At 45.6% G+C, this 72,089-nt stretch overlaps 3 protein-coding genes across 3 annotated transcripts; all 3 read left to right on the forward strand.

The window, feature by feature from the left end:
- Positions 1-36,445: 36,445 nt before the first annotated feature.
- On the forward strand, positions 36,446-37,450 carry LOC138794058 (olfactory receptor 1496-like). The gene has a single exon (XM_069972824.1). The coding sequence runs from the start codon at positions 36,446-36,448 to the stop codon at positions 37,448-37,450; it is 1,005 nt and encodes a 334-aa protein (XP_069828925.1).
- A 12,036-nt stretch (positions 37,451-49,486) lies between these two features.
- On the forward strand, positions 49,487-50,479 carry LOC138794059 (olfactory receptor 1496-like). Its single transcript, XM_069972825.1, has one exon. The coding sequence runs from the start codon at positions 49,487-49,489 to the stop codon at positions 50,477-50,479; it is 993 nt and encodes a 330-aa protein (XP_069828926.1).
- Positions 50,480-57,038: 6,559 nt separating this feature from the next.
- On the forward strand, positions 57,039-58,001 carry LOC138794060 (olfactory receptor 52E8-like). Its single transcript, XM_069972826.1, has one exon. It carries the CDS (start codon positions 57,039-57,041, stop codon positions 57,999-58,001), a length of 963 nt encoding a protein of 320 aa, XP_069828927.1.
- Positions 58,002-72,089: the final 14,088 nt, after the last annotated feature.

Here is a 72,089-nt window from a genome sequence, read left to right on the forward strand (position 1 = left end):
CCGGCAGGTTAAAAAGGTACAAATGGCCTTGTAAAATAAAAGCAGACCTGTGTGCCTACCCAGCACTGGTGTTACAAAGTTAACACCCCAAGGTCCAGCTGTATCTCGGGCAACCACCACCGAAGTGGAGTCACACTTCACCATCTAGCAGGTCGATCCTCCGACATAACATCACCACGGGAGGCACGCACCACATAATGAACACCACAAAAAGGAGTCTTACAAAAACATGACCCCAAAAATGGCATTTAAAAAAAAGAGAATATAGTCCCAATGAATCACTTAGCCATCCACTGGATCCAGGTGTGGAGCATTTGGGGCTCTAGAAATACACTCCATGGCCTCAGATGGGGATAGGAAAAACCAGGCCCTGTCGCCATCCACCACTCTCAGTTTTCCAGGGTAGAGCATGGAGTACCCTTTCTCTCGGTGCTTGGCACAGACTGCCGTGAACTGAGTGCGCTGCTTTTGAATAGCTACGTAAAAATGAGGGTAGAGGGAAACTCTCTGGTTGTTGTAAGTAATTTCACCCTTGATACGAACGGCATTCAGGATAGCATCTCTGTCTTGAAAATGGAGAAGAGCCAGCAGTGGTCTCAGGGGCCCACCAGGAGGGCCAAGTCTAGAAGGGACTCTGCGAGCCCTTTCAAAGAAGGGAGAGAAAGTGTCAGCAGGTAGGATTTCCCTAAGCCATCTTTCCAGAAAAGGGACAGCATTCGGGGATTCAGATTTCTTAGGGAGACCAGCAAACCACACTTTATTGCGCCTGAGTCTGTTTTCTAAAACATCCGCTCGCTCTTGTACCGCCACCAGTTATCGCTGTAGCTCTGTAATTTGAGCAGGTAATGGGCGGTTGGCCTCCTCCACCTCAGAGATTCTGTGTTCAGTATCAGCCTTGCGATCTCTGACCTTTTGGAGATCATGTTTGAGCATCACAAAGTCCTGACGGAGCTCATCCACCTTGGATACCATCATAGACTTACAGGAGGAGATAGCGGTAAGAATGTCTTTAAATTTTTGATCAATGCTGTATTGAGTATTGAGTGCGTTGTGGGGAGTGTAACTGAGGCGGGGTTGGTGAACCTTCCAGGGGGGAGGGAGGGAGCACAGGAAATTCACGGAGGTTAGGGGATGGATTTCTAGAAAAAGGCCCCAAATGCCGCACAGCATGATCTCTGATAAAAGGGCGCTGCCAGATGGGGCATGGTCCTCGATTTCTTCAAACGTAGCCAGCAGTGGGTCTCCAAGTGAAGGGCTATCCACCATCTTGCTTTTAGGAATTTCTCCACCAATCAGTTTGCCTTTTACCTTCTTGTTTCTGGTACTTGCCATTGGTATCCCGGAACTACTACCTCCAATATTTATCAGTACGAGTAGCAAGAGCAGCAACAGCAATCTACTCAATGCAGATAGTAAGGAGATTTGACTGGGGTATTGCACACCAGGGAATACACTTTTGTATAATATAGCTTATAAAGCTTAAATAATTCTGTGGTGTATAGTATAGGTAGTCTTAGACCCAGAATATGCAATGAAAGGTCATACAGGTCCTCCTAGTGTATAATACAGGTAACCCAGACACTGAATGCAGACACTAAGTAGGAGATTTATCAAACATGGTGTTAAGTGAAACTGGCTTAGTCGCCCCTAGCAAACAATCAGATTCCACCTTTCATCCCCCACAGACTAGAGATGAGCGAACCTGGAGCATGCTCGAGTCAATCCCAACCCGAACGTTCGGCATTTGATTAGCGGTGGCTGCTAAAGTTGGATAAAGCGCTAAGGCTATGTGGATAACATGGATATAGTCATTGGCTGTATCCATGTTTTCCAGACAACCTTAGAGCTTTATCCAAGTTCAGCAGCCACCGCTAATCAATTGCCGAACGTTCGGGTTGGGATCGACATGAACCCGAACCCGGTTCGCTCATCTCTATCACAGACTCTTTGGAAAATGAAAGGTGGAATCTGATTGGTTGCTAGAGGCAACTGAGCCAGTTTCACTTTACACCATGTTTGATAAATCTCCCCCTGTGTACTGAGGAGGCACACCGATATCTTTAGTGTATAATATAAGTAGTCCAGCCACTGGAAATACTCAGAAAACCTATGTAGGCACCCACAGCTTGCAGTATAGTGTATCCAGACTTTGTTCCTCACAGGACAAAGCACCCAGCTTGGGCCAGCGGTTATGAACTACAAAGTGCGTCACAGGGAAAAATGGTGGCCGACTCAGTAGGAGAGGGGAAAACAGGAAGGGAGGCAAAACCCAGTCTACTCACTTATCTCAGGGAGAACAGCAGCCTACAAAGTGTACCAGGGCCCTACCCAGGCTGTGAGGCACCAAGCCAAGAGGAGAGACAGGAGGTTGCAGCACCACGTGAGTGGCGGTGGGCCATGATCTGAATGCTTTGGCACGCACTGAGGGTATTAGACACCAGGTGCCGCCAGACCGGGGGGTATAGAGCAGGAGCGAAGCAATGCAGGCACTCAGCCCGTGACTCACCCAGCCAGGGGAGCAGAGGAAGGAGTGGCAAAGAACTGCAGCTCCACGCAGTCCGGCTATGGTGGCGGGCTGCTTCCAGATGGCCCGGCACTGAGTAAGGATCCTCCACTGAAGAGGCGGGCCCTCTCAAGAGCAGGAGAGAGCCGGCACCCGGCACTATACAGCAGACCCACACCCCCTGGAACTCAGAGGAACGGCAGTTAGGGAGATGCCAGATGATGTAGGGGGAACCCCAGAGTGCGTGGGGCACTTTTGGGGCATCGCAGGTGCCTACAGGATAAGGCAGCTGGATATTTGCAGCAGGGCTCAGCGGAGCTCAGGAAGGTGCATCCGTCTCAGTCGGACATCAAGCCACGCCTCTGCTGGTCCATAACCTTACAGTGTGGAGAGAAGCCCGACAGAGAGGAAAAAGGAGAAGACAGAGCTGTAAGGGCTGTGTGTCAGTGTCTTTGTCAGTCTGTAACTGTGTGTGTCAGTAATGTGTACGTGTATGTTGGTGGTGTCTCCAGTGCAGAGTAAATGGATGAGGGGCCCGCTGAGGCTCTGTCACCCGAAGGCCCGCAAAAACCTAGAGCCGGCCCTGGCTCTGCTCACCCACATTAGATTACATGTGATAGGACGTTGATCCAGGGATTATTCTGATTACCATTGGAGCCGGGAGGGAATTTTCTCCCTGTGATGGGGCAATTGTCATCTGCTTCGTGAGGGTTTTTGCCTTCAGCACAGTAGGGTTTCTGTTGGTTGAACTTGATGGACTTTTTGTCTTTTTTCAACCTTATTAACTATGCAACTAACTCTCACACTGACTCAATCAACTCTCACACTGCCATTGTCCGATCATTTTTACTGACTGACGGAGGTTTTTTTACCTACCTCTGTGCAGTCGACTTGGAAATTATTACATAGAGTCTGCCACTAGCAATGATCAATGGTATGATATGGCATAGCAATGATCAGTGTCACTATTGTAATTAGAGATGAGCAAACCTCGAGCATGCTCTAGTCCATCCGAACCCGATCGTTCGGCGTGAAGTTGGATAAAGCCCTAAGGCTATGCGGAAAACATGGATACAGCCAATGATTATATCCATGTTTTCCAGACAACCTTAGAACTTTATCCAACTTCAGCAGCCACCGCTAATCAAATGCCGAACGATCGGGTTCGGATGGACTCGAGCATGCTCGACGTTCGCTCATCTCTAATTGTAATGTATAAATGTAATAGTCTCGTAGAGGGACTTAAAAAGTTTAAAATAAAAAATGTAAAACGTTTTAAAAAAACATGATTTAGCCCTTTGCCAGTACATGTTTAACTCACCGTCCTTTCCCATTTTAGAAATAAAACACCTAAACATAATCAAATGAAAAAGCACTGTATATATTGCAGCGAAATTGTCCAATCTTTTAAAATAAAATAATATGTTTCCACACGGTGAACGGCATAAACAAAAAGTGGTAAAAAAAATGCCGGGATTGATGACTTGTTTAACCCTTTCACGACCTGGGATCATTGATGCCTCGATGCCCAGGTCGTGATTTGACATCAGCTTATGGGATCATAAAGATCCCATAAGCTGATGTCCCCTAGCTTTGCCGCCTCTCCGATGTCCCCTGTCGCTGTCATAATCTTTGACAGCGGCAGGGGAGAGAGGGGAGGCGGCAGAGCTGACAGGCGCGCCCGGCGCGCGTCCTGCCTTTTCTCCTGTCCCCCGCCGGCCTCCGTACATAGAAACCGGAAGCCTGAGGCTTCCGGTTTCTATGACTACCATCGGGGCTCTGCGATCAGTTTGCAGAGCCCTGATGGACAGCGGAGAGACAGTTCTCCCTCAGTAGGGCACTCGCGGCTCCGGTGCTGAGAGTTCCGGCGGGTTCCGGCTCCTACGCCTGTGTCATCCTCTGCAGTAAATTCACGTCGCTGCAGCACCCGGCATGGGCTGCAGCGACGTAAATATACAGTGCAGCGGCGGGAGGGGGTTAATCACATTTTATATAAAACAAATAATAAAATGTAATCAATAATTCCCATCTACACAAATATGATACTAATAAAATCTAGAGATCATGGCACAAAAAATTAAGCCCCATTCAGTCCCGTGGGTTAAAATAATAAAAGCATTATAAGAATAAAAAAAAATAAAAAATAAAAATTGTAAAACCTGGTCCTGTAGATGGAGAAATAAAAGAGTTATAGCTGAGTTTTAATATATATCAGAGTATACAAATAATAAGAAAAAGAATATGTATATTGCACTCTACATAACCAATACAGTTGTCATTACAATACCCTCAGAATCTCGTCCAAATAAACAAAACTTTGTTTATTGAAGATGTGTAGTCCTTAATGATCTCATTAGTTACAGTCGGCGTCCTGTGTGGGATCCTCTGGGCAGAAGTCCCTGGCGACTGCTCCTCTGTCTTATGTTATTCAGGAGCAGGGGCGGGCTGGGCCAGGGGGCAGGGTGGCATCTGCCCCCCGGGCCGTTCTTCCCCACTTCATTAAAGGGCCGCACAGCTGTCACTCACTGACAGCTGGTTGAAGGTGTCAGGGCCGCCCTGCAGCTTCTTGCCTCCCCAGCGCTCTTTTCTCAGCGCTCTTAGGTGACAGAGAGGCCAGGCTGTATTACGGGCCGCCGCTGAAGCTCCGCCCACTCCACGCTGTCAAGCCCCGCCCCCCTAAGCAGACTCCTATACTTTTAACTAAAGCCTATGAGGCTTATAGTTAAAAGTAAACTGCTGCACCTTCTCCCTCCGGCCACTAGAGGCTGCTCTCTCCCCCCAGCTGCCACTAATACAGCCTGGATAGAGGAGCCGGAAAATAGAGAAGATGGTGGTCTGCAGGGAGCCAGGTAATTACTGTACAGGGGAGGCCTACAGAGCAATCCCTGCAGCCCCTCTATCCCTCCCCACACACAGCATCCCCACACACACAGCATCCCCTGCAGACCCCCATCCCCACACAGCATCCCCTGCAGACCCCATTCTCCCCCCCCACAGCATCCCCTGCAGCCCTCCCTATCCCCAAACACAGCATCCGCTGCAGCCCCCCCCCTATCCCCAAACACAGCATCCCCTGCAGACCCCCTATCCCCACACACACAGCATCCCCTGCAGCCCCCCATCCCCACACAGCATCCCCTGCAGCCCCCCATCCCCACACAGCATCCCCTGCAGCCCCCCATCCCCACACAGCATCCCCTGCAGACCCCCATCCCCACACAGCATCCCCTGCAGACCCCATTTCCCCCCCCACAGCATCCCCTGCAGCCCTCCCTATCCCCAAACACAGCATCCCCTACAGCCCCCCCCCCCTATCCCCAAACACAGCATCCCCTGCAGACCCCCTTTCCCCACACACACAGCATCCCCTGCAGCCCCCCATCCCCACACAGCATCCCCTGCAGCCCCCCATCCCCACAAAGCATCCCCTGCAGCCCCCATTCGCCCCCATACAGCATCCCCTGCAGCCCCCCCTATCCCCAAACACAGCATCCCCTGCAGACCCCCTTTCCCCACACACACAGCATCCCCTGCAGCCCCCCATCCCCACACAGCATCCCCTGCAGCCCCCCATCCCCACACAGCATCCCCTGCAGCCCCCATTCCCCCCCCATACAGCATCCCCTGCAGCCCCCCCTATCCCCAAACACAGCATCCCCTGCAGACCCCCTCCTATCCCCAAACACAGCATCCCCTGCAGACCCCCCTCCCTATCCCCAAACACAGCAGACCCCCAACCCCCACACACAGCATCCCCTGCAGACCCCCATCCCTACACACACAGCATCCCCCCTATCCCCAAAAACACAGCATCCCCTGCAGACCCCCCTATCTCCAAACACAGCATCCCCTGCAGCCCCCCATTCCCAAACACAGCATCCCCTGTAGCCCCCCCATCCCCCCACACACAGCATCCCCTGCAGACCCCCATCCCTACACACACAGCATCCCCTGCAGCCCCCACTATCCCCAAAAACACAGCATCCCCTGCAGACCCCCCATCCCCCACCCACACAGCATCCCCTGCAGCCCCCCCATCCCCAAACACAGCATCCCCTGCAGCCCCCCATCCCCCCACACACAGCATCCCCTGAAGCCCCCCATCCCCCCCACACAGCATCTCCTGCAGACCCCCATCCCCACACACACAGCATCCCCTGCAGACCCCTCCATCCCCCCCACACAGCATCCCCTGCAGACCCCCATCCCCACACACACAGCATCCCCTGCAGCCCCCCCATCCCCACACACAGCATCCCCTGCAGACCCCCATCCCCCCACACACAGTATCCCCTGCAGCCCCCCCTATCCCCAAACACAGCATCCCCTGCAGCCCCCCATCCCCCCACACACAGCATCCCCTGTAGCCCCCCCCATCCCCCCACACACAGCATCCCCTGCACCCCCCCATCCTTACACACAGCATCCCCTGCAGACCCCCATCCCCACACACACAGCATCCCCTGCAGACCCCCATCCCCACACACACAGCATCCCCTGCAGCCCCCCCTATCCCCACACACAGCATCCCCTGCAGCCCCCCCATCCCTACACACACAGCATCCCCTGCAGCCCCCTATCCTCCCACACACACAGCATCCCCTGCAGCCCCCCCCTATCCCCAAACACAGCATCCCCTGCAGCCCCCCCATCCCTACACACACAGCATCCCCTGCAGACCCCCCCTATCCCCAAACACAGCATCCCCTGCAGACCCCCATCCCCACACACACAGCATCCCCTGCAGCCCCCCCTATCCCCACACACACACAGCATCCCCTGCAGCCCCCCCATCCCCCACACAGCATCCCCTGCACCCCCTCCCCATCCTTAAACACAGCATCTCCTGCAGCCCCCCTTTCACACACACAGCATCCCCTGCAGCCCCCCATACCCCCCACACACAGCATCCCCTGCAGCCCCCAATCCCCACACACAGCATCCCCTGCAGCCCCCCTATCCCCACACACACAGCATCCCCTGCAGCCCTCCCCCATCCCCACACACACAGCATCTCCTGCAGACCCCCCCTATCCCCAAACACTGCATCCCCTGCAGACCCCCCTATACCCGAACATAGCATCCCCTGCAGCCCCCCATCCCAACACACACAGCATCCCCTGCAGACCCCCATCCCCACACACACAGCATCCCCTGCAGACCCCCCCCTATCCCCAAACACAGCATCCCCTGCAGACCCCCTATGCCCACACACACAGCATCCCCTGCAGACCCCTCCATCCCCCCCACACAGCATCCCCTGCAGCCCCCTATCCCCACACACAGCATCCCCTGCAGCCCCCATCCCCCCACACACAGCATCCCCTGTAGCCCCCCATCCCCCCACACACAGCATCCCCTGCACCCCCCCCATCCTTACACACAGCATCCCCTGCAGACCCCCATCCCCACACACACAGTATCCCCTGCAGCCCCCCATCCCTACACACACAGCATCCCCTGCAGACCCCCCTATCTCCAAACAAAGAATCCCCTGCAGACCCCCATCCCCACACACACAGCATCCCCTGCAGCCCCCCCCTATCCCCACACACAGCATCCCCTGCAGACCCCCATCCCTACACACACATCATCCCCTCCAGCCCCCCCATCCCTACACACACAGCATCCCCTGCAGCCCCCCATCCTCCCACACACAGCATCCCCTGCAGCCCCCCATCCCCACACAGCATCCCCTGCAGCCCCCCCTATCCCCAAACACAGCATCCCCTGCAGACCCCCCTATCCCCAAACACAGCATCCCCTGCAGCCGCCCCCCTATCCCCACACACACAGCATCCCCTGCAGCCCCCTCCATCCCCCCCCACACACAGCATCCCCTGCAGCCCCCTCCATCCCCCCCACACAGCATTCCCTGCAGCCCCCTATCCGCAAACACAGCATCCCCTGCAGCCCCCTATCCGCAAACACAGCATCCCCTGCAGCCCCCCCATCCCCACACACACAGCATCCCCTGCACCCCTCCCATCCTTACACACAGCATCTCCTGCAGCCCCCCTCCGCACACACAGCATCCCCTGCAGCCCCCCATACCCCCCCACACACAGCATCCCCTGCAGCCCCCCAATCCCCACACACAGCATCCCCTGCAGCCCCCCATCCCCCCACAGCATAACCTGCAGCCCTCCCCCATCTACACACACAGCATCCCCTGCAGCCCCCCATCCTACCCTCCCCCCCTCCCAGCATCCCCTGCAGCCCCCCATCCTACCCTCCCCCCCTCCCAGCATCCCCTGCAGCCCCCCCCCCCCCTCCACACACACACAGCATCCCATGTTTATTATTTTTACTAATAGGGGGTGCGCGCATGAGGGGGGCGGGGGAATTTTGACAGCAAAAGTGATCATGTGAAGGGAAAAGTGACTATGTTGAAAATACAGAAACCCCAGTTTCCCAGCATCTTGTATTGTACTCAGTGTAATGGAGGTCACCCAGCTTTCCCAGCATCTTATACTCAGTGGTTGATAGCCTCGGGGAGATGCACAGTAAATCTATACTGTGCAGCTGAAAACCATATCAGCACAATTGTGCTCTTACCAAATATTACCCTCCCAACATCAGTGCAGGGATGGTGGATGATAACCCGGGCCTGTACTTCTGCCAGCAGCACAGTTTGGATAATGTCTCCAGCCCTTCTGGACATTTGTGACCAGGGAATTCCCACTGCTCTGTGTGAAGGGACCAGAAGTCTCTTTGTCAATGTAAGTCTATGGGACTATGGTTCCGTGTCAGCGCTGAGCCGTCCCATGGACTTATACAGGAAAGTGTCTTCCGACCCCTTCACAGGGAACAGTAGGAATTCCTTGTTTACAAATGACTGGAAGGGCTCAATGTGTTATCCGAAGTGTGAGAACATTGCCGCTGGAGGAAGTATTGGAGTGGGTGGCATCTACCTTCCTCGCACCGATGTGAGGAGCGTAATAAAAGGTAAGGACCAGAGTGGTCCTTGAAGGATGGGCCGCTAGCCGGCTACTCATGGGCCACTGCTGTGCACCTGCCCCCCAGGCTAAAATTTGCCAGCCAGCCCCTGTTCAGGAGTATTCACTACTGTCAATATAGTTCTATATAAGATGCAGTTTTCTGCTATATAACTAAATAGGGTCAGTAGGGCCTTCACTTGAGTGTAAACCTACAATAACTGGAAGTCTTTGGCAATGGTAAATGTGTCCATGGTCTTCAGGAGATGGAGCAGCTGAGATATTTCTACTCTGTGGTCGCCTTTCTAATATATTTTGGCTCAGTGTTCTTATGTACATTAATTGTGTATGTTGTACGGACAGAACAATCTCTCCATGAACCTATGTACATCTTCATATGTGGCCTGATGGGAAACCTTATGCTTGGAAGCTCAGCAATTTTCCCTAAGTTGGCCATTGACTTGCTCTCCGGATGGACCACCATCTCTCTGTCTGGATGTCTGGCCCAATCATACTTTATACAGAGCTACGCAGTAATAGAAATGGTAACTTTCACCATCATGGCGTATGACAGATACCTGGCTGTTGGTTTTCCATTGAGATACCACTCTCTGATGACCAATAAAATGGCTCTACAGTGCTTGACTGTCATCTGGTCAGTGATTTTAATATGCATGCTGATAATTGTGCTGTTGGTGATCAGCTTAACACTATGTGGTAATGGCATTAATAATGTGTATTGTGAAACATTTTCTATTACCCGGTTGGCTTGTGGCAGCACGGTCATCAATGACATTTTTGGGACTTCATGGACCTTGTTGGTATATGTAGGCTCCTTATTAATTGTGATCTACTGCTATATACAGACATTTCTTGTCTGCCTGAAGATCTCTATGGAAGCCTCCCAGAAAGCCATCCATACCTTGGTGACCCACATAATCACGTTCTCTACTTTCACAGCAGCTTCTTTATTTGTAGTTTTCAGGTACAGGCTAAGTGGTGGTTCGCTATCTACTGTGACACACATTATAATCTCAGTAGGCGGTCTGCTGGTCTCAGTAATCCTTAATCCTCTGATGTATGGGATAAGGACCGAGGCTTTAAGGATAAAGATGATTCACACTTTAACCCCTTAAGGACAGAGCCTGAAATGGCCTTAATGACAGAGACAAATTTTATGAATATGACCAGTGTCACTTTATTCATTAATAACTTCGGGATGCTTTTACCTATCCGGCTGATTCTGAGATTGTTTTCTCGTGACTTATTGTACTTTACATTTCTGGTAAATTGGAGTCGATACTCATAACAAATCTTTATGAAAAAAAACCAAATAATGTGAAAAAATGTGAAAAAATGCATTTTTCCAACTTTGAAACTTTTTTGCGTATACAGAAAGTGGTTATACCACATAAATTATATATTAAATAGCATTAGCAACATGTCTACTTTATGTTGGCGCCATTTATTAAACTATCTTTCATTTTTTTTAGACGATAGGAAGCTTAAAACATTAGCAGCAAATTTCCAAATTTTCAGTAAAATTTCAAAATCAGATATTTTTAGGGACCTGTTCAGGTTTAGGCTGGGTTCACACACTGTATATTTGAGGCTGTATTTGGTCCTCATGTCAGGTCCTCATAGCAACCAAAACCAGGAGTGGATTGAAAACACAGAAAGGCTCTGTTCACACAATGTTGAAATTGAGTGGATGGCCGTCATATAACGGTAAATAACGGCCATTATTTCAATATAACAGCCGTTGTTTTAAAATAACAGCAAAAATTTGCCATTAAATGACGGCCATCCACTCAATTACAACATTATGTGAACATAGCCTTTCTGTGTTTTCAATCCACTCCTGGTTTTGGTTGCTATACAGCCTCACAAATACAGCCTCAAATATACATAGTGTGAACCCAGCCTAATTAAAGTGTATTTGAGGGGCCTGTATGTTAGAAAGCCCCACAAAGCACCCCATTTCAGAAACTGCACCCCCCAAACTCTGCAAAAGCACATCCAGAAAGTGTTTTAACCCTTTAGGGGAGTCACAGAAATAAAAGCGAAGTGTGTAAGGAATTTGAAAATTTTAATTTTCTGTGCAGAGATTTTATTGTAATCCAATATTTTTCATAATTATAAACCTATTACCAGAGAAATGCACCCCAATAATTATTGCCCCGTTTCTGCAGTTTATAGAAATACCCTATATGTGGCCCTATTGCGCTATTTGACGCAACCACAAGCCTCAGATATAAGGGAGCGCCTAGTGAATTTCAACGCCTCCGTTATATTTGGTCATTTTTGACTGTACCACTTCAGGTTGGCAGAGGCTCTGGGGTGTCAAAACCTAAAAAACACCCCTAAAGGGACACCATTTAGAAAACTACACCCCTCAAGGAATGTAACAAGGGGTGCGGTGAGCATCTGGACCCCACAGGTGCTTCACAGATTTTCCGAACAATATGGCGTGAAAAAAGAAAAATTTATTTTTTACACTAAAACGTTGTTCTAGCCTTCAATTTTTCATTTTCTTAAAGGGATAAGAGGCAAAAAAAGACAAAAAATGTGTAGCGCAGTTTCTCCCGAGTACAGAAATACCCCACATGTGGCGATAGAGTGCCAAGGGGGCGCAGGACGAGCCTCCAAAGGGAAGGAGCGGCAATTGGCTTTTGGAAGCTGAATTTCACTGAAAAGGATTTCAAGGGCCATGTCGCATTTACAGAGCCCTCGTGCTGCCAAGACACTGGAAACCCCCCACAAGTGATTCCATTCTGGAAACTACACCCCTCAAGGAATCTAACAAGGGGTGCAGTGAGCATATGGACCCCACTGGTGACGGGCACAAATGTGGAACAATGTGACGTGAAAGGGAAAAATTTCATTTTTTCACTTTCATGGCACAAATGTGCCCGTCATCAAGGGGTTCATATCCTCACTGCACCCCTTGTTAGATTCCTTGAGGGGTGCAGTTTCCAGAATGGGGTCACTTGTGGGGGGTTTCCACTGTCCTGGCAGCACGAGGGCTCTGTAAATGCGACATGGCGTTCATCATCCATTCTAGCCAAATCCAACCTCCAAAATCCAAATGGCGCTCCTTCCCTTTGGAGGCTTGCCCTGCGCCCACATGACGCTTTATGTCTACATGTGGGGTATTTACGGACTCGGGGGAAATTGCTCTACATATATTGTGTGTTTTTTTCTCTTTTAACCCCTTGTGAAAATGATAAATTCAAGGCTAAACCAACATTATAGTGTAAAAAATGTAATATTTCATTTTCACGCCACATTGTTCCACATTTGTGCCCGTCACCAGTGGGGTCCATATGCTCACTACACCCCTTGTTACATTCCTTGAGGGGTGTAGTTTCCATAATGGGGTCACTTGTGGGGGGTTTCAACTGTCTTGGCAACACAGAGGCCTTTTGAATGCAACATGGCCCCTCAAAATCCATTCCATCCAAATCCAGCCTTCAAAAACGAAATGGCGCTCCTTCCCTTCGGAGGCTTGCCCTGCGCCCACATGGCGCTTTATGTCCACATGTGGGGTATTTACGGACTCGGGGGAAATTGCGCTACACATTTTGTTTTTTTTCTCCTCTTTTAACCCCTTGTGAAAATGATATATTCAAGGCTAAACCAACATTATAGTGTAAAAAATGTAATATTTCATTTTCACGCCGCATTGTTCCACATTTGTGTCCGTCACCAGTGGGGTCCATATGCTCACTACACCCCTTGTTACATTCCTTGAGGGGTGCAGTTTCCATAATGGGGTCACTTGTGGGGGGTTTCAACTGTCTTGGCAACACAGGGGTCTTTTGAATGCAACATGGCCCCTCGAAATCCATTCCATCCAAATCCAGCCTTCAAAAACCAAGTGGCGCTTCTTCCCTTCGGAGGCTTACCCTGCACCCGCATGGCGCTTTATGTCCACATGTGGGGTATTTCCGTACTCAGGGGAAATTGCTCTACACATTAAATGTTTTTTTTTATCTTTTAACCCCTTGTGAAAATGAAAAAACATGACAAGATTAATAATTTAGAGTAAAAATTTTACAAAAATTACACTAAATGTTGGTCTAGCCTTGATTTTTTTCCATTTCCACAAGGGGTTAAAAAAGAAAATGAACACAAAACGTGTAGGGTAGTGTCCCCTGAGTACGAAAATACCCCACATGTGGGCATAATATGCCATATGGGCACAGGACAAGTCACCAAAGGGACAGAGCGCCATTTAGAGGCTGGAATGGAGGATGGAGGCCATGTCGCAATTACAAAGCTCCTGTGCTGCCAGGACAGTAGAAACCCCCGACAAGTGACCCTATTCTGGAAACTACACCCCATAAGGAATCTAACAAGGGGTGCAGTGAGCATATGGACCCCACTGGTGACAGGCACTTACGTAGAACATGTGCCGAGAAAATAAAAAATACAATTTTTTTCATTTTCACGTCCCAAATGAGGCCGTCACCAGGGGGCCATATCCCCGCTGCCCCCCTTCTTAGATTCCTTATGGGGTGTAGTTTCCAGAATGGGGTCACTTGTGGGGGGTTTCTACTGTCCTGGCCACACAGAGGCTTTGTAATTGCATCATGGCATCCTCTAATGGGAATGGCGGCCATACCTATTTAGCTGGGGAAAAGGGACAATTCTAATTTATTTGGGGGTATTAGGCCAATTATTAGTTTATAAGGTTGGAAATGACAGGTGTCCATCAAACTCAACCTGTGTTGATCCAGAGGAAGGCAAAAACCCCTCGTGAGGCAGACGACAGTAGCCTCATCACAGGGGAAAAATTCCTTCCTGACTCCATAATGGCGATCAGAATAATCCCCGGACCAACGTGACCCCTGAAATAGGAATAAGGGAGAGAATTTAGATAATGTAGAACCCCAGTGACGTGTGGTGCGCCTTGGAGCGATCCAGTATGCAGAGGCCGGGGTGATCAGGACAGGTGTCACACAGGAAAATGGTGTCCTTCCTGATCCCCCTGTTACGCCACACTCTGCACTTCTTCTGGGGTCTCCCTTTCTCCTGTGTGCGGGACGTCACCTGGAAAATGTTGTCCTGGTGAGATACGGGGTCCCTCATATCCAGAAGCGCTGGGTCCGCTCCATGGCTGCTAAATATTAGGGAGCTATTACTACTTCTGATATTTTCGGATCGTGCCGCAAGCTACAGGGCAGCGAGGGACCAGAAGAGGGGGGTGCTGGTATAAAAGTTATCCCCGTACAGGTGGTAACCTTTACCCAGCAGTGGGAAGATCAGTTCCCGGACGATCTCCCCACTAACTCCAAGGATGGGGGGGAAGGGGGCATCTGGGGGCATCTGGGGGCTGGATTCGGGTGTCCCTTCCTACATACACTGTAAGGGTACGTGCACACTGCGGAATCGCGACAGATAACCCTTCGTGCATTCCACAGCTGGCACCCACCGGCGGACTGATGCAGGCGCACGTCTCCATCCGTGTCATAGACTCCATTCTATGCACGGGCGGATTCCGCTCTCCGTCCAACGTGTTCATTCTTTGGATGGACGACGGATTCCGCCCGTGCATAGAATGGAGTCTATGACACGGGTGGAGACATGCGCCCGCATCAGTCCGCCGGTGGGTGCCAGCTGCGGAATGCACAAAGGGTTATCCTTCGCCATTCCGCAGTTTGCACGTACCCGAAATCTGTAAGTGTACCCTGAGGTACTGTCACAGAGTGTGTAGAATTTCACACCATGCCGTCATCTGTTATTGGGACGGTACTGGCGGAAAAGACGTGTCTGGGGGGCAGCGTACGCTACGCTACTCCCAGACACGTCACTGGATGATGAGGATGAATGGAGGAAAGAAGGATCCCCCCATTCATCCTCACTGGCTGTTTTGGTGTCGGAGGCAATAATAACGTATCCCTCTGACGCCGAAAACACCCTGGGGGCCATCTTTATACGGGGACTAGTATATGGGGTATGTAGTGGTGTAGTGTCAAACTTTATTCAATGTAGTGTGGTGTAATGTAGTGTTTTTTACGTGTTTTTTTACAGTAAGTATAAAAAAAAAACCTACGCCAACAAAGGAGTTGCTGATAAATGCCGCAATGTGCGGCACTTATAAGCAGACCGTGGCAGTAGAATATAGAAAAAAAACACCCTACGCCAAAAAGGAGGAGTTGCTGATTAGCAGCGCACTTTCGTGCGATGCTGATCAACACTCAGCGGCGATAGGGTGCGGAAAATAGAAAAAAAAAAATTTGGGAAAAAAAAATAATTTTTTTTTATATTCTGAATATCCCTGTAGCTGCTGATAAGTGTATTACACATATCAGCCGCTAGGGGGCAGCAGAGCGCAAAATCCGGAAAATGACGAGGCTGGAGCCGAAAATAGCCGAAAGAAGACGACGAGGACCGCCGGAAAGACCCGAAGACCGAACGGAATGACGGAGGACGCCGCGAACCCGGAAGACGCCGATCAGGAGCCCGGGACAGGTGAGTAATGTACAAATACCTGCTCTGGACCCCTCGGCTACCTAGCTGAGGGGTCCAGGGCAGGTATTTACTATTTTGTGGGACTCTGATCGCCGTGCCACCGGCCCGATCGCCGTGAATGGCCGGCCGGCCGTTCACGGCGATCGGGCCGGTGGCACGGCGATCAACATTACTTTTTACAGTAATGGCGGTCGGTGCCGTCCTCTGACAGCACCGACCGCCATTTTTTTCCGGGTCATCGGGTCACCGATGACCCGGAAAGGTTCCGATCGCCGCTATTGGCTGATCTGAATTGATCAGCCTATAGCAGCGATCGTAAGCACGGGGGGTGTTAACCACCCCCCGTGCCGAGAAGCTATGATGGCCTGCTATGATTTATAGCAGGCCATCTTCCCCGACCGCTGTGTGTGAACACGCAGCGATCGGGGAAACATCGGGCGTAAATTTACGCCCTGATGCGCTAAGTACCATGGCGCCAGGGCGTAAGTTTACGCCCGATGTCGTTAAGGGGTTAAAGGAAATCATTTATCAGGAGACATTGAGTAAATTCAAGAATTATTGGTTTGGGTTGACAATAAAATAATTGTATATTGATATAGGTGAACCACCAATGTGCCAAAGTTAAAGGGCCAATTGGGCTGATATGGTTCCCTGGAACACTATATACAGCTCTTGAGCAGCCCATAGGGCACATAATGTCCGTAGCTGAAGCAGAAGCTGTATACTGTAGAAGAAAGTGGCCAGTAACAGGCCTCTCTGCCCGTCAATCATCCCCTCCGAGCGCCCTGACAGGCAGAGAGTGGTGACTAGACACGGGCTGATGACTATCTCCCGTCTCGCGTCCCATCATGCGTCCCGGTAATAGAACCTTTTTTTTCTCCGGTATACAGTTTCTGCTGCAGCCGCGGCCGTTACATGCCGGGGGCAGCTCAGGAGCTGTATACAGTGCTCCAGGGAACCATATCAGCCCAATTGGGCTGATTGGTTCCCTTTAAACTCAATGTTAAAAGAGTTATCCACCATTAGAAAAACATGGCCACTTTCTTCTAGAGACTGAACTCTTGTCTCCAATTTGGCTGCAGGTTTTTCAACTTAGTTTCATTGAAGTGACTGGAGCTTAACTGCAAACTCCACCTGAACTGGAGACAAGGGTGTTGCTGTCTCTGGAAGAAAGTGCTCATGAAAGTGCAACACTGAATAACCCCTTTAACATGTTCAATAATTGAGGCTTTATACGATTTCTTTTGTAGTCAGGTCCTTCCTCAGTAATTTGTTATTAATCAGTTTAGATCAACTGTGGAGTAAAAGGATACAGCGAAAAGTCTGAAACTGGCCTACAGGCTAGGTCCCAATTTTTCCATTACAAGTTTGGTCATGTCCCTTCATCCCCTCACCCCTTATTAGAGTGATTTGGTAGCAGGGACTCTACATTAGCCTCCAGCCCAAGCTGACTGAAGTTCCTTCGGGTACTTTTAAATTCTCCTTCAACAATGCTCATTATGTATCCAAAAAAAACAAAAAAACGTCTGGCTGAGGAATTTCTGACCAGTTAGACCCTGAATGATCATGACGATGGTGACGATGGTGGCCCTACATTAATTTGGCTGAATTAAAACGTGATCAGAATTTCTCTTCTTTAAGCTACAAGGGCCTGGAAAAGACAGCTGACTACAAAAACTATCTATATATTATAGGATAATTTGTAATTTTTTGCAGATTCTTCCTCCCACCCCCGCATGCTCCAGCTTGAAATTCCGCCGGTGCCATAGGCTCCATTCTATGGTCAGGCGGACTCTATCCATAGAATGGAGTCTGTAGGATGGGCGGAGAGTCAAGCGGCATTAGTGGCAAGTTATCTACGTGATTTCCATAGTGTGCAAGGGCCCATAGAGAAAAAAAATTGTTGAATCATGCTTATTCCATTCAATCAAGTGGACCTGGGATTCTATTCTCATGTTCAGTGGGGGTCCTCCATGTAGGTGAATGCTGTTGGTTTATAGCTGCTGTGTCTCGGTAGTAGAAGCATCTCAGAAAGGATGGATTTTATTGGGTGGTGGAGGCTCCTGGTCAATTGCTCTTTCTACCCGCCCTGATGGGAACCTGAGCCGGCTCCATCAGAAAATCCCATTAGCATCACAATAAACCCAAACAAGATCATTTCTGTAATTAAAATATTGAAAAATAAATCAGTTACCCAGATGTAATTTAATCACAGAAAGGCATAAAAATATCATAAACTATAGAGATAACAAAATCGGGCAGTTATTGTGTGGATAGTTCTATAAGTAATCAGTCATCTGAATGTCCATTTGATGGATCTAGGGTTTCCTAGTTTATATAATATAGCTTTCTTGTTCCTAATGGAGTTATGATCTGTGTCGTTTATCTGTGATATATATTACTATCGTCCTTTATCGTTCCTTCATTAGGACATAAGACATTACGCTGGCTAAAGGTTTTGCAAAAACCAAACCCCACCCAGTGTTTTAGGACACTTTTTCAGGTCTTTCTATAATTGCCTGGATCAGCAACCTTTCCCTATGTGTGAACGGATGTCTAAATCTGTGAACATTTATTCTCCCAGTTCTCTTGTCTCCCTGTAGTTCTCATAGCCACCAGCCCCTCAGCACAGACGACTCCATTGTTGTGCCCTGAAAAGGGCAGTTAGTACCTACCTACCTAGGGCCTACCTAGCTCTCCCTGCCTGCAGAGCCAACCTCTCCCTGCAATATCTAGAAGCAGAATGGCGGCAGGATGTGTGACCGGCATTATTATACACCAGGGTCACATGTCCTGTCTGACATATTGCCAGGACAACAGTAAAGCTTACATGTTTGCTGATTGGCTGCCGAGCCATTAGCTCTGCAGCCTTTTTTTTTATAATAAATTATTTATTTCGTTTTTCAACAATAAAAGAAAACGTAGCACAAAATTTGCGTGGCATGAAGCAATAAAAAGGTAACAAGTGCCATATCTGACATGCAACAATTTCCATACAAATATAGTAGTTACAGAAGAAGTCCAGCAATACTATAAGGGAAGGAAAATTAACAAATTAGCCAAGGTCGTCATGGACTCCACTTAATTCGGGCCAAACATGAGCACATGTAACCATCAACAAGGTAAATCCAAGTCGGGGGGATGGCACTCACAATACGAAATGAACACCGGAAACAATAGGGAGAGGGCAAAGGGGGGAGCACCCTATCAAGTAAGAGCTGATAATAAGAATCCCATTGAGACCAAATGTTTGGAATTTCGCCAACCGATCTGAGAGGCAGACAAGTATTCCAATCTATGGACGTCTTGTATTTGGTTAATAAACTCCAACGCAGAAGGAATAAGCCTTTGTTTCCAGTACTTAGCTAAAAAAACATTTAGTTGCCGTGAGGATGTGAAGGAGAAGCCTGGTGCAATGCCTCCGTATATGTTTTTTTTTTTTTTTTGGGGGGGGGGGGGACATTGAGAATATAAGTGGGCGGGTCCAAGGGAAGTACTTGGTGAAGTACTCAATCTCCAATATGGTTTCAACCAAGGGCTGTCCCAAAAAATATGAGGGAGTTTTCCCGTCGCTAAAAAGGATCTCCAACAATCCACTAAGGTTGCTGGATACAGTTGGTGTAGAACATCGGGGGTGTGATAAAAATAATACAGAATTTTACACTTATTTTCCCTATAGGAAATGTAAGCGGAAGATTTAGCTTCCTGAGGCCAGATAATTTGACAAATGCCTCTAGATATGGCTCTATTCAAGTACTCCTCCCAATTTGTCATATAGAGATGTTGTCATTCTGGCTCCCCTTGAGGACCATTTAGGAGAGTGTATATAGACGTAATAAGCCCTCTCATAGAGGGAACACCTTTACCCAATTCAAATGATGTAGGATTCAGGAACAGCTTATGGCCATTGATTTCCAAAAGTCTGAGCCCGGTCTGATTCAGATTTTTGGAAGTCCGCTTCAAAATTCTTTTTTCTTGCTTTCTAAAATGGCAGCCACCATTTTAGAAAGCAGGAAGTGTTCTGGGTGGTAAAAGCGATTTCCCATGATGCCCAAAACACATCCAATCAGCAGGGCTGTTGCATTAGCCCCGTGTGACGTCGGTATTGCTTTAAGAGGAGCAGTCGCATGACCGCACAACGCAGTCGGCACAGAGAGAGGAGGGAGACTGTTAGCAGTGCACACAGCTCATCAGTGACAAAATGCTGCTGCTGCTGCACTGACTACTGAGAAGATATTATACAAAAGCAAAGACAAAAAGATTACTACTAAAGCGGAGAGGAGTAACATATAGTGATTGAGAGAGAAAAATTGAGATGGCGAAAGATAGATAGATTAGGCATAGGAAAGCAAAGGGTGCACAGAACAAAAACGTGCTATACAGATATACAAGTACTATAGTTGGACCCTTGGAAGAGTGTATATAACATAGGTGTTTTCCTGAGGCACAAATATATACCTTGTGCATGTGTGTAGAATAAAACTTAAAAAAAAAGTGCTATACAGATATACAAGTACTATAGTTGGACCCTCCAATGACTATTGCTGCTCCTTTACTGCATTTGTGACCTTTTTCCTGCATAGACCCTGTAATGGTGAGTTTTCTGCATAGACCCTTTAATGGTGAATTTCCTGCATAGACCCTGTAATTGTGAATATTAAAGTCTAAAAAAAAAATTGACTTTGAGATATTGAAAAGATAATGATGTTACTGACATGTAGAGCCCTAAATTCAACCAAATACACTACCCCCGTATCATATAGATGCTTTAAACTATGAAATCCGAAGAAATCCGAAATTTGGTTGAACCAAACTTTTCAAATTAATCCGGAAGTCCGGTCAGAACAAACTTTTGAAAAGTTTGCTCATCTCCAACGGTAACACTTGACGTTTAAGAGGACAGACAATATCTGCAAAATGATAAAATTCGGCTTCCTGCCCTGGAACTATAGTATAATGGTCCAAACTGTCATGCAGCAAATTAGTATAGAGTAAGGGTGTTAATAAGGAAGGGGTTGACCTCAACGGAAAAGTCCTAAGAGCTATCGACTAAACTTCTGTAGTGTCTTTCATCGTCCCTAAGAGCCCGGTTGGAAGATCTGAGGTGACCAAATCCTTTCAGAGGGGTGAATAGGCGGCATCCATAATTTTTCTATCACATTACATTTGTTGTATGCTATATGTCCAAGAAGGAATCCTTCTCAAGTGAACCGCAAAATAGTAATTATAAACACTCAGGACGGCAAGGCCTCCATAGGCTTTGCCTGCACAGAGCACCATTTGGGAAACCCCCTAAATGAAATGAAGCAGTGATGACTGGAATTTCATCAAAGCACTACAGAGAATTGGAACCGGCAACGTCTCTAAAAGATAAAGAAAATGTGGCAAAATACTCATTTTTTTTGCATTTATCCTGCCTATCAGGGAAAGTGGCAGCTTAGATCATTTAGCTAATTGCACGGATATTTCTTGAAAAGGGGAAGGGAAATTGTGCTCATATAGGGTATGCCATGACGCAGTAATGTTGGTACGAAGCTTGTAGATGAGCGAGTAAAGGAGTTGGGAGTTTAATGACCGTAGCTTCTGTTTTATTTAAATAACGTATATAGCCCAAAAAAGTAATGTATCTATCCTGGAGGATAGATGTATTTGCCAAGCCAGGGGCTCTATACTGAGAACAAACAAAAACAGGGGTAGGGGCCACCCCTGCCACATCGCACGGTGGCGGTCTATTCCTGAGCACCAACCCAGCATGACGTACTGCTGCTACTCAACATAAGTGGCTATAAAAAAAAAAAGGATACATTTACTTAACAATAGAATACAGATCTGGTACATGCAGTGACTCACAGGGGGCGTTTTCTCTGTCTGGAGGCATTCCCTTCCCTTTGTGTCCGGGCCACATCGCCATAACAGTTTCTCCTGAAGACTTTAGTGACACATTTGTGGTCCCTCACTCCTGAAGCCATACAATTTTCTACAGCAACATGATCTCCATCCTTTAAAACTGTCAACCTGCCCCTACTGCCAATACTCCGCCTGCTATTGCTTTATATACCCCTCATAGGCTCCCACTCAGGTCCCCTCAGATTACTGCTCATAGCTCCTTCTCTCATATGAGCTACAGCCTGGGACTCTCTATCTCAGCCCCCAAATTATCTCCATGCCCCATTTTCCTCTCCACAATCCTATTACAGACTCTTCATTACCTCATCCTCTTATGGAAAGTTATGCTTTAGATTCCGCATGGACTTTTCATGACATCATCAAAGGTCCTTATGCTACTAGTTGCTGATTGGCATCTAACATTGGCTCAGCTCTCTCAAACTAACACTCGGTGGTCGGTGGTCACCGAGGTCCTTCTCTGAGGGTAGCGACCTGGGAGTCACCCGCAGAAAAGTTCAACTGAGGGGGGGGGGGGGATGGGGAGGCAGTGGCATAATACATGAAGCAAAGACTAGTCCTAGACATTGAAGTTTCCCAATTAATGTGTGCATTTACCCAGGGGGGATAAGATGTTGGGCAAATGGGCGAGATAGTGGGGTACCAACAAGGCACCCCTGGATACACTGATCCACGGCTTCCTCGTAATAGGACAGGTTTGGTTCAGCTGTATATAGACTTGCCTAAACAATAGACAATTGCTTAAAAGTTTAGGAAACTTAGTAAGGCAATAGACATTTGTATTCTGACTGTTATGACACACAGCTGGCTTCACTGGCAGACAAAGTAAGATAAGAAAACAATACTTTTTCCAAGCACAGTGGGGATGCTGGTAGAGATAAGCGTTGAAACAGTCTCTACATACTATGGACACATGGGGTAGAAACGACCTTGACAAAAATAACTTAGAATACTTTGACGTGTAGGAGCTTGTTGTAGTTGTAATAGACTTTCTAGGTTTAAAGTGAGGGGGACTTGGGATTCTGCAGGCTACAGACTGGGGCCTATTCAGACATTGTGGCTCTCAGCTAGGGCTGTAGGAGAAAGTGCTGCATCCATGGATATAACATCCAAGCTATCTTGTAGGCACGAAGTGACACACCATAGGGATTACAGGCCCACCAAGTGGGTAGAGATAGCCATTGGGGATACCCCTTACAATCCTAGCAGGTTGTAATAGATACTCAGCCTATGCATAATCTTTGACTACTGATTTTTATGATATCGCAATAAACTTGCTTAGCGATCAGAAGTAGAAGAAAACAGCAATCCAGTGTGTATAGGTTTGTTCCTGTCTTTCACCACAGTATCTCCACTCGGTGCTCTAGCCTGACATGGCTAGGATCTCAGAAGCAGAAGAAATAAATAGGTGTCCCGCAGATGGGTCCTGCCTGCTTGGGCAAGGCATAAAAGAATCTCCTTACCAGGATCTCTGTAGTGCACTCTCTTACATACTCCCTTAACCCCTAGGCGACCCTGGACGTACCTGTACGTTCAGGGCCGCCTACGTGTGTTCAGAGCGGGCCGCGCTCTGAACCACCGCGGTCCTGGGTGCCGCATGTAGCCCGGGACCGCGGCTATTAGTGGGCAAGGTCCGATCGCCGTGCCCACTAATAAAGTAATCAAAGTTGACAGCTGCATCTGATTACTTGAATGCAGCCGATCCCTGGTGTCTAGTGGGGTGGATCGCTCCTCCAGGACGTTGTCCCGGAGGAGTGATCCACACATCCTCCTCCGTCCGGGCTCAGCTCCGTAATGACGCTGATCCCAGCTCGGCACTCGATTGCTTCTGGCTATAGCAGCCGGAAGCAATCAAAGTGCCTATTTCAACAATCTATGCTGTATATCTATGCAGCATAGATCTTAATGAAAGATCAGTGTGCTTATACTAGAAGTCCCCCATGGGGAATAACCTTAACCCCAGGGGGGAATAACCCTAACCCAAGGGGGAATAATAAAAGTCAGAATCACCCCCTTTTCCCATGTTATAAATAATAATAAATAAATAAATATGTTTGGTTATCGCCGTTTGCGTAATCGCCCGAACTATTCATTTATCACATTTCTGATCTTGCACGGTAAACGGCGTAAGCGTCAAAAAATCCCAAAGGGCAAAATTGCTCATTTTTGGTTGCATCAAATCCAGAAAAATTGTAATAGAAAGCGATTAAAAAGTCGCATATGCGCAATCAAGGTACCGATAGAAAGAACACATCATGGCGCAAAAAATGACTCCTGACACAGCCACATAGACCAAAGGATAAAAGCGCTATAAGCATGGGAATAGAGCGATTTTAACCCCTTAAGGACAGAGCCTGAAATGGCCTTAATGACAGAGACAAATTTTATGAATATGACCAGTGTCACTTTATTCATTAATAACTTCGGGATGCTTTTACCTATCAGTCTGATTCTGAGATTGTTTTCTCATGACATATTGTACTTTACATTTCTGGTAAATTGGAGTCGATACTCATAACGAATCTTTATGAAAAAACCCTAAATAATGTGAAAAAATGTGAAAAAATGCATTTTTCCAACTTTGAAACTTTTTTGCTTATACAGAAAGTGGTTATACCACATAAATTATATATTAAATAGCATTAGCAACATGTCTAATTTATGTTGGGGGCATTTATTAAACGATCTTTCATTTTTTTAGACAATAGGAAGCTTAAAACATTAGCGGCAAATTTCCAAATTTTCAGTAAAATTTCAAAATCACATATTTTTAGGGACCTGTTCAGGTTGACCCTCGATTCACACGTTGTAAGAGTGCGGCTGTATTTGCGGCTGTAATTGTGCGGCGGTATTTTTGGTGGTTCGTGTGTATGCTGGGAAGTATAGGATATGCGGCTGCACAGTGCACACTATGTATGAATCTACGGCCCTATCGTAAACGGACCCGTAAAAAATGAACAAGACCATTATTTGCGGCTGGACATGCGGCCGAGGATTGACAGGCGGTCCGTACGGAGTACTTCAAAAATAGCCGGCAATGATGCCGAATGCCGATGCCTCTAATAGTTACTATATTAAATTAATCAAAGACATTTTATTTGTAATCAAGACACTTTCGTTGATCAATAATTTATTTCTAACGAATCCATCATTTTGCAATTAAATATACTGTTAAAAAAAATAGATATATAAATAAATGTATATTTATCTATATATTTATTTTTTGACAGTATATTTAATTGCACAATGATGGATTCGTTAGAATTAAATTATTGACAAACGAAACTGAATTTATTTCCAAGAAAATGTGTTTTATTCATTAAATATTAATTAGTACAGGAAGCTCTATAAGCCGGTAATTCATATGCCGGCAATAGAGCATTCTGTACTAATCATCACTTTACTTTAATGAAAACATCAAATGTTTCTTCTAATTATGTTATGACAATAACATTATTAGAAGAAACATTAAGAATTATATGTGCGCTCAGCTGATTGGCTGATCGGCTGAGCGCACATATAATGAGCCGGTCCGCAGCACAGTGACTTCATTGTGCTGCGGACCAGCGAAGAGACAACATCGGGGTGAGTATAGAGCTCTCCCCACCCCCTCCCCGGCACTGCACCCCTCCCAGCAAGGAAGGGGGGGTCAGTTAACCCCTTCCTTGCTGGGATGGGTGCAGTCTGACATCAGTCTGGCCCCCCGGGGGTTAAGGGGGATGCAATACACCCTCCCTTAACCCCTTGGGGGCCAGACTGTAAGCAGCGATCTGTAAAGATGCTGCATACTGTAAGGTGCACAACACCGCTCACAATGATGGGTGTTGTGCTCCTGTTTGTGTGTTTTTTGTGTGTTTCTCCCTTTTTGTTTTTCAGATATCGGTATCCTGTGGATTACGTCGGATTCCGTGGACTACGTCGATGACCAGCGGTTGTTCTTTGAATTTTTTAAATAAAATGGTCAATGAGGGGTGTGGGGGTGTTTTTATTTGAATAAAAAAATTTGTAAACTTGTGTCTTGTCTTTATTTCTTTACTTTTTAGACTTAGTAGTGGAAGCCGTCTAATAGACGGAATCCATTACTAAGTTGGGGCCTAGTGTTAGCCGGTATAAAATGGCTAACACTAACCCCCTATTATTACCCCAGTACCCAATGCCACCAGGGGTACTGGGAAGAGCCGGGTGCCAGTGGTCCCGGAGCGTCAAAATTGGCGCTCCTGGACCGGGCGGCAGCAGGCTGGTAATATTTAGGCTGGGGAGGGCCTAAACCAATGGCTCTTCCCACCCTGGTGTTACCAGGCTGCTGTCGTTTGGTTTTTAACCCGGCTGGTTATAAAAATAGGGGGGACCCTATGCGTTTTTTTTTAATTATTTATTTATTTAAAAAAAAATTCACATAGGGTCCCCCCTATTTTTATAACCAGCCGGGTTAAAAACCAAACGACAGCAGCCTGGTAACACCAGGATGGGAAGAGCCATTGGTTTAGGCCCTCCCCAGCCTAAATCTTACCAGCCTGCTGCCGCCCGGTCCAGGAGCGCCAATATTGACGCTCCGGGACCACTGGCACCCGGCTCTTCCCAGTACCCCTGGTGGCATTGGGTACTGGGGTAATAATAGGGGGTTAGTGTTAGCCATTTTATACCGGCTAACACTAGGCCCCAACTTAGTAATGGATTCCGTCTATTAGACGGCTTCCACTACTAAGTCTAAAAAGTAAAGAAATAAAGACAAGACACAAGTTTACAAATTTTTTTATTCAAATAAAAACACCCCCACACCCCTCATTGACCATTTTATTTAAAAAATTCAAAGAACAACCGCTGGTCATCGACGTAGTCCACGGAATCCGACGTAATCCACAGGATACCGATATCTGAAAAACAAAAAGGGAGAAACACACAAAAAACACACAAACAGGAGCACAACACCCATCATTGTGAGCGGTGTTGTGCACCTTACAGTATGCAGCATCTTTACAGATCCCTGCTTACAGTCTGGCCCCCCAGGGGTTAAGGGAGGGTGTATTGCATCCCCCATAACCCCCGGGGGGCCAGACTGATGTCAGACTGCACCCATCCCAGCAAGGAAGGGGTTAACTGACCCCCCCTTCCTTGCTGGGAGGGGTGCAGTGCCGGGGAGGGGGTGGGGAGAGCTCTATACTCACCCCGATGTGTCCTCTTCGCTGGTCATCAGCACAATGAAGTCACTGTACTGCGGACCGGCTCATTATATGTGCGCTCAGCCGAACAGCCAATCAGCTGAGCGCACATATAATTCTAAATGTTTCTTCTAATAATGTTATTGTGATAACATAATTAGAAGAAACATTTGATGTTTTCATTAAAGTAAAGTGATGATTAGTACAGAATGCTCTATTGCCGGCAATATGAATTAACGGCTTATGGAGCTTCCTGTACTAATTAATATTTCATGAATAAAACACATTTTCGTTTAAATAAATACAGTTTCTTTGTTCAATAATTTAATTCTAACGAATCCATCATTGTGCAATTAAATATACTGTCAAAAAATAAATATATATATAAATATACATTTATTTATATATATATTTATTTTAACAGTATATTTAATTGCAAAATGATGGAATCGTTTACATTTAATTATTGAACAATAAAAGGGACTTTATTAGACAGAAAATGTGTTTTATTAATTCAATATATTAACCATGAGAGACATCGGCTATACTGCAGAGGATCGCAAACCCCGGTAATAGCGATTCATGTAAACTGTGTTCCCTGCTTTCCCAGATGCATCCAGAGGTGTTTCCATCACTTTCTTAACATTTTATTTGTTATTTTTAGTTGAACCAGATTTCCAAGTAAATGACCGTATGTTTTGAGCCGCATGTCTATTTTTTCCCACGGCCGGAGTTTCACCCGCACATTTACAGCCGCATAAAAAATACAGCCGCACAGTTACAGCGTGTGAATCCAGCCTTAAAGTGTTTTTGAGGGGCCTGTATGTTAGAAAGCCCCACAAAGCACCCCATTTCAGAAACTGCACCCCCCACACTCTGCAAAAGCATATCCAGAAAGTGTTTTAACCCTTTAGGGGAGTCACAGAAATAAAAGCCAAGTGTGTAAGAAATTTGAAAATTTTAATTTTCTGTGCAGAGATTTTATTGTAATCCAATATTTTTCATAATTATAAACCTATTACCAGAGAAATGCACCCCAATAATTATTGCCCTGTTTCTGCAGTTTATAGAAATACCCCATATGTGGCCCTATTGCGCTATTTGACGCAACCACAAGCCTCAGATATAAGGGAGCGCCTAGTGAATTTCAACGCCTCCGAACAATATGGCGTGAAAAAAGAAAAAAATATTTTTTACACTAAAATGTTGTTCTAGCCTTCAATTTTTCATTTTCTTAAAGGGATAAGAGGGAAAAAAAAGACACAAAATGTGTAGCGCAGTTTCTCCCGAGTACGGAAATACCCCACATGTGGCGATAAAGTGCCAAGGGGGCGCAGGACGAGCCTCCAAAGGGAAGGAGCGCCAATTGGCTTTTGGAAGCTGAATTTCACTGGATAGGATTTCAAGGGCCATGTCGCATTTACAGAGCCCTTGTGCTGCCAAGACACTGGAAACCCCCCACAAGTGACCCCATTCTGGAAACTACACCCCTCAAGGAATCTAACAAGGGGTGCAGTGAGCATATGGACCCCACTGGTGACGGGCACAAATGTGGAACAATGTGACGTGAAAGGGAAAATTTTCATTTTTTCACTTTCATGGCACAAATGTGCCCGTCATCAAGGGGTCCATATCCTCACTGCACCACTTGTTAGATTCCCTGAGGGGTGCAGTTTCCAGAATGGGGTCACTTGTGGGGGGTTTCCAGTGTTTTGGCAGCACGAGGGCTCTGTAAATGCGACATGGCGTTCATCATCCATTCTAGCCAAATCCAACCTCCAAAATCCAAATGGCGCTCCTTCCCTTCGGAGGCTTGTCCTGCACCCACATGGCGCTTTATGTCCACATGTGGGGTATTTACGGACTAAGGGGAAATTGCTCTACACATTTTTTTTTTCCTCTTTTAACCCCTTGTGAAAATGATAAATTCAAGGCATTTTCACGCCACATTGTTCCACATTTGTGCCCGTCACCAGTGGGGTCCATATGCTCACTACACCCCTTGTTACATTCCCTGAGGGGTGTAGTTTCCAGAATGGGGTCACTTGTGGGGGGTTTCAACTGTCTTGGCAACACAGGGGCCTTTTGAATGCAACATGGCCCCTCGAAATCCATTCCATCCAAATCCATCCTTCAAAAACCAAATGGCGCTCCTTCCCTTCGGAGGCTTACCCTGCACCTGCTTGGCGCTTTATGTCCACATGTGGGGTATTTCCGTACTCAGGGGAAATTGCGCTACACATTTAGTGTTTTTTTTTATCTTTTAGCCCCTTGTGAAAATGAAAAAATCATGACAAGATTAATGATTTTGAGCAAAAATTTTACAAAAATTACACTAAATGTTGGTCTAGCCTTGATTTTTTCCATTTCCACAAGGGGTTAAAAAAGAAAATGAACACAAAACGTGTAGGGTATTTTCCCCTGAGTACGAAAATACCCCACATGTGCACATGGGCACAGGGCAAGCCACCAAAGGGACAGAGCGCCATTTAGAGGCTGGAATGGAGGATGGAGGCCATGTCGCATTTACAAAGCTCCTGTGCTGCCAGGACAGTGGAAACCCCCGACAAGTGACCCCATTCTGGAAACTACACCCCATAAGGAATCTAACAAGGGGTGCAGTGAGCATTTGGACCCCACTGGTGACGGGCACTTATGTAGAACATGTGCCGAGAAAATAAAAAATACAATTTTTTTCATTTTCACGTCCCAAATGTGGCCGTCACCAGGGGGCCATATCCCCGCTGCCCCCCTTGTTAGATTCCTTATCGGGTGTAGTTTCCAGAATGGGGTCACTTGTGGGGGGTTTCTACTGTCCTGGCCGCACAGAGGCTTTGCAATTGCATCATGGCATCCTCTAATGGGAATGGCGGCCATACCTACTTAGCTGGGAAAAAGGGACAATTCTAATTTATTTGGGGGTATTAGGCCAATTATTGGTTTATAAGGTTGAAAATGACAGGTGTCCATCAAATTCAACCTGTGTTGACCCAGAGGAAGGCAAAAAACCCTCGTAAGGCAGATGACAGTAGCCTCATCACAGGGGAAAAATTCCTTCCTGACTCCATAATGGCGATCAGAATAATCCCTGGATCAACGTGACCCCTGAAATAGGAATAAGGGACAGAATTTAGATAATGTATAACCCCAATGATGTGTGGTGCGCCTTGGAGCGATCCAGTATGCAGAGGCCGGGGGGATCAGGACAGGTGGCACACTGGAAAATGGCGTCCTTCCTGATCCCCCTGTTACGCCACACTCTGCACTTCTTCTGGGGTCTCCCGTTTTCCAGTGTGGGGGACGTCACCTGGAAAATGTTGTCCTGGTGCAATACGGGGTCCCTCATATCCAGAAGTGCTGGGTCCGCTCCATGGCTGCTAAATATTAGGGCTCTATTACTACTTCTGATATGTTCGGATCGTGCCGCAAGCTACAGGGCAGCGAGGGACCGGAAGAGGGGGTGCTGGTATAAAAGTTATTCCCGTACAGGTGGTAACCTTTATCCAGCAGTGGGAAGATCAGTTCCCGGACGATCTTCCCACTTGTTCCGAGGATGGGAGGGGAGGGGGCATCTGGGGGCTGGATTCGGGTGTCCCTTCCTACATACACTCTAAGGGTACGTGCACACTGTGGAATGGCAAAGGATAACCCTTTGTGCATTCCGCAGTTGGCACCCGCCGGCGGAGTGATGCGGGCGCACGTCTCCATCCGTGTCATAGACTCCATTCTATGCACGGGCGGATTCCGCTCTCCGTCAAACGTGTTCATTCTTTGGACGGACGATGGAATCCGCCCGTGCATAGATTGGAGTCTATGACACGGGTGGAGACGCGCGCCCGCATCAGTCCGCCGGTGGGTGCCAGCTGCGGAATGCACGAAGGGTTATCCTTCGCCATTCCACAGTGTGCACGTACCCTAAATCTGTAAGTGTACCCAGAGGTATGCTCACAGAGTTTGTAGAATTTCACGCCATACCGCCATCATTGGGACGGTACTGGCGGAAAAGACGTGTCTGGGGGGCAGCGTACGCTAAGCTACCCCCAGACACGTCACTGGATGATGAGGATGAATGGAGGAAAGAAGGATGCCCCATTCATCCTCACTGGCTGTTTCGGTGTCGGAGGCAATAATAACGTATCCCTCTGACGCCGAAAACACCCTGGGGGCCATCTTTATATGGGGATTGATATATGGGGTATGTAGTGGTGTAGTGTCAAACTTTATTCAATGTAGTGTGGTGTAATGTAGTGTTTTTTATGTGTTTTTTTTACAGTAAGTATAAAAAAAACCTACGCCAACAAAGGCGTTGCTGATAAATGCCGCACTTATGTGCGGCACTTATCAGCAGACCGTGGCAGTAGGATATAGAAAAAAAACACCCTACGCCAAAAAGGAGGAGTTGCTGATTAGCAGCGCACTTTCGTGCGATGCTGATCAACACTCAGTGGCGATAGGGTGCGGAAAATAGAAAGAAAAAAAATTTGGAAAAAAAAAAACTTTTTCTACATTCTGAACATCCCTGTAGCTGCTGATAAGTGTATTACACATATCAGCCGCTAGGGGGCAGCAGAGCACAAAATCCGGAAAAAGACGAGGCTGGAGCCGAAAATAGCCGAAAAAAGCCGATGGGGACCGCCGGAAATAGCCGAAGACCGAATGAGAAGACGGAGGACGCCGCGAACCCGGAAGACGCCGATCAGGACCCCGGGACAGGTGAGTAATGTACAAATACCTGCTCTGGACCCCTCAGCTACCTAGCTGAGGGGTCCAGAGCAGATATTTACTATTTTGGGGGACTCTGATCGCCGTGCCACCGGTCCGATCGCCGTTCACGGCGATTGGGCCGGTGGCACCGTGACCACCATTACTTTTTACAGGTCATTACTTTTTACAGGTCATTCCGGGTGAGCCGATGACCCGGAAAGGTTCCGATCGCCGCTATTGGCTGATCTGAATTGATCAGCCATTAGCGGCGATCGTAAGCACAGGGGGTGTTAACAACCCCCCGTGCCGAGAAGCTAAGATGGCCTGCTATGATTTATAGCAGGCCATCTTCCCCGATCGCTGTGTGCGAACACGCAGCGATCGGGGAAACATCGGGCGTAAATTTAAGTACCAGGGCGTGAGGGCGTAAATTCACGCCCGATGTCGTTAAGGGGTTAAGGAACATTTATTTGTTAACAATGGTTTAAATTTTTTACAGGCCATCAGATACAATAAAAGTTATACATGTAACATATCATTGTAATCGTAACGACTAGAGGAACATGTATAACAAGTCAGTTTTACCAGGGCGAGAGGTGTAAAAACTAAAAACCCCCAAATAAAAGAAAAAATGCAGGGTTAATCACAACACAACTAGCCCCAACTTGGTGAGGTCTGGTTCCTTAAAAACAATTCAGAATGTGCCAAGAAATACTGGCAGACTCCTAGTCTCCACAGGGTTGCCCATGCCAAGGCCTCTCCAGACAGCAGGCCACCTGCACCTTGGAACATATTGTGGAGAACTTTTGCCAATGCAGCTCAAAGTGGTTCATGTACTGGTTCAAGAAGCCTCGGCAGGACTTTGGATTCCCATTGAGTTGAACGAACTAGGGATGGTACGAACCCACCGTTGTTCGGGTTCATATGAACCCGAACGCTCGGCATCGGATTACCGCTGTCTGCCCGCTCCGCTGCACGGAGCGGGCAGACAGCAGGAATCATTACCGAGGGTTCGGGTTCGTACGAACCCGAACCGAACTCGGTTCGGACTATCCCTAGTACAAACCTTAGCGTGCAAGATTTGATCAGTGATGACTGCTGAAGCTGGATGCAGCCCTAAAGCTGCCTGGAAAACATGGATACAGCCTGCTGGGTTCACACTATGTATATTTCAGGCTGTATTTGGTCCTCATGTCAGGTCCTCATAGCAACCAAAACCAGGAGTGGATGGAAAACACAGAAAGGATCTGTTCACACAATGGTGAAATTGAGTGGATGGCCGTCATATAACAGTAAATAACGGCCATTATTTCAATATAACAGCCGTTGTTTTAAGATAACAGCAAATATTTACCATTAAATGATGGCCATCCACTTAATTACAACATTACATGGACATAACCTTTCTGTGCTTTCAATCCACTCCTTATTTTGGTTGCTATGAGGACCTGAACCCAGCCTATGGCTGTATCCATATTTTTAGGACTTCCTAGGGAAGCATGCCACTTTAGCAGCCACCTCCAATGAAATGCCTCAAGCTCAGGTTCGGACGAATTTGAGCATTCTCGAAGTTTGCTCAACTCTAATTCCCATGATAGCAGAGGTAGACACACCACAAGGAAACTGCAACAACTGGAGGTGCTGGGACTTGTGCTTCCTCACAAAGCAGAGTTAAAATGGCATTCTGGCGGAACAATATGTCATCCAGGCTCTGCATCAGGAGTCTAAGTGAACTGTAGGTTTTCACCCTTTATTCCTCTCCTGGGTGTAAAAGCTGGACTTATGTGGCTAGAGAACTCCAGGTTGCTCCAAAGTGGGGCCCTGGTATGAGCAGCAGTTGGTCCCAAAGTTTGTGCAAGGCACTAGGGGAACAGGCAGAGTAAATGTGGGAAGTAAACCATGTCATCAGCAAGAGAGTCAGCGCAGTACCAGGGAAAAAATGAGGGGTCGGGCAGAAAGTGTAAACTGAGAGAAAGGCATGGGTAAGGATACACAGAAAATCTGCAGAATCACAATAAGTAACCCTAGCTAGGAATGCAGAGTTTAAGTAGCCACAGGTGGGATTGGATTGGTTGAAAGTAGGGATGGTCCGAACTTGCCGAGGTTCGGGTTTGTATGAACCTGAACTCTCGGCAATGATTCCCGCTGTCTGCCTGCTCCGTGGAGAGGGTGGATAAAGCGGGAGGACCGCCTGGAAAACTGGGATACAGCCTCGGCAGGTTCGGACCATCCCTAGTTGAAAGGTAGGAGCAGGTGGAGACAGGCCTACCCTTTAAATGCACAGAGGTGGAGGACAGAGGTGGCACTGCAGCTGTGGCTTAAAAAATGTAGATACTGGGAGCTGGGCAAACACCAGAGGACTGAAGCAGAGCCAGGCGAACTCATAACCTGTAATAATTGCTTGCACCTGTTTCAATATGTTTCCTGTATAAAAAAAACAAAAGAACACCTTTCCACACACTCAATCATACTCCATCCTCTTAAATATGGGCAAGAACAAAGAGCTGTCCAAGGACACCAGGGGCAAAATTGTAGACCTGCACCAGGCTGGGATAGCCTACAGGACAGTAAGCAAGCAGCTTGGTAAAAAGGCAACAACTTAAGGCCAAAAACACAAGACGACTGTCAATCTTCCTTATTCTAGCTCTCTAAGATCTTGCCTCATGGGATAAGGATGATTCTGAAAAAGTTTAAGAATCAGCCCAGAACTATGCGGAAACACCTGCTCAATGACTTGAAGAGAGCAGAGACCACATTCTCAAAGATTACCTTGAGTAACAAACTATGCTGTCATGGATTAAAATCCTGCAGGGCACGCAAGGTCCCCTTGCTGATACCAGCACATGTCCAGGCTTGTTTAAATTTAAACAATGACCATCTGGATGATCCAGAAGAGGCATGGGAGAAGGTCATGTGGTAAGATGAGACCAAAATAGAACTCTTTGATATCAACTCTACTTGCCGTGTTTGGAGGAAGAAGAAAGATAAGTACAACCCCAAGAACACAGACCCAACCATGAAGCATGGGAGTGGAAACATCATACTTTAAGGGTGCTTTTCTGGAAAGTGGGCAGGGCGACTGCACTATTTTAAATGGAGGATGGATACGGCCATATATTGCAAGATTTTGGCCAACAATCTACTTTCCTTAGTAAGAACATTAAAGATGGGTGGTGGTCGGACTTTCCAGGATGACAATAACCCAAGACACACGACCAGGGCAACTAAGGAATGGTTCCATAAGAAGTCACTCAACGGTGACTGCTGAGTTGGAGTCTACTGGAGTGGTTGTGGACCATTCAAATCACCGAATTTCTCCTTAATCTCGAATGGATTCCACGCTAGGCGGCTGAGGTCTTCTAGTATATAATAAAAGATAGAAGACAAAACAGGGTGCACACTACTTGGGAGATAGGACAGCCGGTCCCTGACACTATCCTACTACACCCTAGGTGTTCTGTCCCTCCAGACAGAGCTCCCGCCCTAATAAGGGCGACTCCGCCACTCTCACTCCTAGGGTCCCTAGTTAAACCCTAATAATCACCTATGGCTGTGTCCCAATGCATTTCATCTCCCGTTGGGGGAATCATCAGGGGATCAGATAGATATTCCAGTGCCACTTGAAAAAAAAAAAAAATTTTATGAAAGGGTGGAAGCTGCACGTATGGTGCTTGCTACGCGTATGGCGTCCCATACGCGTAGCAGGGGGGGGGGGGCGCCATACACGTAGCAGGCACCATACGTGCAGCTTCTACCCTTTTCATATATGATTCCCCCAACGGGAGATGAAATGCATTGGGACACAGCCACAAGTGATTATTAGGGTTTAACTAGGGACCCTAGGAGTGAGAGTGGCGGAGTCGCCCTTATTAGGGCGGGAGCTCTGTCTGGAGGGACAGAACACCTAGGGTGTAGTAGGATAGTGTCAGGGACCGGCTGTCCTATCTCCCAAGTAGTGTGCACCCTGTTTTGTCTTCTATCTTTTATTATATACTAGAAGACCTCAGCCGCCTAGCGTGGAATCCATTCGAGATTAAGGAGAAATTCGGTGATTTGAATGGTCCACAACCACTCCAGTACACTCCAACTCAGCAGTCACCGTTGAGTGGTAAGAAATTTACTTTCCTAGGTTACCTATTTTCATGTTTGTCTGGTATTTTTGGATATAAATTTTACTCTAAATTATTAAAAGTTATTTTTTAGACTATATTTTGTTATACTCCACCCTGTGACTTTTGGTAATATTTAGTGAGAGTATAAGTTGTGGTATCAGTATTGGATTTGAATTTTTCTAGAAAGTAATATGAAAGTACTCTGGTTACTTAAGGTTCTAGGTGATTTTTATATATTCATCACAGAATAATAATAATAATAATAATAAGAAGAAAAAGAAGAAGAAGAAGAAGAAATTTATATAGATACATATATATATATATATATATATATATATATATATATATATATATATATATCTCCTTATTCTACAAAACCAATATACAGTTGTCTTTACAATACCCTCAGGATCTCGTCCCAATAAAGAAAACTTTATTTATTGAAGACGTGTAAGTCATTAATGATCTCATTAGTTACAGTCAGCATCCTGTGTGGGATCCACTGGGCAGAAGTCCCTGGCGACTGCTCCTCTGTCTTATGTTATTCAGGAGAATTCCCTACCACCAATATAGTTCTATATAAGATGCAGTTTTTTGCAATGTAAACTAAATAAGGTCAGTAGGACCTTTACTTGAGTGTAAACCTTCATGAATCGGAGAAAATCTTTAGCAATGGAAAATGTGTCCATGGTCTTCAGCATCTATGACCTTGTCCTTTTAGGCCTCAAGGAGATGGAGCAGCTGAGATATTTATACTCTGTGGTCGTCTTTCTGATATATTTTGGCTCAGTGTTCTTATGTACATTAATTGTGTATGTTGTACAGGCCGAACAATCTCTCCATGAACCTATGTACATCTTCATATGTGGCCTGATGTGGAACCTTATGGTTGGAAGCTCAGCATCCCTCACCAAGTTGGCCATAGACTTGCTCTCTGGATGGACCACCATTTCTTTGTCACAATGTCTGGCCCAAGCCTACCTTATTCAGAGCTACGGTGTTATAGAGATGGTAACTTTCACCATCATGGCGTATGATAGATACCTGGCTGTTGGTTTTCCATTGAGATACCACTCTCTGATGACCAATAGGATGGCTCTACAGTGCTTGGCTATCTTCTGGTCAGTGATTTTAATATTCATGCTGATAAGTGTCTTGTTGGTGATCAGGTTAACACTATGTGGTAATGGCATTAATAATGTGTATTGTGAAACATTTTCTATTACCCGGTTGGCTTGTGGCAGCACAGTCATTAATGACATCTTTGGGACTTCATGGACCTTGTTGGTATATGTAGGCTCCTTAATGATTGTGATCTACTGCTATATACGGACATTTCTTGTCTGCCTGAAGATCTCTATGGAAGCCTCCCAGAAAGCCATCCATACACTGGTGACCCACATAATCACATTCTCTACTTTCACAGCAGCTTCTTTATTTGTAGTTTTCAGGTACAGGCTAAGTGGTGGATCTCTATCTACTGCGACACATGTTATAATCTCAGTAGGCGGTCTGCTGGTCTCAGTAATCCTTAATCCTCTGATGTATGGGATAAGGACCGAGGCTTTAAGGATGAAGATGATTCACACTTTAAAAGAAATCACTTATCGTGAGACATTGGGTAAATCTAAGAATGGGTTGACTATAAAATAATTGTATATTGATAAAAGTGAACCCCCAATATGCCAACGTTAAACTCAATATTAGGCTATGTTCACACTACGTATATTTGAGGCTGTATGTTTGAGGCTGTATAGCAACCAAAACAAGGAGTGGAATGAAAACACAGAAAGGCTATGTTCACATAATGTTGTAATTGAGTGGATGGCCGTCATTTAATGGCAAATATGTGCTGTTATTTTAAAACAACAGCTGTTGTATTGAAATAATGGCCGTTATATGGCGGCCATCCACTCAATTACAACATTGTGTGGACAGAGCCTTTCTGTGTTTTCAATCCACTCCTGGTTTTGGTTGCTATGAGGACCTGACATGAGGACCAAATACAGCCTCAAATATACATAGTGTGAACCCAGCCTTAAAATGTTAAATATTTCAGGCATTGCAAAATTTATTTTGCTTCTCAAAAATGTTTTATTGTTTCATTGTATAGAAACTAAGACATTTTAGCAATAATCTTTATATAGTTTTTATCCATTTTGTGTATTAACCCTTAGACGACCCTGGACGTAGGGTTACGTCATGGAAGTCTGTCCCCAGACGACCCATGACGTAACCTTACGTCCTGGGTGTTTCTCCCGCTATGAAGCGTGCTCCGGAGCGGAGCGCGCTTCATAGCAGGTGGGGGCCGGCTGCAATCAGCAGCCGGGACCTCACCGGTAATGACACGCTGCAGCGATCACGCTGCCGCGTGTCATTACCCCTTAAACGCCGCGATCATGGCGTGACCGCGGCGTTTAAGTGTAAGTGACAGGGGGAGTCCCCTGTCACTTACCGATCGGGACCCCCGCAGTGTGACTGCGGGGGTCCCGATCGTTGAAACGGACTGCCGGAGGTCTCTCACCTGCCTCCGTGCGGTCCGATCGGCGATCTGCTACACTGAGCCTGCACAGGCAGGCTCAATGAGCAGAGCGCCGATAACACTGATCAATGCTATGCCTATGGCATAGCATTCATCAGTGTAGAAATCAAAGTACTGTATGTAGAAGTCCCCCAAAGGGACTTCAAAAGTGTAAAAAAAAAAAAGTTCAAAACACTATTACACTACCCCAAAGCCCCTCCCCCAATAAAAGTCTAAATCACCCCCCTTTCCCATTATATAAATAAAACATATAAAAATGAATAAATAGATAAACATATAATATACCGTAGCGTGCGGAATTGTCCGATCTATTAAAATATAACAAGAATCATTGTGACCGGTAAACGGCGTACACGAAAAGAGGGGAAAAAGTGCGCAGATTACCGATTTTATGTTACATTATATATTAAAAAAAATCAATAAAAAGTGATCAAAACGTCCGATCTTCACAAATATGGTATTAATAAAAACTAGAGATCATGGCGGAAAAAATGACACCCCATACAGCCCCGTAGGTGAAAAAATAAAACCGTTATAAGCGTCACAATAGGCCCATTTTATTAATATTTAATTGGCAAAAAAAAGGATTTCATAAAAAAAATATATATAACATTAGAGAATCTGTGTAACCTGCATATGGTTGTGTTCGGACTGACCTATAGAATAATGGTATCATGTCGCTTTTACCATATAGTGCATTACGTAGACACAGGAACCCCCCAAACGTTACCATATTGCATTCTTTCTTACGATTTCACCTATTCATATCTTCATAAATAATATATTTGGAATTCCATCGTACAGGTTATGGTAAAATGAAAGACGCCATTACAAAGTACAACTATTCCTGTAACAAACAAGCACTTACATGGCTTGTAGATAGAAAACTGAGAGTGCTAGAGCTCTTAGAAGGGGAGGAGGGAAAAACGAAAACACTAAGATCAAAATTTGCGCGGTCCACTGGGTCATTTTGGGCCTGGTCCTCAAAGGGTTAAGCTCCTGTACAGACCTATATATATTGTGGTTATAGATTTCTAACATACCCTGTGTATTCAGGTGCTTCCTCTGTAATCTGTTATTAATCAGTTTAGATCAATTGTGGAGTAAAAAAAAGTCTGAAACTTGCCCACAGGCTAGGTCCCAGTTTCCCCATTGTGAGTTTGGTGGAAGCCTCTGCCTCCCCTCACCCCTTATTAGAGGGATTTGGTAGCAGTGACTCCACATTAGCCACCAGCCCAGGCTGACTGAAGTTCTCTTCCTTTAAAGGGGTACTCCAGTGTGTGGGCACTTTTTTACTGGGGGCTGGGGAGGAGGTGGCTGAGGAAAAAGACGTCCAATCACCTCCCCGGTTCCAGCGGCGGGTCCCGCGGCGCTCCGTTGCCCGGTTCCCGGCCGCTTCCGGGTGTCTGACGCGGGCCCGAGACGCGATGTCTCAGGTCCGCTCAGCCACTCAGTGAAGGAGGCGGGATCCGTTTCAAGTCCGCTTAGATCCCGCCTCCTTCACTGAGTGGCTGTGCGGACCTGAGATGTCACATCTCGGGCCCGCGTCAGACACCCAGAAGCGGACGGGAACCGGGCAATGGAGCACCACGATGTGGGACCCACCGCTGGAACCGGGGAGGTAAGTGGACGTCTTTTTCCTCGGCCACCTCCTCCCCGGTCCCAGTAAAAAAGTGCCCCCACACTGGAGTACCCCTTTAAATTTTAAAAGTTATTAAATTCATCATGCCCGTGTTTCTCACAGAGGTCTTGAAAACTAATTATACCCCCTGAGTCAAAAATCTGTTGTACCTTCGTGATCCCCTTTTAAATCGAAATTTGCCTATTACAATTTCTTGGGTATTTCTCTAATTCAACATTCTCCCAAAGGGTCGTGCACACAAGATTACCCTTTATTTCACATAGTGACTTCGTGAACCACCAAACTTTATTAACCATATACAGTACAAAATCTAATCTAATCTAATAATTCTAAAAAATCCTCTATCTGATAACAAGTGTTAGTGTATTTACAATATTTACAATTTCGCCAACCAGCTATGTGATTGAGTTTGCTTGATATAAAATATATTCTTAATTTGGGTATATCATATCCCCATCCTCTTTACGCGAAGCAAATGTGTTGTATTTTAACCTAACTCGCTTTCTGCCCCAAATTAAGTTCCCTAATGTGGTCTCCACTTTTTTTCATCCAAGCCTTACTTATCCAGATCGGGGAAGCATTAAAATAAAACAATAGAACCTATCACCCCTTCCCTGTATCCATCCCCTCCTTGATTGAACTTGATGGACATGTGTCTTCCGTGTTAACTATGTTAACTATGTAATAATTGCGTCAGGACAACTAATTTTATAATTGCTAGCCTATTGGCCATGCTTAACGACAGCTTCTTCCAAACCTGTACCCTTTTCTCCAATGCTTTCACATATGGGTTTAAATTGCTCTCACTATATCTGCCCCATTTGCCGTGATCTTCACACCCAGATACTCAAGCACATCACCACAGTTCAATACTTCCAAACCCCCTACTATTCCTTCCTCTTCCTCCTCACCTACAGGTAGCAAACAGGACTTGCCCCAGTTTTTCTCCAGACTGGACACTATTCTAAATTCTTCCAAGGCTCTCATAACTATTGGCAGACCTTTTACCACTTGTTTAAAGAAAATTAGGATGTTGTCTGCATAGAGAAGGATCCTATCCAGTCTACCCCGCACCCCTAATCTCTCAAACTCCAAACACTGCCTTACCCACAGCGCTAAAGGTTCAACATATAAGGCATACACCAAGGGGGATAGAGGGCATTCCTGACGGGTGCCCCTAAAAAGTGCAAATACATCAGATGGTATTCCATTTATAATTACTCTTGCTTCCGGACCCGAAAACAGAAGTTGTACATATCGGATAAATTGGTCCTCCAGCCTTATTCGGGAGAGAACAACCTAAAGGTAGTCCCACTCCACCCTGTTGAATGCCTTAGTAGCATCTAAAGACAGGACTGAGCGGGACCGCCCCTCTCCTGTCTGGACAGAAAAAAATCCACAATCAATTACTCCATCCCCTCCACACTTCTAACTATCCGTCCACCTTGATCTTTAATACCACAGATCTCCTGGCTATCCTGTTGGTTCTTCAAAATTTTACTCAGGAATTTATTAGGTTTCCCACTGATAAGGCTAGGTGATGTGATGTTACCTGCTTACACCGTACCTCTGGGACTACACCCATATATACAGCCCTCTAAAATAGAAGATCAGAGCGTTATCAGAGAGTGACAGAAAGATGGTCTGGAAGGAAGAAGGGAGTGTGAACTCCCGCTTACAATGATAATTTCCATGAACTCTGACGCATATGTTGGGTTTGCAATACTTGAATACATTGCATATGAGTAGTACTGTCCCATATTTTTTCTATAAAAGGTAAAACAAAACAATAAAGGGGGCGCTTCCCCAACTTATGTTACTGATACGTACATCAGTTGTCTGTGTCTGTGATATTAAGTTGTAAGCAGAACTGCAGCTGCTAACTCTCAATCAGGAACCATTCTATGCTGGGGAAAGTCTGATTTCATAAAATCAGACAAAACAAAAGTTAAACTTATCAGTTGGTGCCGGGAACAGGGATTTGACGTTCATTTGCAATCTAGAACACAGAGAGACAGGACATGGTGATTCATCTGTCATTGGACGCACAGATATATCTGGCCAGGTAAGAAAAACTTTTTTCTTACTTACTTTCTGTGCCTCAGAGTATCGGGTCAACCTAGACCTGTCCTTTGTGTTCTCTATATGCTTGCAATGTCGGGTCTAATATGTTAGACAGAGAACTCTAAATCAAGGTTAAAGTGTTGCATTGCCGTCGCTAACTGTTGTATGATTAAGATAAGGAAAGGGATTGCCGGACTTTATCACTTCTACGTCCTTTCGGGGAGGCTGTGATTAATGCTTAAACCTGGTAATTCAGCATAACATCAAGAACAGTTAAATGTTAAGAACTGGAACCCATCATCTTTAAGGGAGAGCTATGGGAAATTGAATAGCTAAGATATAGTAAGCGATGGGCATGAGAAGATGCTGTACAAAAGCTAAAACAGGTCTTGAGGAGGTTTGATATGAAGGCAGACACATGCCTTAACCCCACCAACCTCTGGATCTCTGACCAATACCTGGGAAACTCTTCACGCTCCTGTGCACAGTTATTTTACCTTGTGGGTAGGTAACCAGGCCTACATGTAACAGACGCAGGGCAAATGGGTCATTGGAATTTCCGGGAACCTTAGGGGTCAATCTAAGAACTATCCATAGTGAGGTAGAGGATGCTTAGGCAACTAAGGTGGGAATCAAGGATTAGGGTGCTAAGAGGGGAGGCTGTGGAGTAGACAGATGGAGTAGAGGCTGGAGAGAAGAAAGCCAGGAGGGGAAGATAGAAGCACAGGTCTAGCTTGGTGGACATGGGCCTGTGGCCAACAAAATCCAAAATAGGCAGAATATTGTAGTGTGTGGCAGACCCAAGCCACATCATTTTGTTACACCATTGTACCCAGTTTATATCCGTATACAATTGATAAGATATGAATCCCCAGATCCTGCAGGAGCCAACCTACCCACAATGATGGTGTATAGACCCTATGTTCTGCAGGAATTTTGCCCATGGTCAGCCGTTGAAGTAGTTACTTTGATTCATAGTGCCCCTGACCTAATAGTAAGACCAATGCCTTTTTGGAGGTGGGAAGCATAAATTTAACCCTTTAAGGACTTGGCCCATTTTCGTTTTTGCGTTTTCGGTTTTTCCTCCTTGTGTTTAAAAGGCCATAGCACTTGCATTTTTCCACCTAGAGACCCACATGAGCCCTTATTTTTTGCGTCACTAATTGTAATTTGCAAAAAAAAATAGCAAATTTATTTGGGGGGGGGGGGATTTGTTTTTACGCCATTAACCCTGGGGTAAAACTGACTTGTTATGCATGTTCCTCAAGTCGTTATGATTAAAACGATATGTAACATGTATAACTTATATTGTATCTGATGGCCTGTAAAAAATTAAAACCATTGTTAACAAATATACGTTCCTTAAAATCGCTCCATTCCCAGGCTTATAGCACTTTTATCCTTTGGTCTATGGGGCTGTGTCAGGTGTCATTTTTTGTGCCATGATGTTTACTTTCTATCGGTACCTTGATTGTGCATATACGACTTTTTGATCGCTTTTTATAAAAAAAATTCTGGATTTGATGCGACCAAAAATGCGCAATTTTGCACTTTGGGCCGTTTACAGTGCGAGATCAGGAATGCGATTAATTAAAAGTTCGGGCGATTACGCACGCGACAATAGCAAACATGTTTATTTATTTATTTATTTACTTTTATTTAAAATATGGGAAAAGGGGAGTGATTCAGATTTTTTTTTTTTTACATATATACTAGAAATATACTAGAAGCCCCCCTGGGGTTAGGGTTATTCCCCCTGGGGTTAGGGTTATTCCCCCCTGAGGTTAGGGTTATTCTCCCTGTGGGACTTCTAGTATATACACTTTAATCTCTCATTGAGATCTTTGCTGTATACTTTTACAGCAAAGATCAATGAGATCGGCACTCGTTTGCTTTCGGCTGCTGTAGCCGATAACAAACGAGTGCCGAGCCGGGGACGGCGCCATCTTGGAGCGGTCCCCGGCCAGCAGCAGGTACGGAGATCGCTCGGAGGAGCGATCTCCTCCACTAGACACCAGGGAACGGCTGCGTCCAGTAATCAGATGCAGCTGTCATGTTTGACAGCTGCATCTGATTACTGTATTAGGGGGCGCGGCGATCGGACTGTGCCCGCTAATAGCTGTGGTCCCGGGTTACAAGCGGCACCCGGGACCACCGCAGCCATGCGGCCCCGTTCTGAACACCTCTTGCGGGTGTATGACATACGGGTACGTCATGTGTCCTTAAGAGGTTAAAGGGGTAGCGCAGTGCTACACATTTATTCACTAAATAACACACATTATAAAGATATACAGCTTTGTAATGTGTGTTGTTTAAGTGAATGGCCCCCTTCCCCGTGTTCCCCGATTTACCTATTGCCATCCAGTCTATGCCCTTGATAAGTCATTCTGCCAAGTTTATAGATAGGAAGAGCTTATTGAATGAATGGACTCATTTCAGTTAATTTAGTTAAGTTTTGTCTGGAAAAACATGTATTGCGCCCCCAGATTTTACTACAAATTATACAGAGACGCTGAAGCTGCTGACACTTATGTTTTACATGACATTTTCAATATGTCTTTTATTTGATTTATAGCAAAAGAAGGTTAATATGATACTAGCCGGGGATAACATGTTATATTACTTTATTATTATTTTTTTTTTGTTTTAACAGTTTTGTGATGATTACAACCAACTAGTGCATGCTCTAAGCCAAGCTTGGGCCCAATCATGACTGTGTAGTTTTATCCCTAGTAAAGCCAAACCCATATCCATGGCTAGGCAATAGAGATGAGCGAACCGGGTTCAGGTTCGAGTCCATCCGAACCCGAACATTCGGCATTTGATTAGCGGCGGCTGCTGAACTTGGATAAAGCTCTAAGGCTATGTGGAAATCATGGATATAGTCATTGGCTGTATCCATGTTTTCCAGACAACCTTAGAGCTTTATCCAACTTCAGCAGCCACCGCTAATCAAATGCCGAACGTTCGGGTTCGGATCGACTCAAACCCGAACCCGGTTCGCTCATCTCTACTAGGCAACTATGTGTGCACTCCTTATCACCCACCTGCAAGGAATCTGTTATATCCCTGGAAGAAGACTCGGTGTTGAGACTTCGCATTCATGAAGTTTCCATATCGCACTTGCGCTGCTTTCAAGTTATCCCAGGCAGTTGTTGTCCCTAATGTACTGAATTCCTGAATACTTCTAGCAATATTCCCTCTTACATTTTCCTCCTCCTCTCTAAATGTCCTTCTACAGATCTTAATTTGTTTAAGGATAGCCCCTCTGAGGAAAGCCTTGAAAGCATCCCACACTACCAACGGACAAGCAGTGTCTCTATTAATCTGCTAGAATCCAGTTATTTCTTGCTTAATTCCCTCCTTGTTTTTAATGATAGACAACCAGTAAGGGTTAATTCTCATGCTCAGGGGGGAGTCGGGGGAACGTCCCCCACCGAGCTCCACCAAGAGGTAGGCATGGTCGGACACCGTCTTAGGCTCATACTTTGCTTTTACAATGCTGCGCATAGTGGCCTTATTACATAGCAGCAGGTCAATCCGAGAAGCTCCTATCCACAGCTGGATCCATGGTGCAGTTAAAGTCATCCAAGATATATATTTGGTCATATGTTTTATACCTGATATACTCAAGAAGCTTAGACAAGATATCTGTCTTCTGTCTTAAACGGGAATGGGGGGGGGGGGATGTAAATAAAAGCCAACACTACCTTCCTCCCATCTAATTCCCCATACAAGAACACATAACCCCCCCGTTCATTCATCTTAGACCTGAAAGTTTAGACCTGAAAGTGTGGACACACACGGATACCCCAGCAGAGTATGTGGGCAAGGTGGAATGAAATTCATAACTAGCCCAATATTTCTTCAATTTTCCCAAACTGTCTTTGTCCACATGAGTCTCTATTAACCCCACAATAGTGGGAAGGTGCCTATTAATAATATCCACCATCGCACTTGTCTTTCCTCGGTCCGCTATTCCACGAACGTTCCACATTAGTATCCTAGTCATCTTAAGAGAACCCTACGTGAACCAAAGAACCAAGGAAGAGGAGCAACAAAGAGGGAAAAGAACTTAAATGGCAGCGCTGACAGCGCTTGTTTGCTCCTCAGAGTCGAGCCATGGAATACGGCCTTAACTTAGGGAATTGTTTCTCAATCTCAGAGATTCTATCTCTCACAACCTGTGTGTCTTGTCTAATCAGGGAAACCTCTGAGGAGACAACACCCACTTGTGCAACAAGCCCAGCAACGATATTGTCACATTTCATTATTTCTGCCAGAATTTCCTCAAGTCCGACTGGAGATGCTGGCCTTATTTCATCTCGCAATATACCACCCGCCTCATCATCAGCCAAGGTGGAATATCTCAAGCCCAAGGAGGGGGCCCCCAAAGAGACCCTTCCCGAGCCCCGGGCACCCATTGCGCCAGGATATTTAAAAAATTTCTCCATATTAACGGAGGTGTTCGCCTCTTTTGCTGTGACACCTCCTCTCCTCCGAGTTGGAGCCTTCACTGACATTTTGCCAACCCAGCTTTTATGGCTATGTGTAGCACCAGGCAGCTAGCCTGATATATTAACCTCCGCAACAAAGACCAGTATATACTTAATCTATTGAGATTAAGCACCATATGCAGCGTTAGACAGTAGAGTATTCTTATAATAAATAATGTGAGTCGTCAAGATTTGTAATAGTCTCAACATACAGTATCTCACACAATCCATAGCTAACGTAGCTCTCTTGACTGTCGTACCGTATGGGGCAATGAACAAGGTATCTTCAGTCAGTAAATAACTAAACCCCTTAAACCATTTGAATGGTACCCAGCAAGCTTTAAAATTATTAAGCATCAAAGAACATTACAGTATATCAGTCCATAGCATAGAGCATACATTTATATACCAAGGGATTACAGGTGTAAGGGGCAATCCAGTTCATTAACTATGCATATCCTGTAAGGAAAAAAGTTCCTTTAAGGCTTTAGTCGCTTATCCTCGAGTGAGCAGATCTCCCCACAAGGAACTTTCCAGTTGAAAGGCTTGTTCTTCTTTGTGCTGACCTCCTGCGACCCCAGATCTCCAGACCAATATCGGCTTAAAAGAAGAGTGGAAGAGTCAACAACAGGTATACCTGCCACCCACATATTTAGTTTTAAGAGCAATGACTGAATTGCCATCTGGCATTCACTTTTCTTTATGTCCGAAATTTTTGACTCATATGAAAAGTACAGTGATGGTAGCCCATATTATCACCTGTTACTCTCTCCCTCAGAGGTTATAGTAGTGCCCCTCGCATTGCTTCCCACAGGTTGTCAAGTCCACTTGTGTTATTCACTAACATATAGCTTAGATTTGGCTAAGTTCAGCTTTATGCACCACGAGATGACAATAGTGCCTGTAAAGGAGAGGAGTCACTTAATGAGCCTGCACAGGGTCTCAATCCATGACTGCACAAGTCACATTTATAATGGCAAATACTGTATGTACATATATCACATAGTCTCATGCGACTTCTATTGACTGCTTTAGATCATCTTGTCTGGGCACCCAGGTAAATATACCAGAATATGACGCCAAGCGGGCTGATGCTGCATCGGGGACAGATCCGCACAGTAAACCTCGCCTCTCCCGACAGCAATGTCTTGCCTCCACAACGCCAATGACCGCTAGTGACCGGGTCCACATAAAACACATCCGCCTCCATACAGCACAGCACGCTCCAACTGCCGACCATCTCAGAGACCTCCATTCCATCACCCCGCAGCTCAGACCTCAGGTATCGGCTTTACACAGCAGCATGGGGTCGAGAGGGAGGGACAGGGACGCGTGCGGCTCCTCCGTCATGCCGCCAGTCTGCCCCCCCCCCTAAAATAATGCAGTTGTCAGCACAACTGTAACGCTGCCAGACAAGACTCACCATCAGTGACACCATCCTGTTCCCTCCTCTACTGTGCTCATCCTGGAAGGAACCTGCTGGTTTAGCGACATTGCCTACTGACAGTATGTGGCACCCTCTCCACCCACCCATTTAGTTTCTACAATTCTCGTCAGGATCTGCTGGCCTGGGAGGGAGTCAACTTTCCTTCACCTTTAGACAGCTTGGAACCCCCTGCCTTGGGGGAGGTGGTCATGGGAGAACAGAGTCCAATGAGCACTGACCGCTTCCTGCTGTAGCCACTCCCTTCTTTTTATAGCCTGCAGCCACATGTCAGCCCGCCCCCTCCCCCTTTTCCTTAGACTCATGAAAGCAGCTGGTTTTACCAGACCGCCCTCCATCTAGTTATTAAGATTATGTGCATTGGATTACGTCACAGCTGGCAGATTTACACATGCTAAGCAGACTAGGGGTTGTGAGGCAGACTTTCACCTCTCCATAGTTCGGGATCAAGTGCCCATTAAGAGTTTGGTTGTTATTTAAAGTTCGGAACTTGGTGTCATTATGTTTTTACAGGTTCATAAAATAAAAGCTGTGGCCGATACACCACCCAGCAAATTAAGGTCATGACTCCACTTTTGCTGGAGGGCAGCATTATTATTAGGTTGGGCTTGTTTGGAGCCTATATGCTGTCTGGGGCTGCTAGTGCCTTCAGATGTCTTCTTCTGCCCTCTTCTGCAGTGGCACAGCTGGCCAGTAGGGTACGCAGGCAGTCATCTGCTCTGGGTTTACAGTCAGCTTGTCCCACGACCCAGCTTGTTGACCGCATGTAAACAGCCTGTTCTCTGGTGCCTTGCACTGACTTCATTGGGTTCTTACTCACACCGAGATCACACTTGTGGAGAGACCTGGTGTCCTCTAGCCGCAGAAGTCCAGCGTCCACATCGTGTCACAGGATAAAGGGCGAAGAGGGCTGTTAAGACTCCAGTCCCTGGTGTGGCCTAAAGCCAAACCGGTTCGGTAGAGCAGCAGGTCCACACTCGGTGTCTATTACAATAGTATTGCTGGCCAAGTGCATCGGCCAAACTGGACTGGTCTACAACCAAACAAGGAAATGTGAACAAGCCGGGCATAGCATGAACGAGAAATAAGACAAGATGGGAAGGTTTTTATCTGGTTTCTATATATTTATTCCAGCATAAAATTAAAGTAATCAAATTCTGTATATATGAATTGTAGACTAATCCTTATTCTACATAACCTTTATACAGTTACCATTATAATACCCTCAGGACCTCATTCTAATAAACAAATCTTCATCAGTGAAGAGTCAGTAATGATCTCATTAGTTACAGTCAGCATCCTGTGAGTGATCCGCTGGGCAGAAGTCCCTGACGACTACTCATCTGTTTTATGTTATTCTAGAGACTTCCCTACCACCAATATAGTTCTATATAAGATAAGATATGTCTAAGATTTTTGTATAGTTGAGTGAATACAATCAGCAGAGCCATTACTAACATCACAGTGTAACTCTACATGAACTGGAGAAAAGTGTTTAGCAATGGAAAATGTGTCCATGGTCCTCGGCATCTACGACTTTGTTCTTTTAGGCCTCAAGGAGATGGAGCAGCTGAGATATTTCTACTCTGTGGTCGCCCTTGTAATTTATTTCGGATCAACATTCTTATGCATATTAATTCTGTATGTTGTATGGGCAGAACATTCTCTCCATGAACCTATGTACATCTTCATATGTAACTTAGTGGGGAACGTTATGTTTGGCAGCTCAGCATTCCTCCCCAAGTTGGCCATAGACTTGTTCTCTGGATGGACCACCATCCCTCTGTCTGGATGTCTGACACAAGCATACTTTTTACAGAGCTACGCTGCTACAGAGATGGTAACTTTCACCATCATGGCGTATGATAGATACCTGGCTGTTGGTTTCCCATTGAGATACCACTCTCTGATGACACATAAGATGGCCATACAGTCCTTGGCTGTCTTCTGGTCAGTAATTTTAATAAGTGAGGTGGTAATTGTCATGTTGGTGGTCAGGTTAACAATATGTGGTAATGGCATCAATAATGTGTTCTGTGAAACAGTGTCACTTACCCGGTTGGCTTGTGGTAGTACATTTATCAATGACGTTTTTGGGACTACTTGGACCTTGCTGATATACGTAGGCTCCTTAATCCTTGTGATCTACTGCTACATACAGACATTAATTGTCTGCCTGAAGATCTCCATGGAAGCCTCCCAGAAAGCCATCCATACACTGGTGACCCACATAATCACGTTCTCTACTTTCATAGCAGCTTCTTTATTTGTCGCTTTCAGATATAGACTAAATGGTGGATCTCTATCTACTGCCACACACGTTATAATCTCAATAGGCGGTCTGCTGGTTTCCATCATCATAAACCCTCTGATCTATGGGATAAGGACTGAAGCGTTAAGGATTAAGATGATTCACACTTTAAAGGAGATCATTCATCGGGAGACATTGGGTAAATCCAAGAATCATTGCTTTGTATTAAAGACTATAAAATAATTGTATAATAAGTGGTCCCTTAATGTGCCAAAGTTTAACTCAAGATGAATTAAAGTGTTCAATAATTCAGGCTTTATATTATTTCTTTTATTTTTCAAAAATGTTTTATTGCTTCATTGTAAGTTATTTTACCAATAATCTTGATATAAAATCCTTTTCCATTTTGAGTATTCAGCTCCTGTACAGACTGATGTATTTTGGGGTTTTATATTACTAACATGTCCTGTGTATGCAGGTCTTTCCTCTGTTATTAATTAGTTTCGATCAACTGTGGAGCATAATGATACTGTGAAAATTGTGATACCGGACTAACAACAGGTTCGTATTAGAGTCATTCTCTAAAGGGCTAGGACCCAGTTGTCCCATTATATGTTTGGTAGAAGCCCCTTAACCCCCTTCACCCCTTATTGGAACGATTTGGCAGTAGCGACTCCCTATTAACCGTCATCTTAAGCTATTTGAGGTTTTCTTCCTTACTTTATTCTTGAATTCTCCCAACAACAAGACTCATCATGTATCCAAAGGAAATCGATGTTTGACTGATGAAATTCTGACTAGTGGAACCCTGAGTGATCCCAACGATCGTGACTCCTTATTCCATTGGTGGAAGAAAATGATGACTGGACTTGCACACTTTCTCTCCATAGAGCTCCACAATTTATCTATAATATCTTCCTAAGGCCCATGAAAATAAAAGGAGTGGCAGCATTAATATCTGACCACCATTACAATTAATCAAGTGGATCTGGAGACCCCATTCTCATGTTCAGTGGGGCTCCTACAGGCTGGTGAGTGCTATTACTCACATGTCTAGGTAGTAGGAATATCTCAGAAGGGATTGAGAGTAGTAGGTGGTGGTGGAGGGTCCTGGCCCCCTGTGGAACCAGTTCAGCAGAACCCCAAAGCCCGCCCCCTGCCAAAAGTAAACTAGACCCCTCAAAGAATTAATCTAGGGGCATAATCAGTTTTTAAAACCTCAGGTGTTTGAAAAAAGCTTTTAGCAAAATATATGTATTTTTGGCTCAAAATCTCATGCATAAGCAACTCATTGAGTCTTATATCATTTCTCTTATGGCAGTACCCCACTTGTGATCATCAACTGCTATGTGTGCTATGTCAGCATACAGCAGGGAGCAGATGTGTAGCAGTGTCATTTTGCATATCTAGTACAGATTTTGCTTACATTGTTTTTGGGCACCATGCACATTTGCAGTGTCCCCTGCGGTACCAGTGCAGTGGAACCCCCGCCCCTTTAAAAAATAAATAAATACGCCCCTCAAATAATTCCTTCAGGCGTGTTGTGCACATTTTGACCCCATACCAACTGGTGTTTTCGGGGCCATAATGTGAATCAGATGGCGCAAAGTGAGAATCGCAATTTTTCCACAGGCATGCCACTTCAGTATATGTTGCGCTCGGCTTGTACCCCTAGAGATGCGCACCCCTTTAATTAAGGCCTTGTTGGAAAATGTATCAGATGCCTGTTTATGAAAAGACACGATACTGCTGCCAATATCATTTCTATTCCTTTAGTCTCCTCCAATGTACAGTCCCATGTTAGGATAGAAGTATATCCTTCCCTCGGTCCCCCAACATCTCTTCTCACAGCCTACTCTAACATACAGCCCTATGTAAATAACACCACTTCCCCCCTTCAGCCTCCTCCAACTTGCAGTCCTATGTAAACAACTTTGCTCCCATTCTGTGCCTTCCCTCTTCATTCCCTCTGGTTTCCATCATACAGACATGTAAGGGAGCTCACTGACTCACACCTTACCATACTGATATTACTTTCTGTCCCTGCATTGTATCTGGGAGGTCCCGCCCCTTCCTGTGACATCATACCTTTCGGGAGCAGCTCCTTTTATATAGTGAGATTTTTCCTGTCAATTTATGGCAGCCGAGTCCTGACACACAGGGCACCTATCAGAAGCCTCAGCTGTTCTCTTTACCTAATGGAGGGGTGATGTCAGACTGGGGTACCTTGGGCCCACCAGAGACCATTGTAGGGCCCCACCCTACAGCTACAAATATAACCAACACCAAACCTTCCGAGCTGTGGGTTGGTACGAGTTGGTACTTTGGAGTTTTGCTAACATTTTGGGTGCTTTTGGACTTTGTTCTTATATTTCAGGCACACAAGTCAAAACTTTTGATTGATTGTAGACTAAATATATATAATGTTACCATATTATCACCGGAAGGTCACAGTTACTGACCAAATCCAGTAAGCCAAGACCAATATTACTGATAATACCACCATATAAGTAACAAATAATATCGCCAGTCCCTCACCACCACTATGACTATCATTAATTAAAATGAAATAAAAATTTACCTTTTTTGTGCGGTGCTGTGGAGCTGTCTAGATGCTGCTATGGACACCCACATGTATGGGCCAGCAATGGTGATGTCAACACAGCATTGCTAAGCAAAAACATTAGGTAAATCAGAGGAGCCTGACCACCAAATCAGGAGGCGTGAGCCGGCAGGGCATAGCATGAGAGGTAATTAGGGGAGATGGGAATATCCCTTTAAGTTAAAGGGAACCAATCACCTCAAAAATGCATATATAGCTTTTTAAATGTGCTGTTAGAGCCCACAGCACACTTTCCATACATGTTTCTATATACTCCCTGCCTCCCCCGTGTAATTCATAAAGTAACTTTATAAAACTGGCGCCCGGTATGCAAATTACATCAGGTAGTCACCTGGGCGGTGTTCTGCTAGATGGTAGTCACAGTCAGTCCGGGTCCCCTGGGCGTTCTTCGGCGGTAATCACCCAGTAGCTCCGACGTCACTCGGGAGCGCGCCGTGCACAACGTCGGCGCACCTATGTTCTTAAGCCGCCGCGCATGCGCAGTACAGCCGCTCCCATTCAGGCTGTACTGCGCCTGTGCAGAATAGCCTAGAACTCCGGCCTGAATGGGAGCGGCTGTACTGCGCATGCGCGGCGGCTTAAGAACATGGGTGCGCCGACGTTGTGCACGGCGCGCTCCCGAGTGACGTCGGAGCTACTGGGTGATTTGAATCACGCCCAGAGGGGCGTGATTACCGCCGAAGAACGCCCAGGGGACCCGGACTGACTGTGACTACCATCTAGCCGAACACCGCCCAGGTGACTACCTGATGTAATTTGCATACCGGGCGCCAGTTTTATAAAATTACTTTATGGATTATACGGGGGAGGCAGGGAGTATATAGAAATATGTATGGAAAGTGTGCTGTGGGCTCTAACAGCACATTTAAAAAGCTATATATGCGTTTTTGAGGTGATTGGTTCCCTTTAAGTTTTACCCCAGTGTTATAGTAAAATTATTATTAATGATAAACATAATAAAAATAATAAAAAAGTTTCTGATACTGACAGGACTGTAGGTAGAATAGCCTGAAAAATGAAGAGAAAGAACACAAACAGTGAGCCCTAATCTAGTCCCAACAGCTGACCCTGCCTACTTGCCACAACAGTCCTAGATAACTGTGGAAAACCATAGAAACTGTCCCTACTTGCAATAAGGTGATAATACGGATAGTCTAATAGCCAACATGGAGAACAGTTCTGTGAGACAGTTTATAGGAGGTCATGGGCCTGGTACAAGATGTGATTGGACCAGACACAGATACAGATATAATACAGGGTGAGTGGAAAGACCAGATGTCACTCATCAAAGCAAAAGAGAGGTTAAGTGGCCAGAGGGAACTAGCAGATAAGAGATAAGTGTGGTAAGAATTCAATCAGCAGAGCTCAAGAAATACAGCTGTGTTAAGACAAGTACAAATAAAACATAGAATGCAAATACATAATATAACTAAAGAGCACAGTCTCGGCCATTTACCACGAGCCGAGGACAGCGTCAAGTCCTGAACAGGCATGGACATAGCATAAAGATCTTTTTATCTGTGTGTCAGGAATGTGCAGTAGCCTGGTGTGAACTGGGCCTGGTTTGTTGTGACACACCCGACTGCTTTTCATCCAGCAATGCAGGAGTTAACCTGAGCTCTGCAGGATTTTAATGCTTCAGCTGAACCTGGTGCTGGGATCAGGGCTGGTCCATTCAGCTGCTGGACCTAGCCTCTGATCCTGGATAAATAACAGCTAGCTGCTCACTTCAATGCTGGCTATTTCAGTTCATACCTGGATCCCAGCTTCCCTGTGTCTACTCCTGTTATTCCCTTTCTAATTCCCTCTGACTGCTCGGCTTTTTATCCGACCTACCGCTTGACCTTTGACTATCCAATTGTATTGCTGATTTTGTACTGCATTGTCCGTGTGGTTTTGACTTGGCTCGTTTACCTTTCTCTATTGTGTTTGTCTGTCTGTCCCGTTTTGTGTCTCACTCATACAGCATAGGGAACGCCTTTGTGGTTGTCCATAGCCGCCTAGCGCCGATTGAGGCAAGTAGGTAGGGACAGTGGGTGGGTTCAGACTCAGGGCCAACTGACTTGTCGTGTCCGTACCATCCTGCCCTGACACTGTGTAGACAAATCCTTATTCTGTCAGCGTTCTGTGTGTGATCAACTGGGCAGAAGTCCCTACGGCTGCTCATCTTTTTTATGTTATTCAGCAGAATTCCCTACCAAAAAGATATAGTTCTATATTACATCCAGTTTTTGTGATGTTGAGTAAATCCAGTCAGCAGAGCCATTACTAACATCATGGTATAAATCCACATGAACCAGGGCAAAGTCTTTAGAAATGGTTAAAGTGTCCATGATCTTCAGCATCTACGACTTTGTTCTTTTAGGCCTCAAGGAGATAATTCTACTCTGTGGTCGTCCTTCTAATTTATTTCAGCTCAATGTTCTTATCCACCTTTAATTGTGTTTGTTGTATGGACAAAACAATCTCACCATCTTCATATATGACCTGGTGGAACCTTATGGTTAGAAGCTCGGCATTCCTCCCCAAGTTGGCCATAGACTTGCTCTCTGGATGTACCACCATCTCTCTGTCTTGATGTCTGACACAAGCATACTTATGCAGAGCTACGCTGTTATAGAGTTGGTAACTTTCCCCATAATGGCGTATGACAGATACCTGGCTGTTCTAAAACAGTTTCTGGCAGCAACATAGTGGCTATTCACGAAAAAAGAACGCACATTTATGCGATTCTTGACAAAGCTGTATGCTTTTTCAAATTCCGGGACCACAGCTTCTTTCTGTACAGGACACTGCATTTCGATGTTTAAGCCATCCAGCCAAAGGAGGAGGTGGAGGAGGTGTCTGATCTCTCTGACAGTGTTCTGGGCATAAGCCACTCTGGCCTCTTCGGGACAGCTGCACTCTCAGTATGGCTTGAAGGCCTCCATGGGACTGCTGCACACTTGCTATGGCTTGGCGGCCTCTCTGGGACTCCTGCGTCCTCAGGCATGATTGATGGCCTCTTTGGGACTACTGCACGGTTAGTATGGCTTGACAGCCTCTGTGGGACTGCTGCACCCTCAGGCACGCTTGGCGGCAGCTCTCGGTGAGCTGCATGCTTGACTTGAAGGCTATGGTGAAACTGCTGCATGCTCAATTTAACTTTACAGCCTCTCTGGGACAGCTGCACCCCCATAATGGCTTGACAGCCTCTTCTGCACAATCAGGCATGCTTGATGGCCTCTCTGGGACAGTTGCACACTCAGTATGACTTGAAGGCCTCAGTAGGACTGCTCCATGCTCAGGCACACTTGACGGCCTCTCTGGGACAGCTGCATGCTTACTATGGCTTGAGGACCTCTCTTAGACTTCTACATTCTAGTCACTTACTCTGGGCCCAGCTCAGCTTCCCATCTGCACTACACTGCCAAAACACAGGGATGTAGATGAAGTTTTGCATTGATGTTTAGCAGGCTTTTCTGGCACCGGTTTTGATACGTTTTTGTGTGTGTGTGTGTGTGTGTCGGGGGGGGGGGGGGGGGGGGGGGATGCCGCAAAACTGTATGCAAAAATGCTTGAAACAGTGCCCAAAAAAGCTTAGATGCTGCTATGGATGCCTGCACGCATGGGCCAGAAATGGTGATGTCAACACAACATTGCACACAAAGAGCATCAGTGAAATTAGAGGAGCCTGTCCACCACCAAAAACCTTTTAAGTTTTTAGCTGCTTTCGGTGAATTCATCCCAGGATGATGATAATAATAATATAATAATAATAATAATAATAATAATAATAATAATAATAATAATAATAATAATTAAATAAATCAATAAATTTTTTCTATAAATATTCTGTATTAATAAATAATAGACAAATCCTTATTCGACATAACCAACATACAGTTGTCATAATAATCCCTCAGGACCTCATCCCAATAAACAAAACTTCATGAGTAAAGATGTTAATAAGTCATTACTGATCTCATTAGTTACAGTCAGCGTTCTGTGTGTGATCCACTGGGCAGAAGTCCCTGACGGCTCCCGCTGCTCATCTGTCTTACGTTATTCAGGAGAATTCCCTACCGCCAATATAGTTCTATATAAGATTTAGATTTTTTTTAACGTTAAGAAAATTCATTCAGCAGAGCCATTACTAACATCACAGTGTAACTACATGAACTGGGTAGGTCTTTAGCGATGGTAAATGTGTCTTTGGTCTACAGCATCCAAGACTTTGTTCTTTTAGGACTCAAGGAGATGGAGCAGCTGAGATATCTCTACTCTGTGGTCGCCCTTCTAATATATTTTTGCTCAATATTCTTATCCACATTAATTGTGCATGTTGTATGGACAGAACAATCTCTCCATGAACCTATGTACATCTTCATATGTGGACTGGTGGGGAACGGTATGGTTGGCAGCTCCGCATTACTCCCCAAGTTGGCCATAGACTTGTTCTCTGGATGGACCACCATCTCTCTGTCTGTATGTCTGACACAAGCATTCTTTATTCAGAGCTACGCTGTCATAGAGATGGTAACCTTTACCATCATGGCGTATGATAGGTTCCTGGCTGTGGGTTTCCCATTGAGATACCACTCTCTGATGACCAATAGGATGGCTCTACAGTCCTTGGCTATTATCTGGTCAGTGATTTTATTAAGTGAGGTGGTAGTTGTCCTGTTGGTGGTCAGGTTAACAATATGTGGTAATGGCATCAATAATGTGTACTGTGAAACGACTTCTCTTACCAGGTTGGCTTGTGGCAGCACAGTCATCAATGACATTTTTGGGACTTCCTGGACCTTGCTGATATACGTAGGCTCCTTAATGATTGTCATCTACTGCTACATACGGACATTTCTTGTCTGCCTGAAGATCTCTATGGAAGCCTCCCAGAAAGCCATCCATACACTGGTGACCCACATAATCACATTCTCTACTTTCATAGCAGCTTCTTTATTTGTAGTTTTCAAGTATAGGATAAATGGTGGAACGCTATCTACCGTTACACACGTTATAATCTCAGTAGGCGGTCTGCTGGTCTCAGTCACCATCAACCCTCTGATCTATGGGATAAGGACCGAGGCTTTAAGGATGAAGATGATTCACACTTTGGGGCAAGTCATTCATCAGGAGACATTGGGTAAATCCAAGTAATTCTTGGTTTGGGTTGCCTAGGAACTGTTTTTATATTATTATGTGTGACTTGAAATTAACTAAAGTGTTCAATAACTCTGCCTTTATGTGATTTCTTTTGCTTTTCAAAAATGTTTTATTTCAAAGTGTTTTCCACTTTGAGTTTTCAGTACAGACCTATGTATCTTGTGGTTATAGATTACTATATACCCTGTGTATTCAGCTCCTGTACAGACCTATGTATCTTGTGGTTATAGATTACTATATACCCTGTGTATTCAGCTCCTGTACAGACCTATGTATCTTGTGGTTATAGATTACTATATACCCTGTGTATTCACCTCCTGTACAGACCTATGTATCTTGTGGTTATAGATTACTATATACCCTGTGTATTCAGCTCCTGTACAGACCTATGTATCTTGTGGTTATAGATTACTATATACCCTGTGTATTCAGCTCCTGTACAGACCTATGTATCTTGTGGTTATAGATTACTATATACCCTGTGTATTCAGCTCCTGTACAGACCTATGTATCTTGTGGTTATACATTACTATATACCCTGTGTATTCAGCTCCTGTACAGACCTATGTATCTTGTGGTTATAGATTACTATATACCCTGTGTATTCAGCTCCTGTACAGATCTATGTATCTTGTGGTTATAGATTACTATATACCCTGTGTATTCAGCTCCTGTACAGACCTATGTATCTTGTGGTTATAGATTACTATATACCCTGTGTATTCAGCTCCTGTACAGACCTATGTATCTTGTGGTTATAGATTACTATATACCCTGTGTATTCAGCTCCTTCCTGTTAATAATAGTGTTAGGGCCCTATTACACGGGATGACTATTGTGCGAAAAATCTTATATTGTTCAAATTTAAACTATAATCATTCTGTGTAATTGCAGGCAACAATCGAAAAATCGTTTGTGTGTCGTTGATCGTTGATTTAGATCGGAGGGTCCTATTACACGGAGTAATTTTTAACGATTAACGACTAATGATAGGCGATCGCAAACAAAATTTTTATTGTTAACCTGAAATCGTTTACCATATTACACAGAACGATGGTCGTTAGTTACGATCGTTACTACGATCGTTATTGCGATCGTTAGTATAATCGTTTAAATCCATCTGATCTCAGGGAAACAATGAACAATGTGCAATTACACTGAACGATTAGTGAAAAAATGCGGAACTTGAGCGAACGAACGTGGAATTACAGCGAACGATTAACAATGATTTTAGGTTCAGATTTAAATCAACGATCAACGACATACGAACGATTTTTTGATCATTGCCTGCAATTACACAGAACAATTATCGTTTAAATTCGAACGATATAACGTTTTCGCACCATAATCGTTCTGTGTAATAGGGCCCTGAACCTAAAATCATTGTTAATCAATCACTAATCGTTCGCTGTAATTCCACATTCGTTCGCTCAAGTTCCGCATTTGTTCACTAATCGTTCCGTGTAATTGCACATTGTTCATTGTTTTGCTGGGATCAGAAGGAATAAACGATCCTAGTAACAATCGCAATAACGATCGTAACTAACGACCATCGTTCTGTGTAATATGGTGAATGATTTTAGGTTAACGATAAACAATTTTGTTTGCGATCGTTTTATCATTAGTCGTTAATCTTTAAAAATCGCTCCGTGTAATAGGACCCTTATACTGGGCTAAAATTGCATTCATATTAGAGTCATTTTCTAAAGTGCTAGGTCCTAGTTTTCCTATTCTACATTGATTGGAAGCCACTTGATCCCCTCACCCTTTATTGGAGTGATTTGGTAACAGCAACTCAATACTAACCTCCAGTTCAAGATTAATTGCTTCATTGTTATTCCTTAAGAGTGCGTTCACACATACAGGATCTGCAGCAGATTTGATGGCGCAGATTTGAAGTTGCAGATTCAAATCAAATCTGCAGCTTCAAATCTGCGCCATCAAATCTGCTGCAGATCATGTCATGTGAATGCACCCTAAAGGGGTTGTCCAGTGAAAATCTTTTTCTTTCAAATCAACTGGTGTCAGAAAGTTATATAGATTAGTATTTTACTTCTATTAAAAAATCTCAAGTCTTCCCGTACTTATTAGCTGCTGTATGTCCTGCAGCAAATGTTTTATTTTCAGTCTGACACACTGCTCTGTGCTGACATCTCTGGCCAAGACAGGAACTGTCCAGAGCAGGAGAGGTTTTCTATGGGGATTCATAGAAAACCGAGACAGAGTTCCTGTCAGCAGAGATGTCAGCAGAGAGCACTGTGTCAGACTGAAAATAAAACATTTCCTGCAGGACATACAGCAGCTAATAAGTACGGGAAGACTTGAGATTTTTTAATAGAAGTAAAATACAAATCTATATAACTTTCTGACACCAGTTGATTTGAAAGAAAAAGATTTTCGCTGGACAACCCCTTGAATTCTTTGCCAACAATGTATCCAATGGAAATCGGTTTCTGACTGATGAGATTCTGACTAGTGAGACCCTGAATGATCACAACGATTGTGAACCCCCAATCATCTGGTTGAATGAAATGGCGATTGGGCTTGATAACTTTCTCTTCTTTGAGCTCCATTAACCTGAAGAATATTCATTAGGTCCATAGAGATAAAAAGAGTGGTAGAATATATCTCTCTCTGTATATAGAGATGTATATCTGACCGCCACTCCATCCAACCAAGTGGACTTGGGACCCCATTCTCATATTCAGTGGGGGTCCTACAGGTAGGTGAGTACCGGAGTATCTCAGATAGGCTGGAGGGTGTTGGGTGGTGAAGGAATCTGAACAATTGCTCTTTCTACTCTCCCTGATGGAAACCTGAGCCCACTCCACCAGATCCTCTGTAGCATTGCCCCAACTCAAACAAGATTATTTCTGTTGAGAACGTCTTAAACGTTTTTTTGCCTCAATATTTCTATAAGTAATTAGTCTTCTGAATTCTCTGGGTTTCTTAGTTTATACAATAAAGATTTCATGTTTCTAATTAAGTTATGTTCTATGTTGTTTTGTATTACTATCAGTGCCAGCCTTTATCTTTGCGGCTATACGTGCCATGTACATGTGAGTAAAATGAGTAGTCCTTTTCACCCGGATGCAGTAGTCTCCACACATCATTTAACTGCAATAAGTGAAGGGATCGTCTCATTCCATTTTCCTTATTGTATGAGAACAAGGAGTCCAGTTGTGGGTTCAGGGCTACATTCAAGTCGCCCCGAAGGACAATTTCTCCCTGAGTGAACTCTGTCAAAGCATCCAAAGCCTGAAAAAGCAATGCGTGCTGTCCATGGTTGGGAGCATAGATGTTAGCGATTGTGAATACTTGGCCCATAATAGGACAGCGCACAAAAAGGTACCGTGCCTCTGGGTCTTCCCTCGTCTCCAGAATGGTACAAGGTACGGATTTGTGAAAAAATATCGCTACACCTTCAGTCTTACCTAGGGCATTACTGCTATGGTACCATGTAGGGAAATACTCGTTTTTAAAAGCAGAGATCTGAGTGTTCAGAAAATACAGTTCCTGCACACATAGAATTTTAGTAGCCACTTTCTGCATTGAATATAAGATCTGTGACCTTTTTTCTGGAACATTGAAACCCTGTACATTCAGGGTAGATATTTTAAGTGATATCATGATCTAACACAATACACAAAATAGGATGGTGTTAAAAAAACAAAACAAAAAAAACAAAAGAGAGGACCGCGTTGGCAAAAGTAAAGGGGAGAAACAAAAACAGATACACAATCAAACTCAAATAGCTACACTTAAACAGAGGTAGCAAACAACTAAATGGCAACAACTAGTTGCTCTTCGGTAGTGGTTTACAACCAACTAACTACTATGGGGGGGGGGGGGGTACAAATTCCTTGCACCTTCAGTAAGCAGGAAAGGAAAAAACAGCTTTCACAACATAGGTGGTCTGGGCCTATAACAATCCTTATAGGGGATTTAGAAATAAGAAAGGGAAGAACATCCTTAACCACTCTTATATGGGGGCAAATGCTCAATTATAAATTAGCATCTAACTGCCATGGGCGGAGTGTCTCGAGGATATAGTCCCAAGTGTCGGAGAGTACAACAGATCAGTCCTCAAGACCCAACCGTGATTCGGATCTTCGTCGTCTCCTGGAGCGCTAAGGTCTAGGGGACAGATATAGGGGGCTTCTCCATTGTTTGGGAGGGGCAGAAGGAGGAATCATCACATAGGGGTCTCGCAGGATCGCCTCCCACTCCGGCACAATAACCGCTGGTAGATCTAAGACACACAGGAACGCTGGTATATCCTCCGGTACCTTTACTGCCCACACCTTTCCTTTGCGGATGACCTGAAGGGCAAATGGGAAGCCCCACCTATAAGGGATATTTCTCGTCTGAAGGAGATGAAGCAGTGGTTTCATTGTAGCACGGAGAAGCAGAGTCCTCCTAGAGTTATTTTCACGCCATCAAAGTCTTTTTCCCTGGCTAGCTGGGCTTTTTACATAATCTTTTCCCTAACTGCATAATAATGGATGCGGCATATGACATCCCTGGAAATGATCGGGACGTAAGGCCTTATGGGCTCTGTCAATTTCAATGTGGGGGGTCCCCCAAAAGCATATTGAAGACTCCTGTTAGTGTAGATATCAGATCAGTGGTAGGCAGCGCCTCAGGGAGCCCTCTGATCCTAATATTATTCCGCCTGTTCCTATTTTCTAAGGCATCCATATGTGAGAAGACATGTTGTTGCTGGGATACTTGGGCTGTAAGCGTCTCTTGCAAAGCGGACACTGTGCTCTGAATGGACACTTTAAAGGTTTCCAAGTCCTGTACCTTTGTTTGCAAGACTGTACTACTCCCAAGTCCTTCCGCCATGCTGCTTTAAGGTCAGAGGCAAGTGTGACAAGGTCAGACTTAGAGGGAAGAGGAGTCAGGAGGGCTCGCAGCTCTGGATGGCCTTGTAATATGGCTACAGCATCCTCACTGGGTGGTATGGTTTATTCTTTCAAATGTCTGTACTCAAACTTCTAGATATTTTAGCAGGATCATTTGTAGTCTGCTCTTCCTGCTGTGTGAAGAGCAGTTGAGACATCTCTAATGAATCCTCACAAGCATTCTGAGGGGACAGGGGTGATGAAGCAGGAATCCATCTTGTGTGAGCATTGAGGCTGGCATCTGTATTCATGTGTAATATGCTGTCCCTCCGCTCTTGCTGCTAATGGCATCAGGCCCTGGGTGTCCTGCCTCTGTGAGGCCTTTTTCCTCCCTCTTTGAGCAGGACTGGGGGAGCGCATGTGCGTGGTTAGAGAGGCCCACGTTTCCTGCATCCCCTCATGAAAGACTGTCATGGGAGAAACTGAAAGTACTGGGGTGTCAGAATGGTACCTTGTAGTCGGCTCCCGGCCACTCTGATCAGTCACTTGCAAGTGCGAACTCCTCATGCTGCGCTGCGGAGGATGTGAGCAAGATGGCGGCACTCCCGGGTCGTGACCTCCGCTCTCACCAGGCAGGTCGGCCAGGGTGTAAAATAGTTATAGAGGGTCGGTCTTGGTGTATAATGATTGGCTCCTTGGCTGAGTGTTGTCTCTATTACACGGGCAATATCTCTTCGATTCTGTCTTGATTTGGCAGATAATCACCCCATGTAATGAGGCCCTTAGATCCTTTTAACATGGCCGGCATGAGCCTTCAAATGAGGGCAGAGTCTTTACCAGGCTGCGTCAATGATGCAGCTTGACTGCACCAACAATCGACCTATTCTTTTTATTATAATAACAATCTTTACTCAAGAAAACATCAAAAACAGCATCATTCTTGTCCTCAGTTTCTGTTGCATTGAAGGTAATGGAGCGGAATTTCAATTGCCCATACAATGTGAAAAAAGAAGAAAGCAGCTATGTTTTTTCTAGTGATGGACAGCCCCTTTAAACTCTTCATGAAATAGAAAAAAGCAGGGAGAGCAGGATAATAAACAAAGTAAATTTACCCATCTTTGTGCCGCTCCCAGGTCCCGTACATGGCGCCAGCCGTCATCTTCAGCTGGAATCTGGGTACGTCACGTACCTGATTCTTACAACTACAATGTCACAGCCTTGCTGAGCGATTGCACACTTAGCCAGTCGTATACAGGGAAAAGGGGCAAATTCTTCCTGCACCTACTCCCTGGTGTACGCCAGGGGCGCAATGATGGTAAATGTCCCCCAGAATGTGCACGTTACATAGATGAATTCATCCACACATCCATTACACAAATTTATAGCACTGTCTTTTAGTAATATTCAATTTGTTGCCCTTAGACACCAATCACAGCTCAGCTTCAATTTCTTGTATTGCTCTGGTAAAATAAAAGCTGAGCTGTGATTGGTTATATGGGAGTTGTGATAAGTTGCTATGGGCTACAGAGAGAACCTTACTATAAAACAGCGCTATACATCTCCCCCATGTTGTAAATCTAGGTTCACATTACATGTCCACATACATATTATAGACAGATAACACATACATAAATGTAGATTACATATATGTACAGTACCTGAGATTGTTTTCTCGTGACATATTGTACTTCGCATTTCTTGGAAATTGGAGTCAATACCTATAACAAATCTTTATGAAAAAACCCAAAATAGCGTGAAAAATTGTGAAAAAATGCATTTTTCCAACTTTAAAACTTTTCTGCTTATACAGAAAATGGTTATACCACATAAATTATATATTAAATAGCATTAGCAACATGTCTACTTTATGTTGGCGCCATTTATTAAACTATATTTCATTTTTTTTTAGACAATAGAAAGCTTAAAACATAAGCAACAAATTTCCAAATTTTCAGTAAAATTTCAAAATCAGATATTTTTAGGGACCTGTTCAGGTGAATTCAAGTGTATTTGAGGGGACTGTGTGTTAGAAAGCCCCACAAAGCACCCCATTTCAGAAACTGCACCCTCTAAACTCTGCTAAAGCACATCCAGAAAGTGTTTTAACCCTTTAGGGGAGTCACAGAAATAAAAGCTAATTGTGTAAGAAATTTGAAAATTTTAATTTTCTATGCAGGGATTTTATTGTAATCCAATATTTTTCATAATTATAAACTTATTACCAGAGAAATGCACCCCAATATTGATTGCCCCATTTCTGCAGTTTATAGAAATACCCCATATGTGGCCCTATTGTGCTATTTGACGCAACCACAAGCCTCAGATATAAAGGAGCGCCTAGTGAATTTCAATGGCTCCGTTATATTTGGTCATTTTTGACTGTACCACTTCAGGTTGGCAGAGGCTCTGGGGTGCCAAAACCTAAAAAACACCCCTAAAGGGACACCATTTAGAAAACTACACCCCTGAAGGAATGTAACAAGGGGTGCAGTGAGCATCTGGACCCCACAGGTGCTTCACAGATTTTCCGAACAATATGGTGTGAAAAAAGACTAAAGTATTTTTTACACTAAAACGTTGTTCTAGCCTTCAATTTTTCATTTTCACAAAGGGATAAAAGGAAAAAAAAAAACACAAAATGTGTAGCACAGTTTCTTCCGAGTACAGAAATACCCCACATGTGGACATAAAGTGCCAAGCGGGCGCAGGACGAGCCTCCAAAGGGAAGGAGCGCCAATTGGCTTTTGGAAGCTGGATTTCACTGGAATGGATTTCAAGGGCCATGTCGCATTTACAGAGCCCTCGTGCTGCCAAGACACTGGAAACCCCCCACAAGTGACCCCATTCTGGAAACTACACCCCTCAAGGAATCTAACAAGGGGTGCAGTGAGCATATGGACCCCACTGGTGACGGGCACAAATGTGGAACAATGTGACGTGAAAGTGAAAATTTTCATTTTTTCACTTTCACGACACAAATGTGCCCGTCATCAAGGGGTCCATATCCTCATTGCTCCCCTTGTTAGATTCCTTGAGGGGTGCAGTTTCCAGAATGGGGTCACTTGTGGGAGGTTTCCAGTGTTTTGACAGCACGAGGGCTCTGTAAATGCGACATGGCGTTCATCATCCATTCTAGCCAAATCCAACCTCTAAAATCCAAATGGCGCTCCTTCCCTTCGGAGGCTTGCCCTGCACCCACATGGCGCTTTATGTCCACATGTGGGGTATTTACGGACTCAGGGGAAATTGCTCTACAAATTTTATGTTTTTTTTTCTCTTTTAACCCCTTGTGAAAATGATAAATTCAAGGCTAGACCAACTTTATAGTGTAAAAAATGTAATATTTCATTTTCACGCCACATTGTTTCACATTTGTGCCCGTCACCAGTGGGGTCCATATGCTCACTACACCCCTTGTTACATTCCTTGAGGGGTTTAGTTTCCATAATGGGGTCACATGTGGGGGGTTTCAACTGTCTTGGCAACATAGAGGCCTTTTAAATGCAACATGGCCCCTCGAAATCCATTCCAGCCAAATCCAGCCTCAAAAAACCAAATGGTGCACCTTCCCTTTGGAGGCTTACCCTGCACCCGCATGGCGCTTTATGTCCACATGTGGGGTATTTCCGTACTCAGGGGAAATTGCTCTACACATTGTGTTTTTTTTTTTATCTTTTAGCCCCTTGTGAAAATGAAAAAATCAAGACAAGATCAATGATTTAGAGTAAAAATTAAAAAAAAAAAATTACACTAAATGTTGGTCTAGCCTTGATTTTTTTCCATTTCCACAAGGGGTAAAAAAAGAAAATAAAAGCAAAACGTGTAGGGTAAATACCCCTACACGAAAATACCCCACATGTGGACATAATGTGCCATATGGGCACAGGGCAAGCCACCAAAGGGACAGAGCGCCATTTAGAGGCTGGAATGGAGGATGGAGGCCATGTCGCAATTTCAAAGCTCCTGTGCTGCCAGGACAGTAGAAACCCCCCACAAGTGACCCCATTCTAGAAACTACACCCCATAAGGAATCTAACAAGGGGTGCAGTGAGCATATGGACCCCACTGGTGATGGGCACATGTGTTGAAGATGTGCCGTGAAAATAAAAAATACAATTTTTTTCATTTTCACGTCCCAAATGTGGCCGTCACTAGGGGGCCATATACCCACTGTCCCCCTTGTTAGATTCCTTATGAGGTGTAGTTTCCAGAATGGGGTCACTAGTGGGGGGTTTCTACTGTCCTGGCCGCACAGAGGCTTTGTAATTGCATCATGGCATCCTCTAATGGGAATGGCGGCCATACCTACTTAGCTGGGGAAAAGGGACAATTCTAATTTATTTGGGGGTATTAGGCCAATTATTAGTTTATAAGGTTGAAAATGACTGGTGTCCATCAAACTCAACCTGTGTTGATCCAGAGAAAGGTAAAAAAAAACCTTGTAAGGCAGATGACAGTAGCCTCATCACAGGGAAAAAATTCCTTCCATAATGGCGATCAGAATAATCCAAGGATCAACGTGACCCCTGAAATAGGAATAAGGGACAAAATATAGATAATGTAGAACCCCAATGACGTGTGGTGCGCCTTGGAGCGATCCAGTATGCAGAGGTCGGGGTGATCAGGACAGGTGTCACACTGGAAAATGGCGTCCTTCCTGATCCCCCTGTTACCCCACACTCTGTACTTCTTCTGGGGTCTCCAGTTCTCCAGTGTGGGGGACGTCACCTGGAAAATGTTGTCCTGGTGCGATACGGGGTCCTTCATATCCAGAAGCGCTGGGTCCGCTCCATGGCTGCTAAATATTAAGGCGCTATTACTACTTCTGATATGTTCGGATCGTGCCGCAAGCTACAGTAGCTCGGGCAGCGAGGGACCAGAAGAGGGGGTGCTGGTATAAAAGTTATCCCCATACAGGTGGTGACCTTTATCCAGCAGTGGGAAGATCAGTTCCCCAACGATCTCCCCACTAACTCCGAGGATTGGGGGTGGGGGGCATCTGGGGGCTGGATTCGGGTGTCCCTTCCTTCATACACTCTAAGGGTACGTGCACACTGCGGAATGGTGAAGGATAACCCTTTGTGCATTCCGCAGCTGGCACATGCAGGTGCACGTCTCCGTCCGTGTCATAGACTCCATTCTATGCACGGGCGGATTCCGCTCTCCGTCCAACATGTTCATTCTTTGGACGGGCGATGGAATCCGCCTGTGCATAACATGGAGTCTATGACACGGGTGGAGACGCGCGCCTGCATCAGTCCGCCGGTGGGTGCCAGCTGCGGAATGCACAAAGGGTTATCCTTCACCATTCCGCAGTGTGCACATACCCGAAATCTGTAAGTGTACCCTGAGGTACGCTCACAGAGTTTGTAGAATTTCACGCCATACCGTCATCTCTTATTGGGACGGTACTGGCGGAAAAGACGTGTCTGGAGGGGGCATCGTACGCTACGCTACCCCCAGACACGTCACTGGATGATGAGGATGAATGGAGGAACGAAGGATCCCCCCATTCATCCTCACTGGCTGTTTCAGTGTCGGAGGCAATAATAACGTATGCGTCCGACGTCGAAAACACGCCGGGGGCCACTTTTATATAGGGATTGGTATATGGGGTATGTAGTGGTGTAGTGTAAAACTTTATTCAATGTAGTGTAGTGTGCTGTAATGTAGTGTTTTTTTACTTGTTTTTTTACAGTAAGTATAAAAAAAAACCTACGCCAAAAATGGTGTTGCTGATAAATGCCACACTTATGTGCGGCACTTATCAGCAGACCGTGGCAGTAGGATATAGAAAAAAACCACCCTACACCAAAAAGGAGGAGTTGCTGATTAGCAGCGCACTTTCGTGCGATGCTGATCAACAATCAGCGGCGATAGGGTGCGGAAAATAGAAAAAAAAATTTGGAAAAAAAACAAACTTTTACTACATTCTGAACATCCCTATAGTGGCTGATACGTGTATTACACTTATCAGCCGCTAGGGGGCAGCAGAGCGCAAGATCCGAAAAAAGACGAGGCTGGAGCCGGAAAAATACGAAAAAAGCCGATGGGGACCGCCGGAAAGAGCCGAAGACGCCACGGAATGACGGAGGACGCCGCGAACCCGGAAGACGCCGATCAGGACCCCAGGACAGGTGAGTTATGTACAAATACCTGCTCTGGACTGGTCCGGAGCAGGTATTTATTACTTGTGGGTACTGTGATCGCCGTGAACTGCCGGCCGGCTTTCGGGACGGTGGTACCGTGACCACCATTACTTTTTACAGTACTGACCGCCATTTTTTTCCGGGTCATCGGGCCACCGACGGCCCGGAAAGGTTCCGATCGCAGCTATGGGCTGATCGGCCAATAGCGGCGATCGTCGGCATGGGGGGGGGTTTACAACCCTCTATGCCGACAGGGAGAGATGGCCTGCTATGTATTATAGCAGGCTATCTCCCCCGATCGGGACCCTCTTAAAGGACCCGTGTACCGGTACGTCATGGGTCCTTAAGTGACAGTGATCCATGACGTAACGGTACAACATGAGTCCTTAAGAGGTTAATCAGCTTTAATCAAATACTGTGAAAAGTCTGAAAATGGACTAAAACAGGTTCATATTAGAGTCAATTTCTAAAGGGCTAGGTTCTAGTGTTCCCATTTCAAGTTTGATGGAAGCCCCTTTATCCCCTTCTTGCTTATTGGAGTGATTTGGTAGCAGCGACTCCACACTAACCTCCAGCTCAAGTTGACTGAAGTTGTCTTCATTATGGTATTCTTAAAGGTGTTGTCCAGCGCTACAAAGGCACGGCCACTTTCTTCCAGAGCCAACACGACTCTTGTCTCTAGTTCAGGTGTGGTTAGCAATTAAGCTCCATTCACTTTAATAAAACTTACAAAAAAAAGTAATAAAACCTGCAGCCAAACTGGAGACAAGAGCCATGCTGGAGAAAGTAACCATGTTTTTTCAGAGATGGACAACCCCTTTAAATTCTCCCGACAAGAGGATTTATCATGTAGCCAATGGAAATCTAAAGAAATTCTCACTAGTAAGACCCTGAATGATCACAATGATGGTGATTCCACATTCATCTTGTTGAATTTAATTGTGATTGGACTTGCACACTCTTTCTCTCTATTGAGCTCTAGGGGCTTGATGAAGACTACTAAGTACATGATCTGCCTCAGGCCCATTAGGATCGATTGGCATTATAATATCTGACCACCACTACATTTAATCAAGTGGACCTGGCCAATTGCTCTTTCTGCCCTTCCTGATGGGAACCTGAGCCCACTCCCACCAGAAAATTATTTGTAGAATCAGCCCAACCCCAACAAAATTTTTGTGAAGGAAAATCTAATAATAAAACATCAGTAACAATAGAGTAACAATTAACTATCCATGTGATGTGCTCTTCCTCAGGATAATGTCTGTCAGTTCTTACCTGGGCCGTTCCATAAGTAATCAGTCCTCTGTATTGTCTGTTGAATGGATCTATGGTTTACTAATTTATACAATAAAGCTTTCTTGCTTCTAATGAAGTTACAATCCATGTTGTTTATCTGTTTTATGTATAACTATTAGCATAAGCCTCTCTCTCTTCTTCATTAGGACATAGAGCATTAGCTGCATTTTCTTTTGGAGCCTTAAGGACCTATAACATGGCCCAACCAATGGCTACAAATGAGGGTAAAGTCTTTGAGGCTCAATCCATGATGCAGCCTGACTGCACCAACAATCGACCCAGTCATATAATAATAATAATGTAATGCCTGGAGTAGTGGATCCACTGGACCGTCACCAGCGATAGCACTGACCTCACCAGGGAGCGGAGTCTAAGGGGCCGCTGGTTTTCACCAGAGCCCGCCGCAAGGCGGGATGGACTTGCTGCGGCAGGCGACCCCCAGGTCACTACCCCTGGCTTGGTTGCTAGTGACGGCAGGCGAGGCGTGGCAGGAGCAGTAGGCAGGAGATGGTGCAGGCAGAGGTCTGTAGGCGTAACCGCAGGTGACAGGTCCCCGCACAAGGACGCCGGCGGCTGCATGGGGCAGGAGGAGGTCACGGCGGTGGCCCGGAACACGGGACGCCGCCGCGGCCGTGACAGTACCCCCCTCCTTTGGCTTCCCCCTCTTTCTTGCCTGCAGAAGGCGGCATCAGGCAAATCTTGGTATTCTGCCGGTAGGCCGGACAAAGGCTTGGCGGGCTCGGGTGACAACATAGAACGCTTAGGCTGAGGTGACCTCAGACACTGGTTGGAACAGTCCTGAGCCCAACTGAGAATCTTCCCGGTTCTCCAGTCCAGTTTAGGGGCATGTAATTGCAGCCAAGGGAGTCCCAGGAGGATGGTGGATGAAGAATGGGGCAGGACGTAGAAGGAGATCTTTTCCAGATGTGAAGTGCCCACCTGGAGGACTAGAGGTGCGGTCTGGTAGTGCACATGGTCGGTAAGAATCTCGCCCGTGACCGAGGAGATAGACAGGGGTCTGGCTAGTGGTGTCACGGGTAGCCGCCATCTCTGGACCAATGTAGCTGCAATAAAATTGCCTGCTGACCCAGAATCGAGAAAGGCAGTAGTTTGGTGAGTTTGTCCTAAGGGTGTCTGGATGGAAACTGGCACAGACAAACTTGGAGAGGTGGCATTCACACTCAGGGAGACCTCTCCCACCGGACCTAGGTGCTGGAGTTTCCCGGACGCTTGAGGAAGTTGGGGACATCTCAGCCGAAAGTGATCCGAACCACTGCAGTAGAGGCAGAGATTCAGCTCCAGACGACGAAGTCTTTCATCAGGCGTCAGGTGAGCCCGTTCCACCTGCATAGGAATCTCAGGAGTCGACTGGGACTCCGGAACGTCAGGATACTGGAAGACCGGCGCCAGCTGGTAATGGCGACGGGACAGGCCTAGTCGCCGTTCATGCCAGACCTCCTCCTCCCTCTCAGAAAAACGAGTATCGACCCTGGTGGCCAGTAGGATGAGTTCGTTCAGGGAGGTAGGTAGGTCTTGGGCGGAAAGCACGTCTCTCACCCGACTGGACAGACCCCTCTTGAAGGTGGCTATTAGAGCGGCCTCATTCCAGTCTAATTCTGCCGCCAGGGTGCGGAACTGGATGGCGTAGTCACCAACAGAGGAGCTCCCTTGAGAGAGGTTGAGGAGAGCAGTTTTTAGCTGAAGAGGCACGGGCAGGTTCCTCAAAGACAGAGCGGAACTCGGCCAGGAAAATTCGGAGATTAGCAGCAACAGAATCATCTCGGTCC

Source organism: Dendropsophus ebraccatus, chromosome 5 (assembly GCF_027789765.1).
Source record: "Dendropsophus ebraccatus isolate aDenEbr1 chromosome 5, aDenEbr1.pat, whole genome shotgun sequence".
NCBI lineage: Eukaryota > Metazoa > Chordata > Amphibia > Anura > Hylidae > Dendropsophus > Dendropsophus ebraccatus.

Coding starts and splice junctions, on each gene's coding strand:
- LOC138794058 (XM_069972824.1), top strand. CDS start 36,446: ATGAATCGGAGAAAATCTTTAGCAATGGAAAATGTGTCCATGGTCTTC.
- LOC138794060 (XM_069972826.1), top strand. CDS start 57,039: ATGGTAAATGTGTCTTTGGTCTACAGCATCCAAGACTTTGTTCTTTTA.
- LOC138794059 (XM_069972825.1), top strand. CDS start 49,487: ATGGAAAATGTGTCCATGGTCCTCGGCATCTACGACTTTGTTCTTTTA.